The 60,948-nt window shown below is 31.8% G+C and overlaps 6 protein-coding genes and 2 long non-coding RNA genes across 9 annotated transcripts; 2 read left to right on the top strand and 6 right to left on the bottom strand.

Moving 5' to 3' along the window:
• Positions 1–4,998: 4,998 nt before the first annotated feature.
• LOC133812990 (membrane protein of ER body-like protein) lies at positions 4,999–10,793 on the bottom strand. The gene is made up of 5 exons (XM_062246842.1): positions 10,721–10,793; positions 10,170–10,562; positions 8,372–8,566; positions 7,787–7,848; positions 4,999–5,481 (listed from the first exon to the last, which is right to left on the bottom strand). The coding sequence occupies exons 1-5, from the start codon at positions 10,791–10,793 to the stop codon at positions 4,999–5,001; spliced, it is 1,206 nt and encodes a 401-aa protein (XP_062102826.1).
• A 6,078-nt stretch (positions 10,794–16,871) lies between these two features.
• Positions 16,872–21,525, top strand: LOC133782675 (oleoyl-acyl carrier protein thioesterase 1, chloroplastic). Its single transcript, XM_062222023.1, has 7 exons — positions 16,872–17,372; positions 19,077–19,210; positions 19,286–19,399; positions 20,224–20,319; positions 20,570–20,657; positions 20,734–20,802; positions 20,906–21,525. Exons 1-7 carry the CDS (start codon positions 17,019–17,021, stop codon positions 21,185–21,187), a joined length of 1,137 nt encoding a protein of 378 aa, XP_062078007.1. The 5' UTR covers positions 16,872–17,018; the 3' UTR covers positions 21,188–21,525.
• A 2,738-nt stretch (positions 21,526–24,263) lies between these two features.
• On the bottom strand, positions 24,264–27,335 carry LOC133782681 (uncharacterized). Of its 2 annotated transcripts, none has more exons than XM_062222033.1 (6): positions 27,186–27,335; positions 26,195–26,475; positions 26,055–26,106; positions 25,596–25,708; positions 24,762–25,012; positions 24,264–24,524 (listed from the first exon to the last, which is right to left on the bottom strand). In XM_062222033.1, the coding sequence occupies exons 2-5, from the start codon at positions 26,435–26,437 to the stop codon at positions 24,791–24,793; spliced, it is 630 nt and encodes a 209-aa protein (XP_062078017.1). In that variant the 5' UTR covers positions 26,438–26,475; positions 27,186–27,335; the 3' UTR covers positions 24,264–24,524; positions 24,762–24,790. The 2 variants fall into 2 exon arrangements, with proteins under 2 accessions (XP_062078017.1, XP_062078025.1); XM_062222041.1 differs by having other exon boundaries at positions 26,195–26,484; positions 27,186–27,329.
• A 2,437-nt stretch (positions 27,336–29,772) lies between these two features.
• LOC133782694 (uncharacterized) lies at positions 29,773–32,176 on the bottom strand. The gene has a single exon (XM_062222051.1). The coding sequence runs from the start codon at positions 31,887–31,889 to the stop codon at positions 30,108–30,110; it is 1,782 nt and encodes a 593-aa protein (XP_062078035.1). The 5' UTR covers positions 31,890–32,176; the 3' UTR covers positions 29,773–30,107.
• Positions 32,177–32,731: 555 nt separating this feature from the next.
• Positions 32,732–33,879, top strand: LOC133782704 (uncharacterized). The gene is made up of 2 exons (XR_009870671.1): positions 32,732–32,984; positions 33,455–33,879. It is a non-coding gene; the product is annotated as an uncharacterized LOC133782704 (long non-coding RNA).
• Positions 33,880–35,176: 1,297 nt separating this feature from the next.
• On the bottom strand, positions 35,177–38,184 carry LOC133782713 (RPM1-interacting protein 4-like). The gene is made up of 4 exons (XM_062222075.1): positions 37,926–38,184; positions 36,248–36,805; positions 35,658–35,840; positions 35,177–35,567 (listed from the first exon to the last, which is right to left on the bottom strand). Exons 1-4 carry the CDS (start codon positions 37,929–37,931, stop codon positions 35,538–35,540), a joined length of 777 nt encoding a protein of 258 aa, XP_062078059.1. The 5' UTR covers positions 37,932–38,184; the 3' UTR covers positions 35,177–35,537.
• Positions 38,185–44,695: 6,511 nt separating this feature from the next.
• LOC133782707 (putative pentatricopeptide repeat-containing protein At3g25060, mitochondrial) lies at positions 44,696–47,258 on the bottom strand. Its single transcript, XM_062222063.1, has one exon. It carries the CDS (start codon positions 46,928–46,930, stop codon positions 45,125–45,127), a length of 1,806 nt encoding a protein of 601 aa, XP_062078047.1. The 5' UTR covers positions 46,931–47,258; the 3' UTR covers positions 44,696–45,124.
• A 9,184-nt stretch (positions 47,259–56,442) lies between these two features.
• LOC133788988 (uncharacterized) lies at positions 56,443–59,273 on the bottom strand. The gene is made up of 3 exons (XR_009873522.1): positions 58,865–59,273; positions 57,857–57,920; positions 56,443–56,699 (listed from the first exon to the last, which is right to left on the bottom strand). It is a non-coding gene; the product is annotated as an uncharacterized LOC133788988 (long non-coding RNA).
• Between the last annotated feature and the right edge of the window lie 1,675 nt (positions 59,274–60,948).

The following is a 60,948-nucleotide window of genomic DNA, read 5'->3' on the forward strand; positions in this document are numbered from 1 at the left end:
TGAATATATGCTAACCATATTTAGATTAATAATTATTAAAAATTATAATATTTGGCAATCAATGAACATATGAAATTTGGTAACTGAATGTATGCTTACCATATTTAGAAGATAATGTCAATTATTCATAATATTGACCATTATTAGATAACCATATTCATAATATTGGTCATTATTAGTTATATATAAGTTATTGGGACCAGTACTTAAATATAGGTAAGACTTTCTATCAAAATTTAACACAATTGATGTCAGAATATTTGATAATCAATGAGGATATGAAATTGGGTAGATTACTAGTAAATGTAAAAAAGTTCTAATATTTGACAAGAAAAGTGCTAAGGTATATTACACTCTTTTTTGTACTCTCCTTTTAATCTAATAACATGTGTCATCTTTTAAATAATGTTTATTTTTATATAATAAATAGTCATAATATTTTAACTAGTTATAATAAATAGTCATATTTTTTTGCACTAGTGTCTATTTTATTTTTTTAATTTTTTTAAGGAACTTATTTCTTTTTCTATATTTCTCAAAGTTAAAAATATTTCATATTATTTTTATTTGCTCTCAAATTCATTTATAATTACTATATATATATATATAACATATAACAAAAAAAAAATATGGGTTGAGCCTTATTAACTTAATGCATATATTTATTAAAAAAAACTCAATGTTTATATGTATATATAAATAAATAAAAAAAGAAATAACAATAAGAAAATGAGTACACTTATTAATTCAATAATATAAATTTATTTATATGAATATAAATAAAGATATATACACACATAGTTATACATATTTCTATTATGCTATTTGTTTATCTTTAGAGAAATATAGAAATAGAAGTAAGTACCTTAGAAAAATAAAAAATAAATAGAGAAGTGGATATAGTTGTAATAAAGTTAAAATGTTATGACTATTTATTATGGAAAAATAGACACTCTTTGAAAAATGACACATGTCATTGTATTAAACATAGAGTGTAATATAAAATCTTCTTAGCACTCCCATTTGACAATTAATAAGATATAAAATATAAAATAAGGTAACAGTGAGTTGCACTTATTTTTGTATTTTTCTTTAAAATTAAATAAATTATATATTTAATGAAATTTATGTTTTCAAAAGTAGTAAATATGGGAGATAAATAATAAATTAGAAAAAGCATGATAAAAAAAAAAGAAAATAAATAGTCCATTGTAGAAATCTGAATGCCACGTACTCTTCTTAAGACCTAACATTTTATTTTTATATTTTAACGGTTTATTTTGTTAATTTTAACGAAATATTTTAAATATTTAACAGAATATAATTTTAAAACTAATTAATATGAATATTTAATAATTATATTAATATAAATTTAAATATTATATAATATCATTATTATAATAATATTTAATACAAAACTAGATACGTAATTATTATATTAATATAATTCAAATATTATTAAAAGAAAACAAGTTATTTTTATCATTTATATGTAAAAAGAAAATATATTATATTTTTATTACTTAATCTAACTTATATAAATATATTCATATTAAATAAAAACAAACATTATAAATACATTACATGTAAGTGTCGTGTGTGTACAAATAATATAACTGTGTAACTACATAAATAAGCAATTAAAATAGCATTAATCTTTTGTCAAGAATAAGCAAGTTTCTTCTTCATCTAAAATGTTCATATTATTATTTTTAAATAAAAATCATAAAGAATGTTTTGGTTAATTTTTTTTAATATGTTTATGTTATTCTTTTATATATAACATTATTTATTTATTTTAAATTAACATAATGATCATAAAAACTTAATAAAAATAATTAATAAATTTTATAAATAAAACTAAGAAAATCTGGCGAATTTATTTGCACCTAATATATATAGATATATAAATATATAGATTTTATTATTTGTGTGGTGCTTTAAATAAATAAAAAATTACATAAAATTATAAAAAAAATTATGATTAATATTTTAAAAAATAAACTTATTTATTTTGTTTTACAAATATTATTTTTGTAATTTATTTTAATTATTTTATATTTAATAAAGTTTCCTGAATATATTATGTTGTGTTGATTTAGAATTTCGTTAACTAAATATATATATATTTAAAAAGGGATTTATAATTTGTAAAACTAATTTGGAGTCTAAGTACAAAAAGATATAGGTTAGGGATTTTTGTCACAAAATTCTAAATTAAAAAAAAAATAGATGGAAAAGTGAAAAAGACTAGCAACTTGGAGATTTAAATACAAAAAAAAAATATATATTAAAGACCTAAGTGGAAAAGATGAGTTACATTGAGGTTTCTGTTACATGAAGTCCTATTTTAAATTATTCAATCACTTATAGTATGCAAGCTGAAACAGTCTTTGGCATTATATGATAACTTGTAGCATTAATATTAACAAAAATTAAAGTATGACATTCACACCACCCATCCCTTTTTTATATATTAAAAAAAAGGAAAAAATAAAAAGTATGACATTCACACCAGTAGGGATGTTCATCGGTCGGTTTGGGCGAGTTTGGTGGATTTTTAACAAACTCAAACTTATAATTTGATTTGAACTTTTCAACTCGTAACCCACCAAATTTTAAAAAAATTAATGTTCAACCCGACCCTCGATTTGGGCGGGTTTAATTTTTTTTTTCTAAAAAAATAAATTTTCACTAATTTTTTTATTTTTTTCTATTTTTAGTTTGTATTAGTAACTAAAATAATTGTTACTTTAAAATATAGAATTTTCCATAAAAAAATTAATTTGAATTTAGTTTTATATATGTATAATTAATAATTAAATAAATATAAAATTAAAAAAAGAGTAGACAAATCCTTAATTGGGCGATTTGAAATGAAGGTGGAGTTTTTCAGGTTGCATTTTTTGTTAGTTTTTTCTGGTTGGTTTGAGCGGGTTATTCGGGTTGGGCAGGTTGCAAAAATTTTTGCACAACCCTACACACCACACATAAAATTATTTAGTGTAACGCCCCACCTCACTATGGTTGCTTCCTGGCTCTACAAACCAACACGAGTCTTTCCAGCGTGTTTTGTCCTCACTCGCACGCTTCTAGGGAAAACTTCTCAGGAGGTCACCCATCACGAGACTACCATAGATCAAGCACGCTTAACTTTGGAGTTCTTAAGTAATGGGCTACCAAAAAGAAGGTGCATCTTGTTGGCATATGTAGTACCCATCAATCCATTTAGGCCATCTTCATTTGTATAGTCTTACACTTGCACAGTCTTAGAATCATCACACTTCGACATTCCCCAAGTGATGTGGGATTGCACAGTTTTTTACCTGGTCTTTCCCCTGTGGATCACGGGATTCTGATTGTCACAATCACCCTCCCTTAGGGGTCCGACGTCCTCGTCGGCCACGCTTTCGGCTGGCTCAAGGCTTTGATACCATTTGTAACGCCCTACGTCACTATTGTTGCTTCTTGGAATGACGACTAGCCCTACAAACCAACACGATTCTTTGCAGCATGCTTTGTCCTCACTCGCACGTTTCTTGGGAAAACTTCTCAGGAGGTCACCCATCATGAGACTACTCCAGATCAAGCATGCTTAACTTTGGAGTTCTCAAGTCATGGGCTACCGAAAAAAAAGATGCATCTTGTTGGCATATGTAGTACCCATCAATCAATTTAAGTCATCTTCAACTGTGTAGTCTCATACTTGCACAATCTTAGAATCATCACATTTGACATTCCCAGGCGATGTGGGATTGCACAACTTTTTACCCGGTCTTTCCCCCTGCGAATCACGGGATTCTGACTGTCACATTTAGTGTACTTTTAGTCTTTTCTAGCTTCGCACATGTTACATACACATTCACATATATTAGAGTAACAATTTTTTTATTATTTCTTTTAATACTATAGGCTAGATTAATTCACATCTCAAAATTCTGTCATGGAGTAATAATTATTTTTACAGGTTTATATCTTTCTGGAGCTTATATTTTGCCACATTCAAGCTCGGCCCTAGGCACAAGCGAGTCAGGCCTGTGCCTAGGGCCCCCACATAATGAGGCCCCAAATTTTTGAAAAATGTAATTTTTTCACATACACAATGGTTCCAAAAAATTTGAAAAATATCATTTTATATATATATATATTTTTTTTTAAAATAACATATTTTGTATTGCCCTGTGCTACTTAGGGCCGACGCTGGCCGCATTACCTATTTGGACACTGTGTTTTGACAAATTACTTTTTGGATCCTATTGTTTGTAAAATGGTTCAAATAGACTTCTAAATCTGATTTTGATCAAAGTTTTTTGAGCTAAAATCACAAATAATTCACCAAACTAACAATTTAGAACAAAAGCATAATCATTCTACTTAATACAGTGTTGTTATATTCAGATTTTCTTTATCAAAATCCAATTTAGATGTCTATTTAAACTATTTTACAAAATATAATGTCAAAAAAATAATTTGTCAAAACTTAGAGTCCAAATAAGTAATGAAATAAAACACAGAATCTAAAAATGTATAAACTGCTATTACTAATAACCCCTATAAAATTTAAAAATTTATTCCCAATCTCAATCTCGATCTCGATCTCGATCTCAATCCCAATCCCATGCACTCACACTCATTTTATAGCATTAATATTAACAAAAAGAAAAGTATACGACATTCACACCACACATAGAATATTTAGTGTACTTCTCTAGCTTTGCAGCAACATATTAATCACACACTCACATACATTAAAATATAGTAATGATAAGTGCACTAAAATTATGCACCAAAACATTACACCAACTGAATTGACTTTTAACCAATCACATTTATTTCAAACGTGACTTACTATTTGAGTATTGTTTCGGTGCATAATTTTAGTACACGTATTATTAATTCATTAAAATAACAATTACTTTTTCTTTTTTATCTTTTTAATCCTAGAGGTCGTATTAATCCACATCTCAAAACTCTTACTTATAGTACATTGTATTGATATTATTCCCAATCCCATGCACTCATGCTCATTTTACCAAGATACACCGGCATGGCAGAAGTAGTTGGACTTGGCTCGAACCACCCAAGCCTCTTCATCATCTTGTTCACAAACACACCAGCCAAGTAAGAAGCACCCGACACCCCAAACCCAACGACAACATAATACGTTGCCGTTTTGATGTACTTGGAGTGCTTTTGGGTGTAGGCCTTAGCAAACGACAGTAGAGCGATGCATAGAAGAGAGGCAGCTGCGACTGCTGCGAGTTTGAGATCCTTGTCGTTTCTCTCACGGAACGAGAAGCCGTAAACGACAGGAGGTACTAACCCGAAAACGAGAAACGACAATATGGAGACTAAGGTGTGAAACCCAAAATGCCTTCTCTTTCCAAGAATTGCTTCGTATCGATCCAAATCCAATGACTGTTCTTCTGTGACATCATCACTTGTACGGACTTTTAAATGGTCATGTTTTAGATCCCAAAGCTAAAAAAGAAAAAAAAAATTAGTACTAAAAGTTAAGTTACTATGTAATATTAATTGTTATGATATATGCATAAAAATTGTGTAAGGAGTTTTCACATACAATGATATTATTTATGATTTTTTTATATATATATATAATTAAGTTTATTTGATTTAGGACTAAAATTAAGAAGTGTATGTCGTATGTAAAAATATAGTGTACATATTTATGTACTCGTGTGGTGTAATCTAATATTCAATATCATGATTTTTTATGGTTTTATAGTGTAATTACATAAAAAATTATAATAATACTTATTTTTTTATTAAGAATAAACAAATTTATTCTCCAATCATTAAGGCGTAATTTAAATAATATTATGAATGTTTTGCATCTTAAGTATGGTAGTTTGTGATCTAAAATGCTATTATATTATATTATATATAAATATATTTTTAAATTATAAACAGTATTTTGGTTTAATTTTTTTTTTAATATGTTTATATCATTCTTTTATATATATATTATTTTTTATTTATTTAAAATTTATATAACAATGATACAAATTTAATAAAAATAATTAATAAATTTTATAAATAAAACTAAGCCAAATTTTGTATTTAACATATATATATATATACTAGATACAAGCAACGTGCAACATGCACGTTTGCTTAGTTTTATTTATAGAATTTATTAATTATTTTTATTAAATTTATATTAATGTCATATAAATTTCAAATAAATATCACATTTTAATCATATAATTTATTTATTTTTATTTAAGCTTATGTTCTAGTTTTTGAATTTGGGAGTGACAACAAGAGATTATATATTATATGTTTAATGTAATATTAAATATTATACGTGTATTTTAAATTTAAGTTTCTGGCTAGTTTTAAAAAAAAAAAGTAATTTGTTACTAATTCACATTATATTATATTATATATTTAATATGATATTATTCTAATAAGTAAGTTTAAGTTTAATTAAATTTTATTTAAGTTATAAAATGTATGATTTTATTATTTAAAAATAATTATCGTTATAGAATATCTAAAAAATATTATGTTTTATTTTATTTAATCATTTATTATTTTTAAATAATTATCATTGTAAAATATCTCAAAAATATCATATTTTAATTTGTTTAATTATTTATTATTTTTAAATAATTATCATTGTAAAATATCTAAAAAATATCTTATCTTAAATTTTTTAATTAATTATTTTATTTTATTTAAGTTTAAGAGATGTTTACAAACTACCGTTAAATATAAAAATATTCTGTTAGATATAAGAATATTCCGTTAAAGTTAATATTAAAAAAATAAAAAACCGTTAAAACAAAAAATTTCCGTTATCTACACATTTTTTATATATAATAGATATACACGTACAAAGGGAGATCGAGCATACAGGATAAGGGGCAGCAGCCTTCCTTGAAATTTTTAATATAATTTTTTACATTTTAGTTCTTTTCGTATAAATTTTTACTATAATACCTCTCCTAATTTTTTTTAACTTATATTTAGCCATTTATTTACATATTTATACAATTATGTTTTAACATTTTTTTATTAATATATATTTTGAACAAAATTCTGAATGTATATACATACTTTTTTTATCTAGGAACATGGCATAAGATAAACAAAGATCGATATAAATATACACTTAATTTAACAATTTATTCCTTTAGAAATCTGGATTTATACACTAATTAATTAAAAAATACATTATAAAATACTTGAAGACATTATTGTTATAGAATACTTGGGTGTGGTGTTGCACAACACATAAATTTTTATTTAAACCCCACGACTGTATTATACGTGCACTAAAATAACATAATATATATGACAATTTTTTTATAGGGGCTTCAATTTAAGCCCTATTGGTGGGGCTCTCAGTATTTCTCGATCCGTGAACAGTTTTTGGTGTAGTTTTTTTTTATAACCGTGTATATTGTAGCTATTTAGAGCATCCTCCAAACTTTCAGAAAATTTCGAATAGTTTACCGTACCGAAAACCAGGTTCAAACATGTTTTTTATGCGCATAAAAAAAAATTAGTCACGCGTGCAACAACATGTTTGAACTTAGTTTTCGGTACTGTAAACTATTCGGAATTTTCTGAAAATTTGCAGGATGCTCTAAATAGTTACAATATATACGGTCATAAAAAATCACGCTGAAAACTGTTCACAGGTCAAGAACATTGAGAGCCCCACCGGTAGAGCTTAAAGTGAAGCCCCTATAATATAATTCCCCTACATATTTACACTAGAAAAATTTTGTATTTAATAATTAATGTGATCACTTACATTATGAGCAATGACAAATAATCCGCCTATTAGATTTGCCAATGCCAAAGCTACAATGTTCACTGCAAAAAAATCCCAAAATATTTTCAAAACTAATAATAATGTTTTAAGTTCTTAAAGCTATTTTATACATAGTAAAAGGTAGGGCATACAAAATGCCCCACCGTATGGGTGTTTTCTATTTGTGGCTTTTTGAAAAAATTATAACTCAATTTTTTTTTCAACACCGTGTATTAATAGTTATAGCAGTTATCTTACTAATTTTCAAGAAATTCCAAATAATTTACACTGCCCAAATCAGAGTTCAATCAGTCAACTGCACGAGTGACTAACTCTTTTTTATACTCGTGGAAAACAGTCTGTTTGAACTTTGATTTGGTCATGGTAAATTATTCAAAATTTTCTGAAATTTTGTGAAATGTCTGTTATAGCTATAATATATACCATCATACAAAAAAATTAGGTTATAATTACTATAATTTTCTATGCCCTAGTGGCAGCAGAATTATCCAAAATTATAATCCAGTAGTGTCTGTAGATTAATATATATAAAATTTAATTAATTAATTTAGAGAAGTGACTTACATGTAGAAGCATCACCACTGGCAGCAGAGGTAACAATGCCTAAGCTTGTAATTGATTCAGCTAATCCACCATAAACAATGCTCTTCATCATTTCCCACTCACTCCTTTGCTCATGCTCACTACCACTACCACTACCACTTCTAGGGTCCATTAATGGTCCCGGAAGTAGTTCTGGTACTGTTATTGTTCCTGTTCCTGAGATTCAACATTCGTTATTATAGTTTTTGTGTAATATATATATACGAGAATTCTCTTATAGGGTCTTCACTTTAAGCCCTACTGGTGGGACTTTCAGTGTTCTTGACCCGTGAACAGTTTTCGGTGCGATTTTTTTTTTATGATCCTGTAAATTTTCAAAATATTCTGAATGGTTTATAGTACCGAAAATTAAGTTCAAACATGTTATTGCATGGGTGACTAATTTTTTTTATTCACGTGGAAAACAACATGTTTAAATATAGTTTTCGGTACTGTAAACTATTCGGAATTTTCTGAAAATTTGCAGGATGCTCTAAGTAGCTACAATATATACGGTCATAAAAAAATTGCGCCAAAAACTGTTAACGAGAGGAGAAACACTGAGAGCCCCAACAATAAAATTTAAAGTGAAGTCTCTATAAAAAAAATTCCGATATATATTGACTCGATTCTATAGAGATTTGTTTATATACTTAGATTAAGATTTAATGTATTTTGAACTTAGTTTGAGGCACTTGAGTTTTCAATAATTAATAATCATTCAATTATTCTAATCATTGATTTGACCTTCTCTGAAATGAATAGAATTCATTTTCTAACATGACAAAATTTGAATTCAGTGTATTCAGACCTTATTAATATTAATATTATAAACTTCGTGTATCTACCATCTTACTCGTATTATTATCCAAATAATATGACAACATAATTTCTCAAATAAATTAAGAATGGACCTTTTTTTTTTCCTAATTGGAATTAAAATTATTATAAAATAATCTACTAAATTTCTGTATTTGTAAGATAATGAATTTATTTCATGAGTTACCTGGGTTGATAGGATCTGGTGATCTCTGCAGTTTGGAGAAGAACCAGCCTGCTATATAAACAATGAACCAATTATATAAATATATATGTTCAATTATTATAACATATATTCAAGTAAAAGAATGTCACATCTCAAATCAACCTGAATAAGAAGAGTTTATGCATTTCTTCTCTCTGTTTTTTCCGATTATCTGTTTGAACTTTGTGTTTTAAAAAATTCATTTTGGATTATGTATTTTGTAAAATGATTCAAATAGACTCTTAAACTCAATTTTAATAAAGAAAAAATTGAATATAACAATACGGTTTTTAAGCATAATGATTTTATTTTTGTTTTGAAGTGTTAGTTTGGTGAATTATTTGTGATTTTAGTTGAGAAAACTTTGACCAAAATCGGATTTAGGGTTCTATTTGAACAATTTTATAAAACATAGGGTCTAAAAAGTAATTTGTCAAAACACAGAGTCCAAACAGATAATGTGACAAAGCATAGAGTCCAAAATTAATAAATCCGAATAAGAATGATCAATATATATATATATATAAATATATGAGACATTTACGTTAATAATACATATACAGTTAGATTTGTTGTACTCAAATGTTTATGTAAACAAAATTTGGCGGCAATAATGCCTACCGGTAATGTTTTGGTGCAGCCGTTAAGGGTATACTAGGGTTTATTGCCGCCAAAAACTTTACATAAGCATTTAAGTGCAACAAATCTAACTACATAGGTATTATTACCGCAAATTTCGCTCAATATATGCAGTACCTGTAGGAATGAGAAAACTGAAGCATGAGGTGCATCTGATTGGTCCAATTTGATCATCATCATCATCTTCATCAAGAATATTTGGTGTAAATTTTGGCTGATCTTTAACCAAAACCTTTGTGATGCAGACCTTACAATTAGGACAATAAAACTCATGTGGACCTTGCTTTTCTTTATATAATTTTTCAAGATATAATTCTCTTAACTCTTCTATACTTTTCTCCCTTAAGCAATGACTACTACTACTACTGGGATCACTTTTTAGTGTAAATTTAGGGTTTAGATTGGCTTCCAAATCCAATATCTGATGAACTACTGAAGCATTTTCCTTGGTCATAACAACAACTCTTCCATCTTCCAATCTTCCATCATTCCCTTTTTCGGATTTAGTATCTGAAATCACACACACACATATCTTATTAATATGTTCGGTGACAAATTCTGTTATGTACTTATAATTTTGATCGAATGATTGTTAAGTAGAAAAGAATTCATCTTCGAACAGGATAAAATCTAACTCGGTAAATATGTGAAAAAGAAAGAACTATTACCGTAATTATGTGGCGTTCTCTCGTATTTCTCAACATCCGTGGAGACCTTGTTCAACAGCCTCACTGCTTCCATTTTTGGTGAAAAAAAGAAGAAGAATAGATTGAAGTTGAGTGAGAGAGACAACACTTTTCTCCTTAGGTTTTCTCTCTATGCAAAACCTCGCTTAAATAAAATTTTCTTGCAAAGGTAGGTAGCTCTATCATCTCCTCATAATTTGATTGATTAGTGCATATTTATTTAGAGAATAATTTTTTAATAAAATGATCGATTGCACATGTGTTAGGCTTGATTTTTTGAACACAAATATTCGATTATTAAAAAAAGAAACCCATATCACAAAGACTTTGATGAAATAAATTACTTAAGTCAATAATCTACGTGTAGAACTTCGACTTCTTTATACTAAATTGAGTTTAGAAAGTTGGAAAATAAAATATATTTTACAACCCTATTTTTAAATTAATTATTAAAGGTTGGGGATAATTTTTTTTTAGTTCCAGCCGATAATGTGTTGTAATATTTCTTAATTTTAATTGAAGTCGACAATTGTGAGTTTATACATTTTTGAACACTTTATTATTTTGACAAATTTTTTGGAGGCTTTATTTTGTAAAATAGTTTAAAGAGACTCTTAAATTTGATTTTGATCAAATTTTTTAAATTAAAATAATAAATAATTTACCAAACAAATAATTTAAAATAAAAACATGATCATTTTACTTAATAAATATGTTATTATATATATTTTTTTTTCATCAAAATTTAAATTTAGGGGTTTATCTATTTGATTCATTTTACAAAATACATAGTTCAAAAAATAATTTATCAAAATACAAAATCTAAACAAATAATGAGACAAAAGACAAAATCTAAAAAAATATAAACCCAAGTATTTTGTGTTAGTTATATGGTGCTCAAAATCATATAATAATTTGATATGTGGAAATTTTTGGAGTAAATGATGTGGAAAGAAGAAACGTGATTGTGAATTGTGAGTTTTTCAAACCTAATTATATAAGAGAGTTGAAGGAATTCATTAACTATTTGTTAATGACAATTTAGATTAAATTAAATGCAAAACTCTAAGTTGAGGTCATATAATGACCTTAAAATGTGGAGTTTCTGAACAATGACAGATATATATTGAGTATATATATATATGAGAATTTTTTGTACAGGAGCTTTACTTTAAGCCCTGTCGGTAGGACTCTCAGTGTTTACAACCCGTGAATAGTTTTCGGTGCGATTTTTTTTATGACTGTATATATTGGAGCTATTTAGAGCATCCTGCAAATTTTCAGAAAATTCTGAATAGTTTACAATACCGAAAACTATGATCAAATATGTTGTTACACGTGTGACTAATTTTTTTTATGGGCATGGAAAACAACATGTTTGAACCTAGTTTTCGGTACTGTAAACTATTCGAAATTTTCTGAAAATTTGCAGGATGCTCTAAATAACTACAATATACATGGTCATAAAAAAAAGTCGCGCCGAAAACTGTTCACGGGTCGAGAAACACTGAAAGTCCTACCAATAAGGCTTAAAATGAAACCCCTATAAAAAAAAATTGTCCTCCATATATATATAAATATGTATAATTTTAAATTAACCTTGTCAGTGACATTTCTCTTTGTTTAATGAAATAAATATCATAATTGAGATTTGGTCGTTGGGTTCACATGTCTGGAATCACATGACTCAAAACTTGAATAAAAGAAAGACATAATTTAAGAGTGATGTCGTTTATTGAGTAAATGTCAAAGCTGATAACAAGTGGTGATGTCGTTTCGCATATTTAAATACTCCTTAAAGCGTGGAGAAAGTCAATGCCAACTACTCTTTATTTAATGAACTAAAAAACAAATTTAGTGATATGGTACTTGGGTTGGGCATGGACCAACTTTACTATAAATCTATTAAACCACATGACCAAATACAAATATATCGGCAAATATTGTTTTGGCTCGTGTATTTTTTTCGAATACGCGATTGATTTTTGTATTTTGTTAAATGATGATTTAGATTTTATGTTTTACAAAATTGATTAAAATAGTGTCCTACACTCAATTTTGGTTAATATATTTTTAATTATAAAATCAATTATCGAGTCATTAGTGATGCAATGAGTTCAGAGAAGCGAATAAAGTAGTTGAGGAGCTGAGAATGAAATATTATATTTGAATAATTTTTTGACCAAAATTTAGTATAAATACTGTTTTGATCAATTTTGTAAAACACATGATCTGAACAAAATATAAGAGACAAACGTGTATTTAAAAAAATACAAGGGTTAAACTGTTAATTTTCCCCAAAAAAAAAAAATATATTGATGTCGTTTTTGCTGCCAAATCTCAGTCCAGGCTGTCCAAGCTATCATCCACGATGTAAAGATTGAATAATAAATAAATCATTGTGCTTGGGCAAAAAATAAACAAATGTTTGTCAAAACAAATGCAAGTTAACCAAACTTTGTTTATATATGTTTTTTTTTTTATATAAACTATTATGGTCAACACATTTTGATATATGTAAATTGAAATCATATTATCATAAATTTCTAGTTTTTTAATTCTTTTTCGAGAACACATTTCTAGTATACTTGTTTTTTTTTTTTGAGGAATTAGTAAATTACAAAATATATGTTGTCATTATTTCCGAGGCCCAATCCAGAAATTAGTAAATTGGGCTGTACTTGGTTGTTATTTACACAGATGGTTTGTTGGGTTGGCCCAAAAATGGGGAGATATCAATTTGTGAAAATTATATTTTATATGGGTTTTTTAATAAAATTTTCAAAAATATGCTTTTTTTTTTTACAAGTATTATTTTATGACTTTTTAAAACTTTTATTCCCTTTTATGTGATTTTTTCCCCATATTTTTGTAAAAAAATTATTATTATGCCATATTTTTGTAAAAAATCATTATTATGCCATATTTTTTTTAATTAAATTTGTCCATACAAACCAAAAAAAGTTTAATTACCATATTTTTGCATATTAATGACTAAAAAACCATATTTATGAAAAAATTTCTATCAATTTTACCGGCCCTTGTCCGGTTTGTTACACTACCAAACAATTTTGGAATCTTTTTAAAAATATAGGATTTTAAATCTTAATATATGAAAATGCATTACCATAAATATAACTTTAAGAAAATTAGCTTTTAAAAATCAATAATTAATATAGATTTTTCAAAACACCATTAAAAAATAATAATACAATTTAAATGTAAAAAAAAACTATAAACTTAACTATTTATATGGGAAATAAAAAGTCACATATTTAAGAAATTAAAATTAAAGGCTGAAAAATAATAAAAATTCAAAATTCGTATAAAAAAATTACGATGAAATTACATTTTATATGAGTTTTTTAATAAAGTTTGTAAAAATATGGCTTTTTCTTAAAAAATTTACTTTTATGGGTTTAGTTTCTCATATTTCGTTAGTTAGCGATTGCGTTTCTCATACTTTGTTTTTTCTTTAATAAATTTTCCGATACAAATTTAGAAAAATATAATTCTCATATTTTTGTACAGTAATAGCATAAAAGCTATATGTTATACCCAGATTTCGAGCCATAGTAAATATGACCTCGAAAGCTCAGTTCGCAACAAATGGTCTCGTGAGGATTAGAGTGATCTAGGATTGTAAGTCGAGCCTGCAAAGTATGATATATGATCTCGAATGCGGTGATCTCGAAATGATCTCGATCTCGAAAGGTAGCTCCGAGAACACCTTCATCTTCAGGAACTTCGGAGCATGGGTCTTGAGCTCGATATCCCATCTCGAAAGCAACGTTAGCTCGGGAGATGTCAGTGGCTCGCACAATGACATGAAACCTGAAATGCTGGAGCCTTGAAGATACGTTATAACCACCTTGAATATCTACAAGTATTATAACTATGAGATGTAACCCTCATTAATTGATGTAAATCCCCAAGAATTGTGGGATATTATTTATTCAGTTATACGCCCCCTGATCTTTGGGGGACGTTTCCTTTTATATCTGATTATTGGCATTTAAAGCCATTTATTTTTATTCACAAAAGAGTAACTACCCAAAATATGTGGGATAGTATTCTGCATCATTCTCTATAAATAGAGAAGCCATGCACCATTGTAAATGACCGAAATTCTGATCCTTGAGAGAAAACTCTGGAGAATTCATGCTAAAGAATTGTCCAGAGATAATCTTGAGATTAATAACAGAGACTCGTGGACTAGGCAGATTTAACTGCTGAACCACGTAAAAAACCGTGTGTTTGATTCGTTTGTTTCTTTTGGCCATTGTCTTTAATTGTTTACGTGCTCTCTTCTTTTATCTGTTGACGAAAAACGGCGTCAACACTATATTTTTTAAAAATTCCCAAAAATTAAATGGTAAAAAAATCCATATACCATTTAATTTCCAAAACAATTTTTATAAAATAATTGCAAAAATACCATTTAATATTTTTCTTACCAGAATACCAATATTCTTTATATACTTTAAAATGTTATACCCTAAATTGTATTTCGTTGTTTAAATTTTGTTTCTATTTTGAAAATGCTGCAAACTAAGAGATGAGGAAAAATTGAAATTGCGAGTTGGGAGGAGGAAAATAAAGATGGGGAATAAGCTAAATTTTGTTTCATTTCTCTTCTATATAATAAGTGTGTAGATAACGGAAATTATTGGTTTTAACGTTTTTTTTTATTTTTTTAATGTTAATTTTAACAAAATATTCTTATATTTAACGGTAGTTTGTAAACACTTAAATTTAAATAAAATAAAATAAATAATTAATAAAATTAAAATAAGATATTTTTGAGATATTTTACAATGATAATTATTTTAAAATAATAAATAATTAAACAAATTAAAATATAATATTTTTCAGTTATTTTAGAATGATAATTATTTTAAGATAATAAATAATTAAACAAATTAAAATATGATATTTTTGAGATATTTTACAATGATAATTATTTAAAAATAATAAAATTATACATTTTTTAACTTAAATAAAATTTAATTAAACTTAAACTCACTTATTAGAATAATATCATATTAAACATATAATATAATTTGCTTTGAATTATCAACAAATTGTTTTTTTTAAAAAAAACTAACAAAAAACTTAAATTTAAAATCTACGTATAATATTTAATATTACATTAAATATATAATATATAATCACTTGTTGTCACTCCTAAATTAAAAAACTAGAACAAACATAAATTTAAACAAAAATAAATAAATTATTTAATTAAAATATGATATTTATTTAAAATTGATATGATATTAATATAAATTTAATAAAAATAATTAATAAATTCTATAAATAAAACTAAGCAAACGTGCATACTATATTACTTGTATTTAGTATAAATAAAAATTATTGGACAGACTGTTCGTGACATCCCTTATAAACATGGCTCATATACTATATTAAATAAAACTATCATGTGTGTACTTAAGGGTCTAATTAGTAGTCAATTCAAAAATAATTTTTTCATTTTGGGAAATTAAAAAAAAGTAGAAACTTCCAATAAAAACTTAATTAGTACACTTATTTTATAAAATAAAATTAAAAAAAAATTTGAAAGCAAAGTCAAATTCCCTCAGTAAAAATTCCAAAGAGTTTTAAATTTAAAAATACTCAACCATTTCAAAATATATAATTTATATTTATATTTAATATTTTCAAATGGAATAATTTGAATCTAATTTTCTAAAATTATAAATTTCGAATCAACTGCCAATGAAGCCCTAAATTATTCACAATTAAAAATAAATCTTTTATATTATAAAGTTTTGAGTTAATTTTAATCCAATGACTACGTTCAATAGTACGACCAAATATATGTGACGTTAAACGACAACGTTTTAATATTCGAATAAATGGACAGACTAAAGCCACCACGTGCTTGAGTTGAAGTTACCATTATCTCCACTTGGACATCCTTCTAAAAATAGTTGGCAGTTGCCCGCCGCGAAGGGTATTTTCGTTATTTACACCCAAAATCAAGGGCATTCCTGTCTTTTCGGTTTCACCTCGTAACCATCGACCAAAAATAGAGTGAAGGAGAAATATATAGAAAAACACTAAAAAAACTAAAATTATTTTAATTTATAGTAAAAAAAAATAAAAATAAAAATAAAGTTGGAACCTTTCTCTGTCACACACTCTTCTTCGTCGTCTCTCTCTCTCTAGAGAAACTAGAAAACCAGTATTTTTCTAGAGAGAGAAAGCTTTCGATCTTTTTTTCGAATTTATTTATTTTGGGGAAGACAAGAGGAAGATGTTGAAGGTTTCGTGCAATGCGGCGGAACAAGTTCACTCCCTAGCCCAATGCCGATTCTTCGGTCCGCCAAAGTCCAAGCCCAGGCCCGTTTTCACTCGCCGGAGAGTTGGCGTCTCATTCTGTAATCCGACGACTAAAAGTCCCGTTCTTGCAGTGGTTTCCGACCGGAGTGGTGGTGCTGAAGGTGCCACGGCCCAGGTCGACACTGGGTTGGGGAGTTTGGCGGACCGGTTGAGACTTGGGAGCTTAACCGAAGATGGGTTGTCGTATAAGGAGAAGTTTATTGTGCGCTGCTATGAAGTTGGGATTAACAAGACTGCTACGGTCGAGACCATCGCTAATCTCTTACAGGTTCACCATTGATCTGAACATTTTTTGTTTTTAATTAGATTTGTTTCTTTGGCGTTTTCTGTTTAAGTATTGTACTTGCTCCCTCGCTTTGTTTGAGTTTCTGGGTCATTCTCATTTTTCTTCTGAAATTATATTTCGGTTTATTGGTGTTAGTCTCTGTTACTTTGTTTTGCATATTATGATATAGTTTCTGAACAATTATTGGGGTCATAATTTAAGTAGTTTAGTTCAATTTTGTGGTAAGATTTTGCTTTACCAAGTTCATGTAAACATGTCATTTTGCTCCCATCGAATGGAATTAGGAGGGAGTCTAGTAGGGACTTGGGAATTTTGAAAATCTGGGACCAGGGAGCAATTTTCTCTCCTAGCTCCACAGGGACTAGGGAGTGTAGCTAAATTTCTGACTCATAGCTACCCACCCTGTACTCGGAAGTTTCCAACCGTTTAGGGACTAGGAACTGTTGCAAAGTACGGTATTTGTTATGATCATTTTTCTCTCCTAAGTCAATTGGGATTTGGGACTGTTGCGAAGTATGGTATTTTTTAGGCTGCATTGTATTCATAAGCTACGTCTTCCACTCTCTTGTTTCCTCTCCTAATTCAATAGGAACTAGGTAATGTTGTGAAAGTTGATCTCTACGTCTTCCACTCTCTATGGATGATTCATTTTTCTGCCCTAATTCAATAGGAACCAGGGACTGTTGTGAAAGTTGGTTTCTACGTCTTCCACTTTCTATGGATTACTCATTTTTCTCCCCTAATTCAATAGGAACTAGGGACTGTTTTCCATATTTGGTTTTGTTAGCTGCATTGTTTTCATAAGTCTCTCTCTCTCTGTATGAATTATTCATTTCTTTCTCCTAACTCAATAGGGACTTGGGACGGTTAGAAAACTTGGCTTTTATTGCTCCTCATATTCATAAGCTCCCATTCTCATTTCTCTATGTTGTATTCATTTTCTCTCATTTCTCATCAACAGATACCGGGGATTAATTCCAAATACATTCAAGTCATAAATGTCCTCTCTGTCTAGAGTCTCCTACTATGTATTCATTGTTCCATGTTTAACTTAATGGGGACTAGGAGATATTGCTAAATTTGGGTTTCAAGGCTACTTGTATTTCATTGTCTCTCTCACTCTCATTTGTCTACTATTCAGTTTATCTCATACTCATTAGGGGACTAAGAAGTGTTGGCAAATAATAGCTACCTTCTAGTCTTAAGTTTCCTCAATCCTCTCTCTGTTGTGCAAGCATTTTTCTCTACTAACCCTCAATAAGGACCTGATAGTGTTGCCACATGTGAGTTTCATAGCTACCTTGAACTCACTCATATGTCTCTCTCTCTCTCTCTTACAGTGTATTGTTTTTCTTCTGCTGAAACCCTCAATAGGGACTTGGGAATGTTGTAAAGTTTGGGTTTCATTTCATGGCTACCTCTACCCATAGGCTTCTTTCTCTGTTTTCAATCCTCCGGTAATTGTAATTATGTCATGCTTTGATCACTGCATATCGGTGATTAGAAGATTACACACAAGTAGAATTTGTATGCCATTATGGGAAATTAGTAAGATAGTTAGCTTTGTAAAGAGTCAGTTACTTTAATGACAGTAGATAAATTGTAGTAATTCTATAAAAAAGTTTGGAAGTCTCAGTTTGGTTTCATTAAAAGTTTGTATAAAATATCCCGGTGAAACTTGTGCAGGAGGTCGGATGCAACCATGCTCAGAGTGTTGGGTTTTCAACTGACGGTTTTGCAACTACAACCACCATGAGGAAATTGCATCTCATATGGGTTACTGCTCGAATGCACATTGAAATCTATAAATACCCTGCTTGGTAGGTTCTCTTCTTTGGCACTCCCAGTTGATGTCTGATTTAACTGTGATTTTAACTTGTCAGCATGTGTGACAGGAGTGATGTGGTTGAAATAGAAACATGGTGCCAAAGTGAAGGTAGAATTGGAACTAGACGTGATTGGATTTTAAAGGACTACGCCACTGGTGAAGTCATTGGAAGAGCAACAAGGTGCCTATCATGCCATTATTTTGTACTTCCTATAAAATGCAAACACGAATCATGAGGTTCAGTAATGGAGTCAATAAAAAGATGATAGTTTGGTTTTTAATATATTGACAGATTGTGTCTACATGCAAACATAATTTAATTAGTTTTCTTGTTCTTTGCATCTCCAAAAAATGCAATTTCTAATAGTTGGTAGTAGGTGCCTTTCTATCCTCCGATCAATTTCTAATAGTTGATGCTTCAAGTATTCCCTTGTGCTTTGAAAAATTGCAATGTTTCTCCCTTGTAAATGTAATTGCAGTATCTACGGTTGTCTTTATAATGGCCTAAAAGGTTGCCCTGATGATCTACTGTATCAAAAGAATGTCTAGTTTTCATCTGACTGTTACTCTTAACAATAATGTGATGTCTAGCATGGAGTTTGTTGTATTATCCAGGATTCATATGCTTTGACTACAGCTAAATCTGAGTCTTTTACAGCTGTTATTTAGCATAACCTGCAGTTCATGCACTGTTATAACTTTCGTAATCACTTTCCACAATAATTACTTAATAGGAAATAATTAATAACCAAATGAATGTAACTGTTTAAAACTAAGGTTTCAGGGTTATTGAATTATGCTAGTCTCGCTGGTTGAAGAGTTTGGTCTGCCTGTCATTTTATTTCTGTCTTATTTTTCATAGTTTGCATTCTTTGACCTTAATTGAACTATTTGAACATTTCTTCAACTGATATTACTTTACCGATCAATTTATCCTATTCTATGTATGTCTCATCTTTCAAAATTGGATTTTGAGAACTGATTGTATATACCGTATGGTTTCAGCAAGTGGGTGATGATGAATGAAGACACCAGACGACTTCAGAAAGTGAGCGATGATGTCCGAGATGAGTACTTGGTATTTTGTCCTCGAGAACTTAGGTTGATCCTTTTTCTTATTCACCAGTACTGGGTTTAGTGAAACTTAATTCCGGCAGAATGTCTGTTGAACTCAAGTTTGTTGCTTTTTATTGTTAAAGTATTCAGATATCTTGTTGTGGAGCTAGTATCAGTTGATTGCATAAACTCATTTTGTACATCTAAGTTTGAAGCAACTCACTTATCATCATTTTATTTGTAATAGTTTGACAAGAATAGATCTGTTTTAATTGTTATGTCTTCGTATTTATAGATTAGCATTTCCAGAGCAGAACAATAGCAGCTTACGGAAAATACCAAAATTGGAAGATCCAGCCGAGTACCACACGCAGGGGCTTGTGGTAAAATAACTTAACTTGTCTACAATATTCTATTCTAATCTCTTATGTGTTCTCAGCATGCTTTTGAATTTGGCAGCCCCGCAGAGCTGATTTCGACATGAACCAGCATGTTAATAATGTAACTTACATTGGTTGGGTCCTCGAGGTTAGTATCTTTCTCCTTGTTCTTTTTTTACGTAATGGAACTTTTTTTCTAAGCACACCTCAAGAAACCAAGCTGACAGCGATATTTTGTGTCTCCATGGCAGAGCATACCTCAAGAAACCATCGATAGCCATGAATTGCAGTCTATCACTTTAGATTATAGACGGGAGTGTCAACATGACGACATAGTTGAATCTCTTACTAGCGTGGAAGCGATCGAGGAAAGGGATTCGATCCATTCTCTTAATGGAACTAATGGTTCCGCTGCAGTAGCAGAAAACAAACAACAATATTGCAGGCAGTTTCTGCATTTACTGAGATTGTCAGGCGACGGGCTTGAAATAAATCGCGGCCGAACTGAGTGGAGAAAGAAGTCTCCAAGGTGATCAAATAATCTACCCAGCTCCATAATCTTATCTTGGTTTCATCATCAGCCTCCCATATGAAGAATAATATAGGCTTCTCCCTACTCTTTACCTTGGCCTCATCAGCTCTCAGCTCCTTCTTATTTTCCTTCTTATCTTATTCCGGGATTTTGCTTTCAACTTGTGGTTTCCAATAGGAGTTAGGTTATCAAGTTTTTGTCCTCTTACTGATAGAGATCATTAGATCTGAAGTCCACTGAGCAAGAGAAATGATTTGATATACCGCTCAAACTGGATGAAATATTTATTTGTTTTGTTATAGTGGTTTATATGTGAAGCTCTGAACTTTGTTTCTGTAACTGTTCCAAATCTTTGTGTGGTGTTTATGAAGAGTGTTATCATATCAAATGCATAATGTTTAAAGCTCTTGCTCTTAAATTTTCTAAAATGTTGTGTTCTTTTAAGCCTATGTTTGGTAAAGAGGGGTGGGAAGAAAAAATTTGGAGAGAAAAAAATATTAGATGTTTTGAAAAAATAGGAGAGAAAAGTGAGTAGAAGACTTTTGTCAAATTAATGAGAAAATTAAATTCTTAATATATCTTTTCATTTAATTTTTAATCAAGGGTATCAAAGTAATTATAAAATGATATAACTTTACTTTTTTTTGGCATTATATTTCCACTCCAAATATATATATATAGACACTCCATTAATTAAAAAAATTAGTTTTTAAAATTATTTTCAATACTTTTTCCCAATTTTATTTTGACATTCTTTAAATTCTTTTTTTTTTTTTAATTTCAATAATTTTATGTTATCTTGTTTTCATAATTATTTTTAAATAATGTATAATTTTTTAAGGAAAAACTCTTTCCTTTTTGACAAATTTTTATATACTTTTTGTTTAAATTTTTATTTTATTTAAATATTTAAAATAAATATTATTTTTATATATTTTTTAGAATATGAAATGAATTTTTTTTTTTTTTTAAAAAGTGAGCATAAGTTGATAAAAATAAATATTATATATTAATTTTTAATAAAAATGGTGCATAATCACTTTTTCTTTTTTCTCTATCAAACACTTATAGTGAAAACAATATTTTTTTTTCAATTTTTTCAATTGTTTTTTCCTGCCAAACAAGCATTGAGGAATTGATTTGTTATAAGGCTTGCATAAGATTGGGTGCATGATTACCTGCACTTATGTTGATTCAATTATATATTATTAAATAATTAATATATTACTCAAAAAATATATAAAAAACTTTTTGATATTTTAATATATCTTGTTTAATAAATTTTGAATATTTTCAGATTTCAAGTTTAGTAATATTTAAGCTATTATTCTATTTTGTGTACCTACACTATAGAAAACATAAAATTAGATTTATTGTCATTTCATTTAGTCAAGATTTTTGTATTGTGTTACTGTCAATAGACATAGTCTTTTCTTGACAATTAATGAGTTAGATATGATTATATAATTATACCTTAAAAGATAGTAATTGAAAAACCATCCTTATTGGTCGGTGTCATTGTTAGTGGCATAACAAATTTTAAGCTAACAAAATCAAATAATTTTACTTTTATTATTACGATTAACACTTTATATTACGATTAACAAAGTCAAATAATTTTACTTTTATTTATTCTTTCGTACTTTCTTAAATCAATGAATGACATATAGGAGTTGTTTGGTAACACTTAAAAAAAATTTATTTAATTAATTAAAAATTTGAAAATTAAACATAAAATAGTGTTTGATAATTCTATTATTATTTATTATTTTTAAAAAATTTAATTCAAATTTATTAAATTTAGAAAATAAAAAAATTTCACTTTTAAATTTTAATTAACATCTCGTTTTATATTGCTAAACAAAAAATAAAAATAAAAATTATGAGACACATTTATTATTTTTTGTTTTTAAAAACAAAAAACAAAAATAGTTACTAAATATTTTTTTATTTTTTAAAAATAAAGAAACAAAAATAAAAATAATATTTCTATTTTTGTGTTTAAAAAATTCAAAAACTTTACCAATCACAACCATAGACATCATTAATGATTTAAAAAAATATTAAAATATAAAATACTAAATAATTTTCACATATCATGAATGAGTGTAAAAGATAATACAATAGAGAATTTCCATTGCATTACGTGCTCGTCAAAATTTAGTAGTTATGAGTCTTCAGATTGTGATGGGACCTTCTAACCTCAACCACTGCCTCCTCTAATTCTCAGTGTCCTAGAATAATCAAGAGCTTCTTAGGCTATCAGAAAGTTGTGCTTAAACAGTAAAGCTTTTTAGGATCAAATAACGTGTTAACCCATCTAATCCATGGGGACCAAGAATTAATCAATATACTTACTAATTTTCCTCCCACTAACACCATCAGAACAACCTTAGAAGAAATCCCATTCAAGATAAATCCGAACCTGGCCACTCCATTCCAAACTAAGTATTGCTGAGACTGTTCTTGAGCTTCAAATCTACCCTATAAATAATGAGTTTTTCATTCATTCGATACTCCATAACATCGAAAGAGCTCAAGTTTCAATGAAGAGAATCGCCAAGGCTTTGTTTACTCTGACACTCCTTGTGTCGTTCATGGTCCGCATTGAGGGAGGAAGAGACGTGCCCAAAAAAGGCGAGGCCTATGCAGACACCGACACTCCACAACACACCTTAGGTCTTTTAGGCTGGGGCTTCGGTGGGGTGCTTCCCTGGCTCGGTTTTGGACTGGGAAGCCTCGTCCCTTTGCTCGAACTCCCTTGGCTGCTTCGACACCTCGGGTATGGAGGGCAGCGCCCCGGGAAAAAACACGATTTGGTCGATGACATGAAAGAGTACCCTCCTAAAGGTGATACTCTGGTTAGCCAATCTCCTTAAACTAAGTGTTTTGTGTTATAAATAAGGATGCTTGTGTGATGAAGAAGATGACTTCTAGGGTTTGCTAAAAGAAATAATGTATGGCTATATAGGCTATTGCCATGTAAAATAGCCTTTAAATAAATTTCTTTGACTATTATACCTCTATTTACATTACACAGCTCTAGCTCCAATTCGAGTCTTAAAAGCCAAACTAAATAGAAGATCAAAACTAATTACTTGGCATATTTATTAATATTTGGCCAATCTTACCATATTCATTTAGGCATTGCTACTTTTAAACTGCACTACAGAAGACACTGTTCCTTGCATAAGAGAAAACTTCTACTGTCACAGGATGACAGTTCAGTAAGCTACACAAAGTTTTTTGATAGATGAAATGTATAGAAAATAAATTTGCTGAGACGACAAAACAGTTCTTTCGATCTCCTTAACCCCAAAGCATTCTGATTAATCCTCCTGTAACAGTACAAAACAAGCACTAGTTATCAGAAGTTCACCATCAAAGTATGAAACCAAACAGTAACAACCGATGAGCTGACAATGTTTGTGGATTAAGAAATGCTCTTGTATAATTCTATTTGAGGATCGAAACACTGCTTTACACCGACGATTCATAACATAAGAAATCCGCTAACTATTGTTTTATTATTACAGTGGCAGAAATGGAATGAAATGTGGTATTGAACAACTTACACAGTCAAATTTTCATGAGAGCAGAACAGTCAACTAGCGGCGGGAAGGAATACTCTAATGAGCTCTTTTGAAGTGACTCTTTTCCTGCAGGTAGGGCATTTACCCTGTGCTGTAATTGCAGCCTTAATGCATGACTTACAGAAAATATGACCACATTTTGTTGACATTTCCTCAACCAATTGACCCATGCAAATTGGGCAGCTAAAAGTGGGCTCCTTTGGGGGCGGAGGTGGCTTCGGGACATTTTCATTCTGCAAATAAAGAATGTGAAGATCAGTCTAACCTTGTACTAGTTAAGACTTACCATAGATTATTAGGAAGCTCCATGTTACCATGTATTGAGACTGAAGTAAATAATCGCAATGAAAAATGTTCTGATTTATGCATGGTCGTGTATAGTTATAAATAACTAGAGCATCTAGCGTGTGTATTTGTCCAGAACCAAGTGCTCCCTCTTCATATACCAATTTGCAATATTACTCACCCCAACAATTGGAGAACAATCAACTAGTGCAAGAGACAAATGAGCCTTAAAAATATCTAACAGTAAAATTAGCATTTCAATTATGGTCGATTTTTATGAGTTACGATAAACAAATATCCTTGGCATTTGACGCAATTTGGGAGGAACAAGTTCCACGGGGCATCGTATACAAGAATAAGTTGCATTAACTACATAAAAACATCAATCAGTAAGTGCTAGTCAGAAAACTTTTAGCATAAAGAGTGAAAACCATTTACTCAAACTAGGCCATCAATGTATATAAAACAAGAGTAAACTCATCCTACTGTAAACCACTTATTAGATCAAACAAGATGATGAAGATCTATTACCGTAGAGTTTGCACTGCTTTCCAAATTTATGTAAAAATCACAATTAATAATGGTCTGATTTGGTGCAGTTCTCCTGCGCTTGTGATTATTGTGAGTAATCCTATTTCGCTCTTCTGCAATGATCAAAACGAAAGTGAGGAGATAAAGAATATGAGATACAAGCATCAATTGAAAGGCCAAATTCATCTTAGACAAATGTTAGCACTTAAAGACTAAAAACAACATACTTAACATCTTCTGCAACTTAAACTACAGTTTCTCACCCCCATATCAAACATAAAAGAGTCACAATTACCACAAAGCTCTTTTCCTTCAAAATCATTTGACCTTTTCATTTCCATCAAAATAAGAAAGAATGAGAACAAAACATTACAAGACGAAAAGATATCTAAACATACTGTGCAACTTTAAGAAAAGACCAAAAGTTTAACAGAATAACAGCAAACAATAAAGGATTACCTGAATCTACATCAACTACAATCCTCCGATGATTCCTTCTATTGTTTTTAGCCTAAAACAATACAACGACAAGTAAATGACTTAAGCTACACCTACAATACCAATAACAACAAAAATATTAGCAACGAACTACTTCCTACCGCAGCAAATGCCCTCGGCGAAGATTCAATGACATCATCATCAATTGCCTCAACATCAATGGTAGCTGGAGGGAGGGAGTTTCCTTGTGGTCTAGATTGTGATTCCTGACTTCTCACTTGAGTTGATGTGCCCTCCTGATCCCTTATATCACTAGGTGGTGCACTATTAAGGTCTAAGTCCAAAGCCATCTTCCTTCGCCGGTGCCCCCTTAGGGTAGTCCCCCTGGTGCTCTGTGTGCTCATTACGAAAATTAAGAACCTTTCTCTACCAAAGATTATGCCTGAGAAAACTAAATTCAAAAAAGGATATCATAATTTTAAACATTATTATTCACAGATAATCCAATTTCTATTGGGAACAAAAAAATATATATAGCGAGCTTCACATTAATGAACGAACTAAATCAATTCTACAAACACAAACTCTCATATATCAACTGAAAGAACAAAAAAATCACGGGTTTGAGCTCTACAATAATCTGTTAGTACAAAATGATAACACGAGAAAGAAATTAATATTATGTAAGCGAAGAAATTAAAATCAACTCAAACTTTTCTAGTCCGAAGTGTAGGCAAACCAGAATAGCAAAAAATAAATTATTTTTAATTTTTAAAAATTTGATGATCAAGTAAACCCACTAAAAAAATATACACATCACTGTTGGAAATACCCCTTTAATGATCAAGTAAACCCACTAAAAAACTATACACATCACTGTTGGAAATACCCGTTTAATAATAACCTTGGGAATTTTTTTAATTCCGTTCCTCAAAATTCTGGAAATAGATAAGAAGTAAATTTCAAACCCTAATAGCACAAACGGAAAAAGGGGAATCAATGAAACAGATGATGAGAGGGATCTTAAAACCCTAGGAAATCATCAACGATCGAACACAATTTTTACTTTATTTTTTAAAATAATTCCGATCAATTGAAACCACATAAAGAATAATAATAATAATAAATAAATTAAATCAGAAAAAGATCGACCTTTCTGTATGAGATGATAATGAAATCCAAATGTCAATGGAGTTCCCCCAAAATTTTCTCCATACACAACAGCAGAGTCAGTAGATTAAATATATATATATAGTAAAATCAGTTCAAATATGCAAAAATAATAAGAAAAAAACTGGAGAAGTTTGATAGATATATAAGAACTCAGAAGAGAAGAAGACTCATTTTGGGTCTGTGACGCAGGCGCACGTGTCAGCAATAAGCCCAACTCGGCCCACTTCCATCGCACGTGTGAGTTGCCCGTTATTATTATTATTTTGGTAAAAGATAATTTTCTTTTGCTTTTAAATTTTCTTTTTTCAAAGGTGAGTTTTTGATGGTTAAATTTGAAGTTTGAACGTTAACCTTGGAAAATGAAAAAGTGTGTTTAAGTAAAAAGGGTAGGTAACCATTTATAACCCTATATTTTTACAAAATATCATCTTAGTACATGTGTTTACAAATAATGTTCATTTGGTATCTTGTATTTTAAAATTGTACATATTTGATATCCTGCATTTTAAAATCGTACATATTTGATACTCTAAACTCGAATTTAATTAATAAAATTTTATCAATTTAATCAAATTACTCTCAATCATACGAGCTACAAATTATATATAACTACTGATAGTTTTGTCATATTGACAAAATTTTATCAATTAGGATATCAAATATCTATGTTTTCAAAATACAGGTACCATATGAGCATTATTGAAAATAGAGGGTATACTTTGCAAAATCAAAAGGTACCAAATGAGTAAATTTTCAAGTAAAAATAATAAATGATAATTATTATTTCCCTAAAAAAATAATAATAAATAAATGATAATTTATTTCATTTTAATATTTGAATGGAAGATGAATATTTTCAGAAAGTAATCTGACTCTAGTAATTCAAATTATAATATGAATAATTAATATGGTTGTTTTCGAATTTGGCAAAAAATCTTCTTCCCCCCCTTTTTTTTGTATTGGGTAATAGCTTTATTGACTCATATAAAGTATGTTTTGAGTCAATAAAATGAAATTGGTAAAACCTAATAAATATAATCAATCTTATTTTAGAAATTTTTGATATGCGCCTTTTCTTAAACCAAAAAAAAAAACTACATAATTAAGAAAATATAATATTTAAAGTAATTAATTATGTATGGAAGATTTCAAGTAATTTTTTTTTATCTTTAGCTTAAAAAAGAAAAAGAAAAATCAAATATGTAAACTAATGATTTTTTTTCATGTTAAAAAAGAATAAATTAAAATATAAACTCCAAAATCCATTATATTGCAACTATAAACAACTTTTTTTTTTTTTTCTATTACCTAGTGAACCCTCATTTTAAAAAACAAATCCAATCTCTTGAAAAAATTAGAAGAATATTTGTTAGTTTTTTTTCCTTTACTTACTAAAAATAACAAAAGAATTAATTTTTTTTATTAAATTTACATCTCCATTTTTTTCTATCAAGCTCGAATTGTTACCTTAATAAATAATTAAATTGAGAAACCAGCTTCAAGATTTCATAATTGTGTAATGATAGAAAAACTAGTGAGAAATCATACTCATTGGCTACAGGCCTTGACATTTAGAAGAGAACCATTTGCCAAGGTCAACTTGTGCCAAATTCTGATTCAAAATATGTATGAAAAATAAGTCATATGCCATTGTTTGATTAGCTATTAATAGATTATGAATCTAGTATTTGCCCGAGTTTTGGTGAAGAAAAAGTACAACAAACCATTAGAAAAATTGTTAGCAATTCTACAAACTATTATTTAAAAAAAAACAATTGATAGTTACATTTCATTTCATTGACAAATAAAAAGGGATGCACATTTTCCCACAAGGACGAGACCCCGTAGGGACCCATCCCTAATGGGGCAAGAAATACTTGTCTAAATGGAGTACAGGATAGGGATGAGAATAATTTTTAATCCCTCAATATTAAATAGGACGAGGACAATTTTTATATATTTTTGTAATATTTTATATTTTTCTTTATGTGTTTTTGTAATATAGTAATAACTTTTTTAATATTTTAAATTTTATTTAAGATAATATTTAATATTTTAAATAATAATTATATAATTTATGATTTTTAATTTTAAAATTTTAAATTAACATTTATTTTTTAAATAAATAAATTCACTGTGGAGATTCCCCGCCACAATAGGTGATTTCCCACTCCATCCTCGATGGGTAATAAGCAGGAATGAGACGGGGACGGGAATTAGAAACATAAAAAGGAACAGAGATGGGAAAAGCACTGCTCGCCACATGTGCATCACTACAAATGAGGAAGAAGCTAACAGTTTACATGAAGGGGTAAAAACACATCAAAATGAAATGAACAAAATTCAATGTCATCATACTAGCTATTGTAGCTGAAGAATAGCCAGACCATGGCCGAGAGCAGTGTGTCTGGAAGCACCAAATCAAAGATGGAGGCAGATTTGTATGCATGTATTCAGTGAGAAGAAAAAAAGATCAGATCATTTTTCTGATCAACAATTTTATGACAGAAGCCTGACTTTTGAATCTGTGATACACAAACAATCCTACATTTGAATGAATACACTGTTACAATTATGCCACCTTTTCAGAAGTTCATAAAATGAATGAGAACTTGTTACAAATTTAGGAGCCAAAGTTAACTTAATGCTTAGAAAATCATGGTACAACAGAAGTAATGTTAAAATGAAAGTGAAAAAACACACATTTTTTCATACAGATCAACTATAAGATATCATTTATTAAACATCTCAAACAAGCACAATTTGTCAAGACTTAAGAACATACTTGCTTCAAGTAGCTGAACATTTGATTTTTTTTTTCTTTTACTTGACTCCGAACTTGTGGGAGCAAACTGTGTGTTGCTTCTCAGAGTTTCCAAATAGTCGAGTCAAGCTTCCACATCAAAGCTTCTCAGTTAACCTTACCATAAAAGAATTGACAGAGGCCGTATCCAATACAATCCAAGAAGACTCAAACAATTCATGGAAGAAATCTGCTCCAATCTCCTCAGCTGCATTCCTAAATGCAATTCCAAATGCGTTTCCTTGAACAGCACCAAGTCGAGGCTTTCCACAAACCCCTACAATCAACACCTTGTTGGTCTCATTCAACAAGCAAGCACAAAGCAAAGGTTTCATTCTAGCACCTTTTTCTCGCAGAGCATCCATCAAAAAATAACAAAACTTTGTCAATGCCTGTGGGTACCCCAACAGCTTTGTATCCACTGAATCTTCAAGCTTCACCCACCGGAATTTCCTTCCACTTCTTATGCAACCACTCTTAGTTATTGCTGTGCTTCCTTGTCTGAGAATTGCTCTTTGTATCCTAATAGCATGTTGCATTCCATCTTTCAGCTTATCAAGATTGCCCAACGAAAGAGCATCAAAGGCCACGCCAAACTGTTTCGATGCACAAGAGCCATCTGTTTTCACAAAAGACTCAAGAAGAGCAGTGACTCCATACACAACATCTGCAGCAGAAACCCTTGAACTATAGCCATGTAGCCGCAAGAAACTCCTGTAATAGAAATCAGTAAGCCCGTACTCGGGTAGAAATCGTTCGAACTCATCTTTCATCTTCTTTTTCACTTCAAGATTCATGTATTGAAACTTCTGTTGGCAATCTACCAGTGCAAATCCCATCCGGGCAAGAAGAAGCTTGAGCTTTTTCATTCCGTTGTCACTCCAGGTTTTCAATTTAGTTGCGATATACGATGAACAAAGCATTGAATCAAACAAATTCCATTCCTGCAGCAGCATTAGTCTAGGCTCATCTTCATAAGCAATTCTAGAAGCACTGGGTGCACGAATCTTTGTTCCATCTTTAAGGGTTACCGAACTTACTGCATCCAAATTACCCGAACTGTTTATATGCTGCTCGAGCTCCATTACTCCAGCTTGGTATCTCTCATCTGTTAACCGCTCATGAACGAACTGATCCGTCAATGAAACACAAGCCAACCACAGCAACTCGTTTGTATTCTTCCTCAAAGAATGTGACAATTCATACATCAAACAACCAGAAGGCTTACCATGAAACGTGCCCATTCGATAATACTCCTTTTTCAGTTTCCGGAAAAGCTGAACTGGGTCGTCTTCGTTTTCTTGAGAAACCCTCCTCCGCTTCCTCGATCCACGGCCAGCTTCTTCCCCTTCACTTTCACTGTCGTCGTCATCATCGCTTTCCGATTCTTCATCAGCCTCATCGTCACTATTCATCTCACTTGCATTAGCCAAAGCCGAAACATCAAAATCGTACGCCAAATCTGACTGATTTTCATCATCCAAAGTATACAGCACAACAACCCGGTCATTCTGCTCACTCAAATTGTGCAAATGAATCGGACGGTGACTATCCACAACGAAAACGCGCGCCGCCGGGCCTAAACTCAACGCTTTCCTCAAGTCCCGGTGACATCCCCAATTGATCAAAAGTATCGAAACAGGTTTCTCAGACGAAGACAAATCGGAACCCGCATACTTGTGAATTTCTTGAAAAGAGGAAACGGGGTAGCAAGCATACAGGACCGAATCGGACTCAAGAACATTGAAAATGACTTTGAGGGCGCAAAGAGAATCAACATCTGAAGTTGACGGGAATATCAAAAGCGGAGAATCAGAAGACGCCGTCACCGACTGGCGGAGCTTAGAGTAAAAGGACTCGAGACTCTGCTCCCTCACCATTGATTTTCTTCAGTTGGGCTAGTAAATTTGAAAGAAACCAAAGCTCATCCCCTGATAAACTTCAAAAACTTTCACCACATAATTAGGGTACACAGATTCAACGAACTGGACTAGATTAATGGAAGAAGTAAAAGAAAAAGAAAATGATTGAAGATTTGAATAGAGAGAAGTAAGATTTTCAGAGAAGAGTTCGAATTGAATCACTCAGATCTGAAAACAAGAGGGAGAAAGAAAAGAAGGGTTTGTTTTAGTTTAGTTTTAAAATTTTCATTTCAACTTTCTAAGCTTTTCCGTGAAAATTTGAATTTTGAGAAGGCGCCGCGAAAATTTGGCGCTACAACAACGAATAGGGATGTGAGAAATTATCCAGTGCGAGCGTCCACATGGTATAGATTCCTTGACTCGTTGATCTCCTATCGACACGTGGGGAATAACGTCAATCAACGGTGGTGATTCAATCAACCACTTTATTGACTTTTTATTTTATCATTATTTTTTTATATTATATATATTTTGGCTCTATTGGCGGCTAATGTGTAAGAGCATGACCTGCAAAGTGTGTGGAAGGTCGGATCAGGTGTGACTCATCATACTGAAGCATGTTATGCATTAATTAGTGGGCCGAGCAATTACGACCTGGTCCAACGTAATGGGCCCGGAAAAGCCTTGATTAGAAATGGGCCCAAATAACCCACACTTGAAAGATGTTGGGAAAATTACACCCTTCACTGTCAAGTACAAAAAAATTCGAAATATACGGTTGTTTTCTTTTATACGGTATTTTGTTTAAAAAATACAGAAACTTTTAAAAAAAAAATTTATACGGTATAAAATTTTTAGATCTCATTTTTCCCAAATTGAAAACTCTAACTCTCTCTCTATGTTTATTTCTCAGCTCCTCTCTTCTCCATTTTCTCCCAAAGATGACTGAAATTTTTCATCTCCCGCTACTAACAATTTGTTAGTTTGGTGTTTGAATCATTTGTTTTCAAGTATTTGAGTTTTCTAAATTTGGCTACGAAGGAACTCCATTGTTGCTTCTTCAAGTGCTGCTAAGAAAATAAAAAGGGAAGCTTCTCCTTTCTCATAAAAAAAGTATGATTTTTTTTTTTTAATTTGTTGATTTTTTTAATTTCTCATAAAAAAGTTTACTCCTTTATTCGTATGCTATCTTCTTTTTCTTTATTTATTTCTCTTGGAACAATACAATACAATTCTTTAGATGATGAATTCTTTTGTGTGAAACTTTTCTGGGTGTTTGATTTTTTGGACAAGAAAGCTCTTATCTCTACTCACGAGCTTGTTTTCATTTGGGATTTTTTGAGTGTGAAAATGGATTATCTTAATTAGCAGTTATTTTATATATTGTCTAACTTTTATGAATAAAAGGCACGTTTATTCACTAAAAAAAGATGACAAGGAATGATAATTGGATTCAAAAAAAAAAAAAAAAATTATGAATTACAACCTTGGCTGGAAAAAGTTTGGAGTTTTACTGCATAAAGAGGAATTTGTTTTGAACTTGTTGAAGTGTTGTTGGTTATCAATAACCCTTTATTTTACAGTGTTTTGCTCAACAGGTGGGGGTTGGAAATGGGTGAAATTATGTCTCCAAAAGTGTTGAGGATGAAGGTTTGTGCAGTAGTAGTAGTGGTAGTAGAAAACATAATCCTATGTATTATGTTGTCTGTAAAAGCATGTTACAAATCTATGTATTATACTGTCTGTAAAAGCATGTTACATGTTTGTAACATGTAAATTCATAGTTGTCGTTGTCTGTAAAAACTTGTTATAGGTTCGTAACATGTAAATTCATCGTTGTCTGTAAAAGCTTGTTACATGTTTGTAACACGTAAGTTTTCTATCATGTCTTTTTTTTTTTGTTTAAGTTGCAAGATAATTGTTTTGTTCTATACATACCAGGTTATATTTGTTTAGATGTTGTTAACTTGTGTTATGTTTTTATAAAGATAACAAATGTCAATTCTTTTCCTTTAAAATTCAGTTGCAATCCTTGGAAAACACTCCCAGCATATGTCGTAAATGAAAATTTTGTAGATTAATAAATAACTTAAAATATTAATAAATGTTTACAATAAATTTGAGACATTCTAAGAAACATCTTTATAATATTGTAACAGTTTTTTTTATAAAAGGTTTTCATTGTTTTCAAATGTTTCTATGGTAAAATTTGTATATGATTCTGTGGAGATATGTGTTAAAATATATGTTTTTGCTAGATTTGTCTTAGTGATTTTCGAAAGTTATAAACTATGTTCCAAGAACAAAATAGAAGAACAAAGAAACTTACCACAAAATAAATGTCGTATAGTTGTTTTTGTAGACCCATTGATTCATAAATTTTGTAGTAGATTGCAGAAGAAAATTTATGATTTTACCAAGTCTTCTCAGTTTTGTAAGCTCAAATCTTTGAAAATCTCTGAAAATATATTGAATACAACATTTGGCTGGGTTATAATTGTTGGGTTGAGTCTTCCGTATATGTGGTATTGAGTTTTGGGTTGGTGGGCTTAGTTTTTACCGTAATATTGTAGGAAATAGGAAATACCGTATTTTTCGAATTTTTTTGGTGAGGTTCCGTATATATAAAAATTTCCCAAAGATGTTTGGTTTGATTGAATAAGACTTTTTCTACCATCTTTTCGTTTTTCATTGAATAAATTGGAGTCCATTTTGTTAAATAATTTGATATTTTTGTAAAATAGAACAAAATAATCTCTTAATTCCAACTTTGGTCTAAGTAATTTTAAATATAAGATCAATTATAACGTTCTTAAGATGCGATAGGTTTAAAGTCAAATTGGACTCTATTTTGTTAAATAATTTTGTGATTTTGTAAAATAGAACAAAATAATAACTTAATTCCGAATTTGGTCTAAGTAATTTTAAATATTGTATCAATTGTGATGTTCCGATAGGTTTAAAGTAACAAAAAAGTGACCTAAGAACAGAGAATGAACAATTATATTTAAAATTATGGGCTAAAATCAAACTCACAATATTATTTTGTTTTAATTTGCAAAATTCAGAATCCAAATTATCATTAAACAAAACAAAGTTTCGATCGATAACTTTTGCACAACAAATAACTAAAAATGATATTTATCCTTTTTCTTTTTGGAGTTTAATTTTTTTTTTCTTCACATGACTTACCCTTTTCTTTTCTTTTTTACATGTATAATTATAAATTTATAATGGGTTCAATTCAATAAAAAACAAGGCTCCAGGCTATTACAAAGAATCAAATATAGACATAATATCATCAATAAGACTAAGGCAGACCAATGATAATGGCCATATATTTATAATAAATTAAAAGAATCTATTAGCCTGGTCTTTTCCATTCAAATATAATAAGCCAAAAAAAAAAAAAACTTAACCAAAATAGTAAACACAGCAAAACCAGCTACAGGTGAAGAAGAAGAAGAAGAAGAAGAGAAAGGGAGGACATGTATCCAAATCAGAATTGAATGTTTCCATAATACAAAACCAGCACACTTTGAGAATCTGAATGAGACTCCATAGAAGTTACTCCTCTGGGAGATTGAGCCTTCAAAGATATATTTTATATATACACATTGGTGTCATTTTCACCTTATAACAACCAGCCAGGAAAAATTACAGATACTACTTTCTGAAGAATCCAAAGCAGCAGCCCTGGAAAGTTTAAAACAAAAGGGGATTAGAAGAAATGAATACTAAAAAACAAAAAACCATTTCCATGAAAATTAAGAATGAATGACAAACCTTGGCAGAATCATTAGGATCTGGCTTCCGATTGGCGTAAGATGGCTCAGGTGTGCCAACTCTGCCTGCCCCAGTCTGCCTCTCTTCCCGAACTTTGTTAAATATGTGAGTAAAACCATCAGCTGATGCAGGGTTGGTTTCATCCCACTCCCCGAATTTCGGAACAGCAGCGCCATGATCAGGCTGACACATTAGAAATTTAGCAGAGACAATGTTAGAAGCAAGTATTAACAAAAATGCAGTATCTAAAATCTATGTCATTTTAAGTGGTGGTCCTTGTTTTTTTACAGAAACCAGGAGTTGGGAAAGGTCTAATAGGACTGTTCTTATGATACAAAAACCATACTGCTAAACATGCCTGAAATGATGATTGATGCTTGGTAAAAGCAAATGTACTTGAGAACGAAAAACTAATCAATAATAGAATCAGATTGTTCCTAAAGATATGATTTTTCTTTTGGTCTTTTTGGGGTACAAACAAAGTTTTAATAGTACAAACATATAAATGTATTGGGCAAGCACCAGATAAACATTTCAATCTTGCGAAGGAAAAAAAATGAAACTAAAGGGAATAATGGAAGAAAACTTACATTATCTTCGCTGCGAGGTCTCAATCTAGATCTTCCAGGAGTACCATGGCTACCATCATAAGAATTCTTTCCTTCCCAAGATGGTGAATCTCTTCCTGTGGCCCTTGCTTGGCGATGAAGGGGTGACTTTTCAATACTTTGTTCGGATCCACCACTTGGTCTTCCAGGTCTTCTATGGTTGTCACCAGAAACTGCTCCACGGCCAATGCCACCACCACCACCACCACCTTGACGTTGATTTGATAAGTCATTGCTGCCCCTACGACCGGTGTTGTTGTGAGGTCCTGGAGAGTTTGAGAACTGCCTTAACTCGTTATCCTCCTTGCTTCTATGCCTTTCATGAGCTGCTCTCACTGGAACAGGTTGCTCTACTGGTTTACCAGCATCAGTTTTTCCTTTAGTAAGAGAAGTATCAGCATCTGAGTTCTCTTCAGGGTCATTTGGATTAATCATCTTACCCCCCCCAGTACGACCCTTACGAGCCTTGTCAAAATAGGCTGTGTATGGAACATTATCTTCGTTTTCCCAGTTACCAAACTTTGGTACATGCGACCGTTGCTGTTACATTAAGAAGAGCTTGTTATTAATCTCAAAACTACACGTAAAAACACATCTTCACAACATAAACTTTATTACTGGTCAAGGTCCATACCAAATATACAATCTTTACAACCAAAAAACACAGCATACAATGCTTTTTCCAAAACGATTATTTTGACCAAAGAGAATAAGGTAACAAATGGTGCCCATCTTTATCAGGCCAGATACTCATGCTTTAAAATAAAGACATACTTTTTAGACATCTTTCTTACTTTTTTTCGTATCATCATCTTAAAGAAACCCAATAATGAATGAACACCAAACGTTCAGTCAAAATGTGTTATTTTACTAAATGACAGCTAATTGGCCATTCTAACTTCATAACTTTATGTTGGTTCGCCACTTTGCTAAACTATATATGAAAGCAACTTTTTGCCAGAAGAAAAATAAAAAGCACCCAAAGAAAGAGACATACTGTACCATGTGGACAAAGTAAAAAAAACAAGGTCTACATTTTCCCAAAAAAAATTGCAGAAAACCATTGAAGAAATTCTTCAAACATCTTAAAAGCAATTGTCTCTGTTTTCCTCTCTTTATATTGTATCCTAATTCAAGTATTCAACTACATGCAGAGTAAGATATTTAGGGCTTGGGGACCAAAATCTCATAATCATAATCATCATATGCAGCTGATATAATGTAGATGAATTATAGTATATATAAAACGATCTTTGATTGATCATTATCTTGATATGAACCATGCAAGTAACCTCTTCTCAAATTCCATAAATAATATACAAAAGAGATCAACAACATAAAGACTTTTAGCAAAGAATTTGTTTTAAATACAAATTAGGAAAAAAAAACATAAAATCCAGTACCAATAATTGGATTGAGTATCAAATGCTTCACTTAAAAAATACAAACAAATCAACACATATCTAAATGCCAAAAACAGAAAACAAACTCACATATTCGGAAAATTATAAGTCAAAAAGCGAAAGTCCAAAAAATTTAACAGAAGAGAACATAATGCTTTTAGTTAAAAAAAAATTTCTCGGCAAACAAACAAAAACTGTACATTTGAACGGAGAAAAACAACAAAGAGATAAATCAGTAGAGAGATATCGAAACTTACTGCCATTTTCTCTTCAACCAAACAAACTTGGAACAAAACCCAGATACAACTAAGAAAAGTCTCTTACACCCAATTCAAATTCCGTGACCAAACGGACTCACTCAAAATTTTCTATGGCCTGGTTTTACTCTTCTACAAAACCCTTGAAACGATCCAACAAAGAGAATTTAAGAGGGAGAAAGAGAGAGATGGAGAGAGAGGCAGAAGGAAATTGAATGAGAATTTTAGAGAGATGGCCAGACGAGTTGTATTGAGAGAGAGAGAGAGCCAGATAGAGGTTTATCAACCATTGACCGGAGCCACCGGTCATGTTTGACCTTTCTTTCTTCTTCAAATTTGTTTCTCTCTGTAAAAAAAAATAAAATAAAAAAAAGTCTGCCTTTTCTCTCTTCCATTCCAAATTTTATTTTTATTTATATTTAAATAAAAAAATAAATAAAGTTTGGCCTAACTTCTCTACCATGGTTCAATTCAAAGGTCTCTCTCACTCGGTTGAGTCTGTGAAATTTACGTGAATCGGTATGTATTTGCTATTGCCAGGAACGTTTTTTACTTCTTCCAAGAGCTTTCAACCCAAAATCTATGGTTACCGAGTTGACTCACCAAAACTCGGGCGTGGAAGTATGAATTTCCAGCTCTGGCAAGTGGCGAAAAACTAACCGTCAGCGTGACCGTTAAGTGGTTGGCCGTTGAAGCTTTTAACTCAGCTCAGAACTGTTAACGCCGTTACTGTTAAAGGCGGCTAACTGACCGACTGACCGACTGGCTGGCTCTCTTACCATCCAATGATAATAATAATAACAATAACAACAATAGTGTGTCACCAGAAGGGTATAATGGTAATTTCGAGTAATTGTTAAAGCTGTGTTTGTCACCTTATGTTGAAGACGAGTCTATTTGTCAGTTTGTGTGAATACATGATATGTCATATTGAAGTTACTTCCATGGTATTTAAGGCTAATTAAATTTGCAATTCATATATATATATATATATATATTAGGATAATTTTATGGTGCATAACTACTTATCTTTTGTAATGTTTTGTTTTTCTCCGTGAATAGTTTTTGGTGTGTTTTTTTTGTGACGGTATTTATTGTAGTTATTTAAAGTATCTTGTAAATTTTCAAGAAATTTCGAATGGTTCAAACAAACTGTTTTTTACGCGTATAAAAAAAATTAATCACGCGTGTAACAACTTGTTTCAACCTAGATTTCGGCACTGTAAATTATTCAGAATTTCCTGAAAATTTGCAGGATGCCAAAAACCGTTCACGAGCTGGGAAATACAAAAAATCACAAAATGTATGCACCATAGCAATACCCTTCATTCTTATTATGTAAGTTTTTTTAAAATCTAAAGGGTTTGTTGATTTACCATTTTTAGATGTTAATATAGTAAAATTTTTGTATAATCCATTGTACTTCCTAAATTCATTCTTTGTATAGCGCAATTGGGAAAGTTTTTGTCTTTGAATGACAATGGAATGGGATCGAACCCTGCCATTCTTAGTTTCAAAAAACATAATAACACTAATCTAACCATCTGACTCCTGTTTCAATAATAAAAAAAATATTGGAATTGCAACCTCTAGAGCTTCTATATAGTCTATTTGTTGTCTCTATACTCCTCGAGTTTTCGAGTGTCGATCTTCGCTTGGACATATTTTACTATATAGTCTATTTGTTGTCTCTATACTCCTCGAGTTTTCGAGTGTCGATCTTCGCTTGGGCATATTTTACTATATAGTCTATTTATTGTCTCTATACTCCTCGAGTTTTCGAGTGTCGATCTTCGGTTGGGCATATTTTACTATAACAACAGAGTATCTTGGTAGTAATGATTGAAGGATGGAGAGGAATGAAATGAGAGATAAAATCATTTGTTTGGTAGAAATGATTTGAGGAATGAGAGGATAGGTGGAGGGAGAGTAAATCCCTCCAAATCTATAATTTCAATCATTCTATTTTGAAAGGGCAAGAGATAGAGAGAAAAAACTTTAGTTACAAATTTACATATTTACCCCTATCAAAATATAAATAAATATTTTATTAATTTCAAATATTTTGAGATATTTTCTCTTCTTGTTATTTTATTATACATATGTATTTTTTTAATTAAATACAACTTGTTCAAAACAACATTACTGATAATGAAATTAAACATCCATTTATACATGAAAAAATGATATTTAAAATTATAAATGTAAAATATAATTACTAATTAATATTTTTTTAGATCAATTAACTAATAATATTGTTATCTTATAAGGTGCAATAAAAAATATAAATCTCAAAGAATTTCTCTCCCATTTTTCTTTTAATACGGAACAAAGAATTAGAAAATTACTTTATTTCCTTCCTCGCTTACCAAACAACATAAAAGATTCTCACTTTCCTCTCTGCCCTTCTTATATGGTCCATCTCTCTTCTTTTCCATCCTTCTTATTTAATAACAAGAAATTTGGTCAGTTTAATCGTTAATGAATTTCACATTAAAAAAAAAATAACAACTCCAAATACTAAATTATTATATAGAACAATTTTAGATAAAAAAAAATTGTATCATCTTAAATTTAAATTTAAAGTAACATATCATACATATACATATATTGTAATATCAAGATAATTATTAATAATTTCTTTAAAATGAGACTTTAAATAATTATAACTTAATACAATGTAAAATTTATTCTTATTTATAACTAACTCAAGTTGAGATTAGAATTTTGTATCACTATATACAAATTATTTCAATATAGAATAACAATTTATATAAAATTTATTATATATTATATAAAATAAAATCCCAAATTTGTTTTTCAATTTAATATTATTGTGATTAAAATACCCTTCAACTTGGTTTATTTTGAATTATGATTATTATTATTTTAATAAATGAATTATTATTATTATTATTATATAAATTTTGTATGACTATATACGAATTATTTCAATATAGAATAACAATTTATATAAATTTTACTATATGCCATATAAAATAAAATCCCAAATTTGTTTTTTAATTTAATATTATTGTGCTTAAAAGTACCCTTCAACTTGGTTCATTTTGAATTACGATTATTATTATTATTATTTTGATAAATGAATTATTATTATTATTATTATTATTATTATACACATACGTGTAATACACTAGTCATAGTAGTCTTAATTTACTAGTTCTTCTACACAAAGTCAATGGAATGTCTTCCATGTAGCTGGCATTATAGCAAAAAAAAAGTACACCAATTTGGTACTTATTATTTTTTATTTTTATTTTTATTTTTGTGTTTGTGTAGGTAAGTAAGACTGAATTTATTCCCATCTAACTTTTTTGTAAACCCAACTAAATGATAATAATTAATAAATTTAATTTTGTTTTTCTCCAATACTATAATATAATTAATATGTGTTCCAGCTAATTTTCCAAACAATTTGAAGTAATTTAAAGATTTAAAAACTAATCTTCCATGGTTTAAAACTTTTCTTAGACCAAAAATATAGACTAGGCAATATTGAGTCCAATAAGGAGACCGATTCGCCAACTAAAGAAGTTTTTTTTTTTAATTTTATTTTTTTAATAAAAGCCAATTTTGCCAACCAAGCTTTACTAACACGTGATTTTTAACAAAAGTTGTTATTTATTATAATTTCCACTTGCTCTATTTTTTTTTTTTTGGCTATTTTTTTTCATATTTGATTTATCAAACTTATATGGAGGAGACAAGACTTTATTATATGGTCAATCATTATATAAATACATATATGTATATGTATAGGCAGACTTCCATAGTAGGTCTTGATTGAGGGCCCTCTCAATTTTATTTTCTTTATATAATTTAAATTTTATTTTAGTGTTTTAATCTTATATTCTTTTTTTTTTTTTGTATTTTTCTTCTTAAATTATATATTTTCATTAAATTTTGTATACAAGTATTTTATATAATTTTATAATTCAAACTCTCATTAGACTAAAATTTTACTTGTGTATAGGCATTTTTTTTTAAAATTTTTATAGGGTTTATACCTTTTTGGATTTTGTATTTTTTCTCATTACTTGTTTGGACCTTGTGTTTTAACAAATTATTTTTTGGACCCTGTGTTTTGTAAAATGATTAAAATAGAACCCAAAACCCAATTTTGGTCTATTTTTTCAACTAAAATTACAAATAATTTACCAAACTAATAATTCGGGACAAAAATAAAATCATTCTGCTTTAAAACTGTGTTATTATATTTAATTTTTTTCTTCATCAAAATTGAGTTTAGGGTTCTATTTTAATCATTTTATAAAATATAGGGTCCAAAAAATAATTTGTCAAAACACATGATCTAACTAAGATAATTGACAAAACACGGGGTCCAAAAAAATATAAACCATTTTTTATATGTAATTTTTTTTTTTTTTGCAATATAGTCTTTTACTTGTCAAATGGTTAGCAAGGGAAAGTGATTATTGCCTAACTTTTAGTTTTAGTCTTGCATGGATTTGCTCTCAAATGATTATGGTAATGATAGAAAAGAACTTAGAATTTTGCTTGCACTAAATGATAAACTACATTATGCTATATTATTATATTATAAAAAAGAAAAAAAACAATTAATAACTCCACTTTTTGTGTAATTGATTTCAGCTTTTAGCAAAAAGATATTCTAATGAATTTAGGGCCAATTTGGTCTTATATGGGCCATAAGAACAAAACAGCCAATTTTGAAGGATTATGTGTGACCCAAAAAAAAAGTGGCAAGGAGGACAAATTTCTCATCTACTTTGGCTAATTATTTAATGGATTAATCCACTGTTGCTGCCCACCAAATTTGCCTCCCTTTTATTGTCATTTAAATTAATGAGTTTCTTATTAGATTAATTATTCAATAATCTAAACTACTATACCATATCATATGACTTTACTTTATATATTAGAGCATTTCCAATGAAATGTCGAATTTGTGATGTATTATTAAAATATAGCTCACTTTACAAAAAACATGCTCCAACTGTGTGCCAAAAGTTGTGCGAAATTTAGCACATGTTAAAAGTTAGGTCAAATTTGACACACAATATAACATGGTGCGTATTTTACCTCATCATAAATGTTACACTTTTTTTATTTACTTTTATGTTTTTTTTATTATTTTAATATTATTTTTATCTATTTGTATTAAATGTTATACTTTTTATCTTTTTATTTTATTATTATCTTATACTATCAACATTAAAATATAAAGAAAAATGATTATTTTTTTTGTATATTTTCAATAAATATCAAATTAGCATTAATGATATATTAAATTTTACAACAATTTTTACAATTGTGCATTGAAACATAATGCTAAAAATTATATTAAATATATAATATATTGATTTTTTATATCAAATATAACACACTATTAACATCTCCCAATTCTTAAATAATATAAACTTCTTATTTATTTATTTGGGACTTGTCAAACAACTCCTTGAATAAAAATGGTATTGGTTGGCCCAGCTTTTTTGGGCATATCTTGGTTTTGCTATAGTGGTGATGTTGAACATTTTGAAAAAGTCATGAGCAAAGAATTAATTTGAGTTTACCAAAATCTTCTTTTCTTTTTTTAAGAGGCAAAGACTCTTCTCCTCATTTCTTATTATTATTGACAAAATACAATACAACATATCAATCAAAAGTTAAAAACTTGAAGTTATTGGAGAGTTAGAAGACACAATTCAAAAAAGTAATGTGGGGTTGTTGAATTTATCAAGAAGCAATGAGAAAAATTCCTGGTTTTGCAATCTGAATTCTAATTAAGATTCACATCTGATGTCTTAGCTATTTGGGAAAGAAAAAAAAAACACAAGTCTGATTTTGTCAAACATTGAAAAGTAGGAAAGTGATGAAAAATCTAAATATCACAAATAATTAGTAAAAGTAAAATATGCACTTGGAAATTCATAATACTTCCTTCTCAATAACCTGCATGAAGGTAAAAATGACTTTAATTAATCAAGGCCAGCATCATAATCTTGGTAAAATAATTTTTTTTTTTTAATAATTGGTTTATATAATTTTTGAAACCTATGTTTTGACAAATTAAATTCTAAACCCAATTTTGATCAAAGTTTTCTCAACTAAAATCACAAATAATTCACCAAACTAACAATTTAGAACAAAAATAAAATCATTATGCATAAAAACTGTTTTATTATATTTAATTTTTTCCATCAAAATTGAGTTTAGGGTCTATTTGAACTATTTTACAAAATACAATATCCAAAATGAATTTTTTAAAACACAGTATCCAAACATGTAATCGAAAAAAAAAAACAGGCACAAAAAAATATATACACAAAACATAAAGATGCTGTTTGGTAACCATTCAAAAAACAGTTTTTTATTTAATTAAATAAAAATTTGACAATTAAACATAAAATAGTGTTTGGTAACTTTATTTTTATTTATTATTTTTTTAAATTTTAAACAAAATTTATTAAATTTTGAAAATAGAAAACTTTCACTTTCAAATTTTTTTTAAATTGTTTTAAATTTTTAATTTTTTTTTCTTTTCTCCTTCAAATCACCATCTCATTTTATATTGCTAAGCAAAATATAAAAATAAAAGTTATCAAACGCATTTATTATTTATTATTTTAAAAAATAAAAAACAAAATTAGTTATCAAACATGTTTTTATTTTTTTAAAAACAAAAACAAAAATAATATTTCCATTTTTGTGTTTAAAAAGTTCAAAAACAAAAATTTTACCAAACACAACCAAAATAAACAAAGATGAAAGTAGTTTGGAAGAGAATACACTTGCCTGATAATGAGGAGAATATTGAACTCATAAACAATTCAAGGAAGAAATATGAGAATGTGTTCTTGATTCTTGAACCTGAAACATCCCATGTTATTGAAACTCGTTTGTTCTAATAGTTGATATGATCATGCCAATGGAGTATTAGCTCCAATGAAGTCTTCATGGTCTAGACCTTGACTTGTCTTGTTTTGAACAAGGTGAGAAAATTTGGCTTGGCTGTCAAGTTCCATGGCTCTAACCAGAGGAAGCACACATTTGACTTTTGGCTTAAGCTTGACACGTCTCTAGATGGTTTCATTCTTCAAAGTCACGAGCCCACAAAGGCCGGTGTCAACTTTGCTACATGTCAAATCTCGGTCAGAGGCGAGCTGGTTTTGTAGTAATTTTGACCAATCTCTCTGTCAAGATTCTTGGTGTAGTTCAAAATTATGCCACAAAAGTTCAGCTTCTGGCATATATTTCATAATTCTCATCTCATGATCCAACTTATCCAAAAAATGAAGAATAGCTTCATGTTGATAATGGCTATTATCTTCCATCAGAAAATAATGAAAGTTTCCATTCACTTCCACGGCACTATAGCCAGGTATTTTCTTTATTCCAGAATGTTTCATGATGTTTTTCAGATCAGCTACTTCATTCCACTTTTTTTCCTTGGCATAGAAGTTTGAGATTAAAGCATAAACTCCCAAGTCATCTGGGTTTAACTCAAGTATATTCTTTGCAGCAATTTCTCCAACTGACAACTTCCCATGATTGTAACAACCTGCAAGGAGAGCAACCCATATGGGGAGCCCAGGTTCGGTATCCATGGAAGATATTAGCTGATAAGCCTCTTCGACTTGCCCTGCACGAGCTAAAAGATCAACCATACAAAGATAATGTTTTTCCCCTGGTTGAATCTTGAAATCATTTTGCATAAGCAGAAACCATTTTCGACCTTCTTCCACAAGACCCGAGTGACTAAAGGCTGAGAGAAGTGAAACAAAAGTTGTGTGATCGGGTTTTGAGTTTTCTGTCATCTTGAGGAAGAGCAGTAAAGCTTCTCTTCCCTGTCCATGAATTCCATAGCTGGTAATCATTGCATTCCAAAATATTAAGTCTTTAGTCTTTGTCTTATCAAATAGAGCACGAGCATAAGAAAGAGATCCACACTTTGAGTACATGTCAATTACAGCAGTGCCTGAAACTTGATCAAAATCAAGCCTTCTTACAATATACCCATGTATGGATTTACCCAATTTCATAAAACCAGCTTGAGAACAAGCCAAAAGTGCACTCACAAGAGACACTGATTCTGGTTTAAAACCACAACTCTGCATTTCTACTAACATTTTCAGAGCATTCACTGCAAAACCATTTTGAGCATAACCAGAAATCAAAGCACCCCAAGAGATGACATTCTTATAAGTCATCCTTTTAAATAACCAACAAGCAAAATTCAACTTTCCAAACTTAGCATACATATCAACAAGGCTAGTCTGAAGTACTACATCCAAATGCTGGTCTCTCCTAATCAAATGTCCGTGAATAGAAAGCCCCACTTTTGATTCGCCAAGGCTTGCACAAGCCTGTATCAACCCCAACATGACAACCCCATCAGCTTCCACACCCTCCTTTAGCATTCGCCTATAAATATCAACGGCTTTTAATGGCTGCCCACTTCGGACAAACCCAGTTATCATGGATGTCCAACAAACAAGATCCCTTTTTGGCATTTTATCGAACAAGCTCGCAGCTTCATCTATTCTCCCACACTTTGCATACAAGTTCAAAGCAGAAGAACCCACAAAAGCATCATACTTGTAGCCATATTCTATGGCTTTAAACCAAATTTCTTCGCCTGATCTAAGGTCCAACAAGCCCGCACACGCCTTAAGAGCGACCGTGAAACTAGAGCTATCTGGCCTAACACCTTCGGCGATCATCAGACGATGTAACCTTACGACTTCATCAGGGTTTTGTTCTCGAGAATAAACAATGATCATGGCATTCCACACATCTACACCTCGTTGAGGCATTTTATCAAACACTCGGCGAGCTTCCACTGTATCAGCAATGCGTGCATAAGATTTTATGAGCAGTGCGTTGGAGTTTCCACGGAGACCAGTCAAGATCACAAGAGCGTGGATCTTAGCTAGGGATTCTTTATCTTGACAGGTTAATATAAGAGATGTTAAGCGCTTTATCCATGGAATCAACCGCATTTGCTGGTGAAAGCTACTAAATTTTTATGCTTCGGGAGCAAACAACAAAAGTTTGGGTCTCTAGAAATAGATTTAAAACGTAATATGCAATTTGAATGCGTAAATTCTCTGGATTCGATCCTGGAGCGAAATTGCATGGATTCAACTTACAATTAAACTTGACTATTATTAGATTGGATTAGGATAAAAGGATTCTTTTCCCAAAATATAACCTTATTCCCCAAGCTTTTTTTTTTTTAGTGAAAAATATGCTCGTATAGATAGCAATTATTTGTATTATATCCATTGTTTAAAGGGTTTGTTGATATGGGAGTGCTAGAACTTTTTGTTAAAAGTTAAAATGAATTGTTAAAAAATTGAGAAAATATAATTGTGTGTGATATGGGAAAAGTCCCCCATGGATTTGAAATACTCGTATATTTATGCTTTAAGCTTAGTAAAATGTCATTTTTAAGTACTAATCACAACCCCCAACCAGCTTATTGCTAGTCCCTAGCAATTCAAGCGAAAAAATAGAAAATTGTCAAGTTGAATAATCAAGTCAAACAAAGCAAAATCATCTAAGGATTTTCAAATTATCAGCAAGAAGTCAGAAATTACTATCTAAGCTACTATAGTTGTGATTTCAGAGTTGTGTGTGTGTGCGCCAAACCATATTCTTTTTATCACAAGTCATAACACAAATAGTATCGAAAAATCTCAAAAGTATAAAAATCTCAACTCCAAATTCCTCACGGGTATTGAAAGTATTGTATGGGAAGGATTACACTCTTGGAGTTGGAAATGTAACAGTTTACGCTCAAATGAGAAAAGATAAACTTTTTAGGACAAGCAATTTAAACAAATATTGATCACAAGATAGGCAAATCAACTTATTGAAATTCAAATGGCAAACAACCTTTGGGATTTACATGAGAAAACTCCAAGAACAAAATGACAACTAATTAGAAATGATAAATGTTGACCCTCGTTTTGGCCAACTGACACGGAGTCAAAACGCTTGACGTGGAAAGAGGTGTTGGAATGAATGTAATGACAAACACAGTAAAGGACACAAAGAATTATAGTGGTTCGGCCCCAAGAACTGGTAATGACCTACGTCCACTTAAACTATTATTGATTTGAGATCTTAAATGAGTGATCAAAGAACTAGGGTTCTCTGAGTTTCACAAGCTTGAGAGAGACCAATGGTACAATCGTAGAACAATAGCTTTTTCTCTCCTGAATGTGTAATTCTAATTAAGCAAAAGCCAAAAAGTCTATTCCTTGAGCTATTTTTTCATTATTTACAGGCTCAAGAAAGATTACATGAATTAGTTACAGATATTCTTTCCTAATTAATCGGATATTCAGTAAATCATGGGAGATAATCTCGGATATGACGATGATCTCTATAAGATTATCTTGAAATATCTGGAATGTACGACCATGCTGGTCGTGACATAACTCAGCTCCACGCCTGTAGTGTCTTACTGGTCGATAGTCGAACAGAACTCTGTCAGGTGTCAGCCACGTGTTATAAATTGCCTGCCACGTCACCTGTGTATGTTTTTTGGATAACATTTGCCCCCCAAGTTTATTTATTACGACCAGTAATAAATAAACTTTAAAGAAACGACCCTTCAATTACCCCACCCGATCTGTCAGAGGAGTTCGTGCATCTTCGGGAATAGTAACCTACTCCTGTCCAATCATGGCTTTTCGGTTCCCAAGTAACCTACTGACGGCTATCATCCTTCCCCATGCTTCAAAAAGAGGAAACTGATGATTACTTCCTCTTTCATGCCACAAACAAAATATATATAGCTTTCTCATAGTCTTGTTTTCCTGTTGGAAGCATAATCAGCATCTACATAACCATTTAGAGACACTTATCCTGGATCCCTCTCATATATCAAACCATACTTGGATGTTCCCTTCAGGTATCTCATTAGCCATTTCAAAGCTTTCCAGTGCTTAGGACCAGGATTTGACATGTATCTGCTCAGTACACTTAAAGAGTGTGCAATATCTGGTCTTGTGCTGACCATGATGTACATCAAGCATCCTACTGCTACAGCATAGGGAACCTTCTCCATTTCCCTCCTTTCAGATTTAGTTTTAGGACATTGTTCATTGGACAGCTTGAAGTGTCCAGCTAATGGTACTGCAGTAGCCTTAGAGGTATCCAAGCTAAACCTTTTTATCACTTTTGCGATGTAGTTGCTTTGAGTGAGAACCAATTTCCCTTCTTTCCTGTTTCTTAGAATTTCAATGCCTAGAATCTTCCTCACTGGTCCGAGGTCTTTCATTTCAAACTCAAACTTGAGTTTATCCTTGATAAATTTGATCTTGGTCTTGTCTTTGTTGATAATCATCATGTCATCAGCATACAATAGAAGGAAAACTGTGCTGGCTGTTTCCAAATCCTTATAGTACAAACAAGAATCAAATTTTGACCTTACAAAACCAATTTCTCGAGCAAACAAGTTGAACCTTGTTACACTGTCTTGGTGATTGCTTCAATCCATATAAAGATCTCTTAAGTAAGCATACCATTTCTGTTTTGCTATTTTCCACCAGAAAACCAGGTGGTTGCTCCCTGTAAATTTCTTCATCTAAGAAGTCGTTCAAGAAAGCAGTTTTAACATCTAATTGCTCAACTTCAAGATTTTGATGTGCAGCAACAGCAAGCATCATTCTAATGGTTTTGTATTTCACCACAGGTGAGAATATATCAGTGTAATCTATTCCCTCAACCTGTGTGAATCCTTTTGCTACCAGCTTGGCCTTGTATCTAGGTGGTTCCCCTTCTGTCATGCCTTCTTTTATTATGAAAATCCATCTGCATGATACCACTTTCTGATCATAAGGCCTTGGTACTACTATCCATGTCTTGTTCTGCCTCTAGGAGTCCATTTCTTCTTCCATAGTAGCTAACCATTTCTTCCTTGACTTGTTGGCCACAGCTTCTTCATAGGTAGTTGGTTATGGTATTTCTTCGGGTTGGATAGTAGCTAGAGCATAGGCTATAAGATCAGCTTCAACATACCTTTTTGGTGGCCTTATCTCTCTTCTAGTCCTATCTCGAGCCAGTTGATAGTCTCTCAATTCTGTTTGATCCATCTGTTCAGTGTCAAGATGTTCCACCTCAGTTTCAGGTTCTTGAGTTGGTTCTTCTGCATCAGTTTCATTAGTGGGTGCAGTAGATTGGTCATCTGTTGTTAGTGTTGGCATTCCAAGCTCAATATTGAATTCAGCCAAGTCTTTCCTATCCTTGTTGTTCCATTCACATTCAGAAAACATACCCTTCTCAACTTTCAAGTGCATAAACCCATGTTCATTGAAAACTACATCTTTAGAGATAACAATCTTAGGTCTTCCATTTTCAATAGTACACAATCTATAACCTTTCACACCAGTGGGATAACCAAGAAAAATACATTTCATAGCTCTAGGATCAAGTTTATCTTCTTTTTGGTGAGCATAAGCAATGCATCCAAATATTCTTAAGTGCCTAAGACTTGGTGCTTTACCAACTAACATTTCATAAGGTGTTTTCAACTTTAGGACCCTACTATGACTTCTATTTACCAAATAACATATAGTAATCAAAGCTTCCCCCAAAAAACTCTTTCCCAAACCAGAACTAATCCACAAACACTTAACTTTATTCATCAAGGTCCTATTCATTCTCTCAGCAACACCATTTTGCTGAGGTGTGTGCTTAACAGTTCTGTGTCTAATAATGCCAAGCTCAAGACACGACAAATTGAACTCAGTGTTAACAAATTTAAGGTCATTACCCACTCTTAAAACTTTCAGTTTTCGATCATATTGGTTTTCCACCTCAATTTTCCATTCTTTAAATTTCAGCAAGCATTCATTCTTGGTTTTAAGCAAAAACTATTATAGTATTTTATAATATAATGTAATATCATAATGTTTTAGATTAAATAAATGTGACAAAGAGTGTCACATATTGTAACATATAATACAGAGTTACAATATTTAGATGGTTATTTAGGATTTTTACCCCCCAAACTATTACATATGCATTATCGTGCCCCTGATTTTTTCAGGCCGTTAAAAAATCCCCCCGATCTATTCACAATCATGTAAATTAGGACTTCTGTCTAATTCCGTTCATTTTTTTGTAACGGGAGGATGATGTGGCCTTTTTTTTACATGATTTAGGATGACACGTGGGACTCTAAAGTGTGAGTTAGATATTATAGCCCGCTGACATGGCAATTTAATTTTAGCCCAAATGAATTATGAAAATATAAAAGAAAGTAAATAATAAAAAGAAGGATTTTCAATTTGGGGTCGGGTCAATTGGGATTTTAGGGTTTACTCATCGACAATTCCTCCTTAACCATAGGAATTGACGAACTACCATGAATATTATCTTCCACTATAACCTTAATCAACTCACCTTGTACAAACTCATCAACACAAGCAGCTGGCTTAAGCCGCTCAACATGCTCATCTTCACGCGCATTGTTGTTCCTAGACTTCCTAGCTCGGGTATACACAATCAAACCATTCACAACAGAACCTTTAAATCTCTTACAGCTAAAATTCTCATAACCTTCCACACCAGAACTCGTCTGCAACTCGGTCGGAGTCTAAGTCATAGAAGCAGATGATGCCCGAGTCCCACCAAGTTGCGATTCGCCGAGTTCAGACTTGGCTTCGAATACATAAGCCAACTCTCTCTTCATGCCTGTTCAATCAAAAACCCTCCACAGCCTCGCAAAATTCACCCCCCAAATTTGTATCAAGATAAATAAAACCAGAAACTCACAAAAACCATACCAAAAAATCATTGAGGATGAGATTTTGAAACTGCAATTCGGGGAAAAGAAAGTACCAGTTGTATCAGATGAGCGCCATAGGAGTGATATTGGATCAGATGCTTTGGAAAACAAATGTAGAAAACGGTGGATCAGATTGGAAAAGTCTAGGGTTCTGGTAGGGATTTAACATTTGAGGGTGTAGATTTGGATTTGGATATGGATTTGATTGCAGAGAATAACTTAAATTTGAAGAAAAGGAGAGTAAAGGGCGTCATAATCAGACTTTTTTTTTTAACATAACTGTGAAAAATCAAACAAGGAACTGGTTACTCCTCATGATACATGTTATTTAACCTAGCTCTAGGATTTTTTTTTACATAATTGTGAAAAATTAATCAAGTAACTGGTTACCTTACCCAGACTTTAAAAAAAACATACAATCTAAAAAGGGGAAAAATTTTTATAATAAATAATAAACACAATTCATATTACAAAAATAAAAAAAAAATGCAAAACAACCAAAGAAAAATTTAATATAAAAATAGTTATATAAAATTAATATAAAATAATCAAATTACAAAATACCCTTCCAAATTAATAAAGCATTATTAAGAGTAAAAATATGACATAAACAAACTTTTATGCAAAAATATGAGAAACTAAACCCATAAAAGTGAGAATTCTTTTAAAAAAGCCATAGATTAATTTTTTTTTTTAAAAAGCTATATTTTTGCAAACTCTACTAAAAATGCCCTATAAGATGTAATTTCCTCTTTTTTTATTAATTATACACGGTTACATTATCTATGTCTATTTCCTTCAAAGTTGTGTTTATTTTTCTGTGTTTTGTAATATGTACCTCTTATAAATTCAATAATTATATTCATGTTAACACAAAATTTTATATTCCTCACTGATGATATTGGTTATTGGTTATTGATTAAGTTACTACTGATTGGCTTACTTTGAGCGTCCACTACACTACGTACAATGCATCCTTATGCGTACGTACCTTTGTTTTGAGCGTCCACTACATTACGTACAATGCACCCTATGCGTACGTACCTTTGCTTTGAGCGTCCAATACACTACATACAATGCACAATGCACCCCTATGCGTACGTACTTTTGTTTTGAGCGTCCACTACACTACGTTCAATGCACGCTATGCATACGTGCCTTTGTTTTGAACGTCCACTACACTACGTACGTACACTACACCTAGTCCTAAGCATGCGTTCATGTATTTTCCTCCTTAATATATATATACATAATAGTTTTGTGCATGCATGTATGTATATATTATATATAAATGAAAATAAATCAACCTACGATTGTTGTTGGACTTTTGGTTGGTTGGTTGTTTGACTTTTGGATGATATTTTTCTTGGTTGATGGTTTGGTGGTGGTGTTGGTTGTGTTATTTGTGTTGCGCAGGTGTAATCGCGCTTGGTGGTGGAGCACACTAGGGGCTCTTAGATTTGCCTTGCTTGCGCGTGGGCTCAGTTTAGGCTGTGCAACAGGTATGGTACTTTTGGGCTTGGCTCGATTTCGGGTGATGGGAAGAGTGGCGCTGAAAGAATCGCGCCTAGGTTCTTCGAATAGTGGTGCGAGGTTGGAGGTTCGGCCTGGGGTTGCGTAACAGGCCTGGGGTCTTGGGGATGGAGATAGTGGTTTTCCCTGATGGTGGTGATGGGGGAAGGATGATGGTGGTTATGGGTAGTGGCAGTTAGGGCTGGGGATGCAAGAGATAAGAAGGAGGGTGAGTGAGAGGGTATCAAGTTGGGGTATTTATTAAACAAAAGAATAAACGTAACAAAACACTGCACCAGTGCTGAAACACTATGCATGCATAGACATGTTCCACCAACATCACTGCACCCCATACGTACGTACCTTTGTTTTGAGCGTCCAGTACACTACGTACAATGCACCCTATGTGTACGTACCTTTGCTTTGAGCGTCCACTACACTACGTACAATGCATCCCTATGCGTACGTATCTTTGTTTTGAGCATCCACTAAACTACGTACAATGCACTCCTATACAAACGTACCTTTGTTTTGAGCATCCACTACACTATGTACAATGCACAATGCACCCCTATGCGTACGTACTTTTGTTTTGAGCGTCCACTACACTACGTACAATGCACCCTATGCGTACGAACTTTTGTTTTGAACGTCCACTACCCTACGTACGTACACTGCACCTAGTCCTAAGCATGCGTTCATGTCTTTTCCTCCTAAATATATATATATAAAATAGATTTATGCATGCATGTATGTATATATTATATATAAATGAAAATAAATCAACCTACGATTGTTGTTGGACTTTTGGTTGGTTGGTTGTTGGACTTTTGGATGATATTCTTCTTGGTTGATGGTTTGTTGGTGGTGGTGGAGGTTGGGTTATTTTTGTTGCGGAGGTGGAATCGCGCCTGGTGGTGGAGCGCACTAGTTCTTCTCAGATTTGGCTTGGGTGTGCCTAGGCTCGGTTTAGGCTGTGAAACAGGTATGAGTATTTTGGGCTTGGCTCGATTTAGGGTGACGGGAAGAGTGGCGCTGAAAGAATCGTGCCTGGGTTCTTCGAATCGTGCAGCGAGGTCGGAGGTTCGGCTTGGGGTTGTGTAACAGGCCTGGGGTCTTGGGGATGGAGATGGTGATTTTCACTGATGGTGGTGATGAGGGAAGGATGATGGTGGTTATGGGTAGTGGCAGCTTGGGCTAGGGATGTAAGAGATAGGAAGGAGGGTGAGTGAGAGGGTATTTCTTAAACACAAGAACAAACGTAACAAAACATTGCACCACTGCAGAAACACGCATGCATAGGCGTTTTCCACCAGCATCACTGCACCATTGCACCCCTATACGTACATACATTTGTTTTGAGCATCCACTACATTACGTACAATGCACCCCTATGCGTTTGTACCTTTGTTTTGAGCGTCCACTACACTACGTACAATAAACCCCTATACTTACGTACCTTTGCTTTGAGCGTCCACTACACTACGTACAATGCACAATGCACATCTATGTGTACGTACTTTTGTTTTGAGCATCCACTAAACTACGTACAATGAACCCTATGCGTACTCACCTTTGTTTTGAGCGTCCACTACACTACGTACGTACACTGTACCTAGTCCTAAGCATACATTCATGTCTTTTCCTCCTTAATATATATATATAATAGTTTTATGCATGCATGTATGTATATATTATATATAAATGAAAATAAATCTACCGAAGATTGTTGTTGGACTTTTGGTTGGTTGGTTGTTGGACTTTTGGATGATATTTTTCTTGGTTGATGGTTTGGTGGTGGTGGTTAGGTTGTTTGTGTTGCGGAGGTGGAATTGCGCCTAGTGGTGGAGCGCACTAGGGGCTTTCAGATTTGGCTTGGGTGTGCCTGGGCTCGGTTTAGGTTGTGCAACATGTATGGGTGTTTTGGGCTTGGCTCTATTTAGGGTGATTGGAAGAGTGGCTCTGAAAGAATCGCGCCTAGGTTCTTCAATCGTGGAGCGAATTTGGAGGTTCGGCCTGGGGTTGCGTAACAGACCTGGGGTCTTGGGGATGGAGATGGTGGTTTTCGCTGATGGTGGTGATGGGGGAAGGATGATGGTGGTTATGTGTAGTGGCAGCTAGGGCTGGGAATGCAAGAGAAAAGAAGGAGGGTGAGTGAGAGGGTATCGGGTTGGGGTATTTCTTAAACACAAGAACAAACGTAACAAAACACTGCACCACTGCAGAAACACTACGCATGCATAGGCGTGTTCCACCAGCATCACTGCACCATTGCTCCCCATACGTACGCACCTTTGTTTTGAGCGTCCACTACACTACGTACAATGCACCCTATGTGTACGTACCTTTGTTTTGAGCCTCCACTACACTACGTACAATGCATACCTATGCGTACGTACCTTTGTTTTGAGCGTCCACTACACTACGTATAATGCACCCTATGCGTACGTACCTTTATTTTGAGCGTCCACCACACTACGTACAATGCACAATGCACCCCTATACGTACGTACTTTTGTTTTGAGTGTCTACTACACTTGGCTCGATTTAGGGTGATGGGAAGAGTGGCGCTGAAAGAATCGCGCTTAGGTTCTTCAAATCGTGGTGCGAGGTTGGAGGTTCGGCTTGGGGATGCGTAACAGGCCTGGGGTCTTAGGGATGGAGATGGTGGTTTTCCCTGATGGTGGTGATGGGGGAAGGATGATGGTGGTTATGGGTAGTGGCAGCTAGGGCTGGGGATGTAAGAGACAAGAAGGAGGGTGAGTGAGAGGGTATCGGGTTGGGGTATTTCTTAAACACAAGAACAAACGTAACAAAACACTGCACCACTGCAGAAACACTACACTTGCATAGGCGTGTTCCACCAGCATCACTGCACCCCTATACGTACATACATTTGTTTTGAGCGTCCAGTACACTACGTACAATGCACCCCTATGCGTACGTACCTTTGTTTTGAGCGTCCACTACACTACGTACAATGCACCCCTATGCTTATGTATCTTTATTTTGAGCGTCCACCACACTACGTACAATGCACTCCTATGTTAACATACCTTTATTTTGAGTGTCTACTACTCTACGTAAAATGCACCCCTATGCGTACGTACATTTATTTTGAGCGTCTACTACACTACGTACAATGTACAATGCACCCCTATGCGTACGTACTATTGTTTTGAGCGTTCACTATGTAACGTCCCTAAGGTAGGGTACGTCTGCCACATACTCGTAATTCTAGGGTTTACGAGTATGTAAGGCACTTGACCAAAAGAATTAAATAAATTGATACGAAGAAATACAGAAAAATTTAAAACTTTTATATAAACTTATTAGAAGAAATTATTACACGTATGAATACTTTAAATTTAAGGCAGCCATATGAAAACTCTAAACCATTATTGCATTGCTACTGAGTCCGTGCTCCACAAGTTGCTCAATAGCTAAAGCCACACCTGGAAAAATGTTGGAAAATAACATAATGAGCTAACGCTCAGTAAGCAAATCTCATGCATACACATACACATGAATGTCGTGAGTTTGTAGTGCACATATACTAATATGCTGACTTATATACTTATGCATTTCATTTATTGCTCATGCACTTTCAAACTTTACTTTTATGCTCTTTCTTTTAGTTTCACATTTTTATGGGCCCAATATCACTTGTGCACACTGTTTGATTCAGCCAATGCCTGCAGGGCTTGTTACACATATCATATAGAATCCCATGGGTTCTCCTCCGGCTAGCCATCATCTCAGCTAGGCTCATCATAACACTCATTTCATCGTTGCCATAGCTGCCATACTTATTACACATATGGAGGAGAAAGACGGAAACATGGCAAACATATCTGAATGGTCAACTCTGACCTAGCCCACACTAGTGGGCAGCCACTATAAGTCTTATAGACTTCCGTCTTCTTTACTGAACTTACTTGATTGCTTCATCAAAACAGTGGCACCCCTTTTTAAACATCTTATTATCACTTTGCTTAAGCCTTGTGTCATTAAAATGTTTAACTTTACATAAGACTTTTCAAGGCATTTCATAACTTTTCTCATATTCATATGCATGGTCTTATATCACATAATAATGTATCACATAACTGTACATGCCATGCATACATGCTGATGCTGAAATGCCAATGTTCATGTTCATGATTCATGTTGATGGTATTCAATCAAGGCATTGTATCACATCTCATATAACTCAAAACATCTTTAGTCATAATACATGAAGCGTTGGGTTGGTGGCGTTGTTATACCTTAACGTAGAGCTATGGCTCAGGTCTAAGGTTTCCAGCCTAAAAACTTAAACGCTTCATATATCATAACATACAACAAAATCATGAACATAACAGTAATCCACATATTCATCAACATAAGAACACATACTTGCACATAATTCATATCAATCTTAACCAAGTAAGACGTCTTTCACATGTCACGAAATTCATCAAATTCATATCACACAACACTATCATGATATTCATATAACCATTCTTCACATACTTATCATATGCATCATACCATACTTAACTCATCAGATGTACACAATCAATGTAGTCATGCATTTTACACTTAAGCACAAAAGGTGAGATTTACTTACCTTAGGTCCTTAGCTTATTTTAAAATTCCTCACCAAGAGTCAATCAATCAAATCCATACAAATCCTATTCAAGGCACATCATTTATTAAATTCTATCAAAATCATAAATATACACTATTGATAGTGTATATTAATAATACCAAAAACTATATGAATGATAATAATAATTATTATCAACGTAATACAAATAACTCTTCATATAAAACCATGCTTTAAACCTTGCTCATAAGATAATGTACCCTTATGATAATAATAATAATAATAATAATCCCAACAAAAATAATAATTTTCGTCTATAATTAAACTTATTTCGATATTAATAACAAAATACTTCAATAGCAATACGTATATGGATGTATATATTCAAATAGTCATTTTATAAAAGAAATCATATTTTTAACATAAAGTTGTAATAATCAATATAATGATAATAATATAAATATAAATATTTATATTATTATTAATTAGTCATAATATCAATTCCAGTGATATAATAAATATACTTTCTTCAAACTTCACTGGTCTTACAAATATCAATAACTGTAAGAAACCAATATTTGATATTATTTTAATATTCAAATATTAATAAAATATTAATATACAATAATAATGGTTAGATAATAGGTTTACTATAAATCATACTTTTCATATATATATATATATATGAATCTGTATTCTTGATTTACTTAACAAAATAATAACAATAATAATTAAAATTACTTAATCATAATAATTTCCATATTAATATAAAATCAATTAAATATGTATTTTTATACTTGATTTAATATATAATATTTTCTAGAAAATTGGACAGCACAACGGCTATAAAGTGGACAATTCCAAAATCAAAACCTGTATCAAAAATATATATAATCCCAGACAGCCAGTAAATTACAGAAAATATTCCATATATCAATAATATATAATTATATACTATAAATACACATAATAATAATTACTCTAATCAATCACAATTAAATCACAATATATAGGTTAAAGAAATTATACCAAAATGATCGGGTTCCACAATAAGTCAAACGATGATTTTCTGAGACTCAAAACGTACTTCGGAACCTCGAACACTAAGTTTCGACCGTCGGTCTACGGTGGATCGCGGTGGCTCGTGGTGGGCCCACCACCCAACTATGGTAGATGTAGGAACAAGTTATTGGGTTTTGAAGCCCACAACACGAGGAGCACGATGGTGGTGAAGGATCGGCAAACGGATGCCCGAGGTGGCCGAATCGCAACTTTGAAGTCGCGGGGTGGCCGAACTTAAATCGAGTGGTTGAGGCGTTTAATCGGTGAGTGAGCTCTAGATTCCCGCGTGGGTCGATAGTTCGGAGGCCTCTGAATCCAACGGTCCGGCGCGTGGCTAAAAGTGGTGGCCGGAAAGTACTCCTGCGTCGTCGGCAACAGTAATACGCAGAGGAGAGAGAGAGAGAGAGAGAGGTTTTCTGAGGAGAGAGAGAGAGACTCGGGTAAAAAAAAGAAAGGCTGAAGCCTTTTCTTTCTTTTTTTTTTTTTAAATTATTTTTAAAATTACACTTGGACCCAAAATATTAAAATTCTTTTCAAATAAGCCCTTTAGCAAAACTTTCTTAATTTTATAAAAATCCCCAATTAAAATTATATAACATTTGGGTCCAATACTTGACTACTCAAGTTTCTCTCTCTTTAATCTCATTAAAACATAAAATCATATTTTAAACACTATTTTTCCATTACTATTTCTTAAATTTGTAAACTTGTACATTTTATATATTAAAACTCTGATTTATAATAAAAATGTTGGATATTACACACTACGCTACGTACAATGCACCCTATGTGTACCTACGTTTGTTTTGAACGTCCACTACACTACGTACGTACACTGCACCTAGTCCTAAGCATGTGTTCATGTCTTTTCCTCCTTAATATATATATATATATAAAATAGTTTTATGCGTACATGTATGTATATATTATATTTAAATGAAAATAAATCTACCTGTGATTGTTGTTGGACTTTTGTCTGGTTGGTTGTTGGACTTTTGGATGATATTTTTCTTGGTTGATGGTTTGGTGGTGGTGGTGGCTGTTGTGTTATTTGTGTTGTGGAGGTGGAATCGCGCCTGGTAGTGGAGCGCACTAGGGGCTCTAAGATTTGGCTTGGGTGCGCTTGGGCTTAGTTTAGGCTGTGCAACAGGTATGGGTCTTTTGGGCTTGGCTCGATTTAGGGTGACTCAAAGAGTTGCTTTGAAAGAATTGCGCCTGGTTCTTCGAATCGTGGAGCGAGTTCAGAGGTTCTCCCCCATCACCACCATCTGCGAAAACCACCATCTCCATCCCCAAGACCCCAGGCATGTTACGCAACCCCAGGCCGAACCTCCAAACTCGCTCCACGATTCGAAGAACCTAAGCGCGATTCTTTCAGAGCCACTCTTCCAGTCACCCTAAATCGAGCCAAGCCCAAAAGACCCATACCTGTTACACAGCCTAAACTGAGCCCAGGCGCACCCAAGCCAAATTTGTGAGCCCTAGTGCACTCCACCACCAGGTGCGATACCACCTCCGCAACACAAATAACCCAACCACCACCACCACCACCATCAAACCATCAACCAAGAAAAATATCATCCAAAAGTCCAACAACCAACCAACCAAAAGTCCAACAACAATCATAGGTAGATTTATTTTCAGTTATATATAATATATACATACATGCATGTACAAAATTATTTTATATATATATTAAGGATGAAAAGACATGAACGCATGCCTCAGACTAGGTGCAGTGTACGTACGTAGTGTAGTGGACGTTCAAAACAAAAATAGGTAAGCATAGGGTGCATTGTACGTATTGTAGTGGACGCTCAAAACAAAAGTACGTACGCATAGGGGTGCATTGTGCATTGTACAAAGTGTAATGGACGCTCAAAATAAAGGTATGTACACATAGGGGTGCATTGTACGTAGTGTAGTGGACGCATAAAACAAAAATACGTACGCATAGGGGTGCATTGTACGTAGTGTACTGGATGCTCAAAACAAATGTACGTATGCATAAGGGTGCATTGTACGTAGTGTAGTGGATGCTCAAAACAATT

The sequence above is a fragment of the Humulus lupulus genome, chromosome 1 (genome assembly GCF_963169125.1).
Source record: "Humulus lupulus chromosome 1, drHumLupu1.1, whole genome shotgun sequence".
NCBI classification, from domain to species: Eukaryota; Viridiplantae; Streptophyta; class Magnoliopsida; order Rosales; family Cannabaceae; genus Humulus; species Humulus lupulus.

Coding starts and splice junctions, on each gene's coding strand:
- LOC133812990 (XM_062246842.1), bottom strand. CDS start 10,793: ATGGAAGCAGTGAGGCTGTTGAACAAGGTCTCCACGGATGTTGAGAAA. Junction 7,849..8,371: donor CAGTGGTGATGCTTCTACAT/GTAAGTCACTTC, acceptor ATTTTTTTGCAG/TGAACATTGTAGCTTTGGCA. Junction 5,482..7,786: donor TATTTGTCATTGCTCATAAT/GTAAGTGATCAC, acceptor TTTCTTTTTTAG/CTTTGGGATCTAAAACATGA.
- LOC133782675 (XM_062222023.1), top strand. CDS start 17,019: ATGTTGAAGGTTTCGTGCAATGCGGCGGAACAAGTTCACTCCCTAGCC. Junction 19,211..19,285: donor ATCTATAAATACCCTGCTTG/GTAGGTTCTCTT, acceptor CATGTGTGACAG/GAGTGATGTGGTTGAAATAG. Junction 19,400..20,223: donor GTCATTGGAAGAGCAACAAG/GTGCCTATCATG, acceptor GTATGGTTTCAG/CAAGTGGGTGATGATGAATG.
- LOC133782681 (XM_062222033.1), bottom strand. CDS start 26,437: ATGAGCACACAGAGCACCAGGGGGACTACCCTAAGGGGGCACCGGCGA. Junction 26,107..26,194: donor CGCCGAGGGCATTTGCTGCG/GTAGGAAGTAGT, acceptor GTATTGTTTTAG/GCTAAAAACAATAGAAGGAA. Junction 25,013..25,595: donor AAAGCAGTGCAAACTCTACG/GTAATAGATCTT, acceptor CTTTATTTGCAG/AATGAAAATGTCCCGAAGCC.
- LOC133782694 (XM_062222051.1), bottom strand. CDS start 31,889: ATGGTGAGGGAGCAGAGTCTCGAGTCCTTTTACTCTAAGCTCCGCCAG.
- LOC133782713 (XM_062222075.1), bottom strand. Junction 35,841..36,247: donor GACCTCGCAGCGAAGATAAT/GTAAGTTTTCTT, acceptor CTAATGTGTCAG/CCTGATCATGGCGCTGCTGT. Junction 35,568..35,657: donor ATCCTAATGATTCTGCCAAG/GTTTGTCATTCA, acceptor TAAACTTTCCAG/GGCTGCTGCTTTGGATTCTT.
- LOC133782707 (XM_062222063.1), bottom strand. CDS start 46,930: ATGCGGTTGATTCCATGGATAAAGCGCTTAACATCTCTTATATTAACC.